General features: G+C 41.9%; 2 protein-coding genes across 2 annotated transcripts; one reads left to right on the forward strand and one right to left on the reverse strand.

Moving 5' to 3' along the window:
* The first annotated feature begins 15,836 nt into the window (after positions 1 to 15,836).
* Positions 15,837 to 24,982, forward strand: APOBEC1 (apolipoprotein B mRNA editing enzyme catalytic subunit 1). Its single transcript, XM_059934455.1, has 5 exons — positions 15,837 to 15,987; positions 19,578 to 19,605; positions 21,430 to 21,827; positions 22,913 to 23,031; positions 23,478 to 24,982. The coding sequence occupies exons 1-5, from the start codon at positions 15,972 to 15,974 to the stop codon at positions 23,625 to 23,627; spliced, it is 711 nt and encodes a 236-aa protein (XP_059790438.1). The 5' UTR covers positions 15,837 to 15,971; the 3' UTR covers positions 23,628 to 24,982.
* A 29,397-nt stretch (positions 24,983 to 54,379) lies between these two features.
* On the reverse strand, positions 54,380 to 63,550 carry AICDA (activation induced cytidine deaminase). The gene is made up of 5 exons (XM_059934941.1): positions 63,543 to 63,550; positions 58,020 to 58,167; positions 55,425 to 55,698; positions 54,823 to 54,938; positions 54,380 to 54,433 (listed from the first exon to the last, which is right to left on the reverse strand). The coding sequence occupies exons 1-5, from the start codon at positions 63,548 to 63,550 to the stop codon at positions 54,380 to 54,382; spliced, it is 600 nt and encodes a 199-aa protein (XP_059790924.1).
* Positions 63,551 to 72,089: the final 8,539 nt, after the last annotated feature.

Consider the following 72,089-nt stretch of genomic DNA (forward strand, 5'->3'; position numbering starts at 1 on the left):
CTTGAAGAAAACCATCGCCAAGCTATGCCAAGAGACTCATCTAAAATGTGACAAGGTCCTGCCTATTTCTCTCCTCCATAAATGAGTGGCCCCTAGAAGCACGCTTGGATTAAGCTGTAATGAAATTATATATGGGAGAACATTCTCAGCTCCTAAGAGAATGGAAGGAGAGACATTCCTAACACAAGAGACAAAGGTTAGGGGCTTCCTTGGTGGTCCAGTGGTGAAGAATTCACCTTCCAATGCAGGGGACACGGGTTCAATCCCTGGTCGGGGAACTAAGATCCCACATGCCACGGAGCAACTAAGCCCATGCACCACAACTACTAAGCCTGCGCTCTAGAGCCCGTGAGCCACAACTACTGAGCCCGTGTGCCACAACTACTGAAGCCCATGCATCTAGAGCCCGTGCTCTGCAACAAGAGAAGCCACCACAAGGAGAAGCCCAAGCACCACAATGAAGAGTAGCCCTGGCTGTCTGCAACTAGAGAAAGCCCATGTGCATCAATGAAGACCCAATGCAGCCAAAAATAAAATAAATAAATTTATAAACAAAACAAAAAAACCAAAATCCACATCAAGTACTAGAAGGTTTTAACCACATTTGGGATGGTTTATTCTGGTTGACCACAGAATATGACACCTTTATGCTGGGAGCAGAGAAATCATACCTTTCATCATTGGACAAATTCCACCCAATATATGGGATGGACCCCCACTGATTATTATAAAAGTCTTATAATTTTAAAGAGTAGTGATTAGTTTGCCACAGATTAGATTAGGAGACCAGGCCTGTATTGGAGAGCCCCAAATGGAACCTGTTGGGTCTGTGGGACCCATCTTTGGCCTTCGTTTCCACCCGGATGGAATGGTAGATTCACTCTAGGGTTCCCTTGGGCACAAGGACATCAATATAAAATTTTACAAAAGGCAAAAATGGCTAACCTTCCTTACCTTTGTACTAGGTAGACTAGATCAGTTTTTTTGGTGTGATTATTTACTCAATTTCTTTGTCCTAAACGTTGGTCTTGAAAGTGTGGCTCTCCACATAGAGGTACTAGCCAAAATTACAAAGCAAGCCCTTAATGACAGCCAACAGAGCTTGACTTTGTTAAACTCTGAGGACTCATTAATGTGAAAAGCTGTGCTTCAGAACCAGATGGCCCTAAATATCTTGACTGCCTCACAGAGGGGAACTTGTGCCCTAATTCATACTGAATGTTGTATAATACTTTTATACCCGATGAGTCAGGAAACATAACAACGCTTCTTAATGACATGAAATCTCCCATCCAGACAGTAGATAATTCAGATGCTTATACCTGTGAAGTTGCTTCCCGAGTCTCCAATTAGTTTTCAAACTTGTTTTCCTGGATCCCACAGGGCTATCCAATCTATTTTCTCAGGAGTTTTCCAGTTCTTACTTTGTTTTGATGGTTGCAATGGGAATATATGTTCTAGCTAGAATCATGACTTGTTGCCTGTGCTATTTCTGCAAAACCACCACCAGGGCTCTTGTCAAACCGCCTGCCAGTTGGCATGAGAATGTTCATTCCTTCCATAAGAAAAACCCCTTCTTGCCGTGCCTGCCCCCGTCCCCGCCCTCCTCTTCCCCCGCCGCCCCTCACCGGCCCAGCTTCAGCAAGAAACGGCCAGATGAGATCGATGCCCACTTGCCTTTTTCCACTGAAATGGAAGGAATAAATTAACAGTGGGGTTTTTGTTCCAGCTAAATTTATAAAAACTAGTTAAAATAGCCTCCATCAAGCTCTGATCTGTTTTAACCTCACTTCGACTTGCTTTTCGGAAGACTGTTTTTGTTGTTGTTTCTGCTTTGTTGTATCATTGCACCTGGTATTTTTCTCTTTTGAACACTCCCCTTTACACTCCCCTCTCTGTAAGCATTCTTCATCCCAGAGAGAAGGTCACGGCTCAATAACCTTGAAAACCACAGAAGCCCATCACGAGACCACCTGATGCCTGCTTTGATGGTCTTCAGATGATCTCTGGATGGAAAAATATGTAGGGCCTGCATGTACTCTTTCCTTATCTACCACTCTGCTCCTTGAACCATTACTATAAGACTCCTCACTACCCCCTCCAATGGGGACACACAGTCTTGAGGGCATTAGCCCGCTGTGGCCCCCTTTGCGTGGCAAAGCAGTAAACCTGTTCTTTTCTGCTTCACCCAGAACTCTGTCTCTGAGATTCAATTCACTGCCGGTGTACAGAGGCCAGATTTCGGCAACAATGAAACATCCCCAAATCAGGTCAGTCCTAAATTTTCTTTTAAAATGAGAAAATACGGCATAAATATCAGGACATCAAGTGGTGTTCATGGGTTATTTCCTTAGCACTTTATTTTCTACTCAAGACAATATCAAGCACTTCAACTATTATCACAAAGTTTCTTTTTTTTTACTTTTTTTTTTTGACCGCACCATGCGGCGTGTGGGATGTGGGATCTTAGTTCCTTGACCAGGGATTGAACCCGTGCTCCCTGCATTAGAAGCATGGAGTCTTAACCACTGGACCGCAAGGGAAGTCCCTTTTTTAAAAATTTTATTGAAGTATAGTTGATTTACAATGTTGTGTTAATTTTGGCTGTACAGCAAAGTGACTGAGTTATACATATACATATTCTTTTTTCACAAAGGTTTCTGTGCTTTGCTTGTGAGTGGAGCACTCAGAGTGCACGTCTGAGATCTGAATCTGTTAATTTTTGAGAAGTGTTTGACTGAAAATAGGCATTTGCTTTCGTTAAAAAGGCTAGGGAAAAAAAGAGCTAGGATCTGTTGCTTTTATCACCTTTTCTGGGCAGAATTGATCGGCAATGATTGCATGCAATCATAAATACATTCCCTAATTTTAAGTGGGCTTTAAAAGCAGATAGTCTGCTCTCACTCTTGTTTGTTTAACTGTTTGCTTGACAACATTAAACAGCAAGCTGGTATGACTATTTTGGACAAAAATGTATCACAAAATTTGTAACCATAACCTTTGCTGTGTCCCAATCATGTAAATTTATCTTTCTGAGAAAGATGCACACAGATCTTAGAGAAAAGTATTTAAGATTGATTGTTTTAGCCACAATCTGTTATTTTTGTCCTTAAACCCTGTCCTTCAACAATAATAATAAAATCAATAGCTATTTTGAAAGGAAGACTGTACCTACCACAGGTATAAACAGAATGCAAATGGAATATGAGAGGCGGATTGAATCCCTCTAAATTACAGAAGTGGGGCTGCATTGATATCGGTCGTCACAGATAGTAGGAAATTGATGGATGAAGAGGGGGTTTGCAGTTAGGGAATTTTAGTTTAGAGGAGAAGGTAGAGCGAAGGAAGAAATAGATGGCAGAAATTGAGAAGGGCTTGAAGAGTTAGAAAATTACGTACTGGCGGTTGGCTCTGCTAATTGTATTGCTTTTCTGCCCTCTGTTGATAAAAACAGGGAAGAGCAAATTTATTAAACCATATACGGTTCCTTGTGTCTAGAGGATCGAGGGTCTTATTGAGAACCTGGTAAAACATATAGACTCGCCCGCAGAAAATAATACACATGAACAAACAATATTTTGCATATAACTTCCGTTGCTTCAAGGAATCCTTGCCATCAAACTGTGGGATTGTGAAGAACACATTTCTCTTGAGCCAGGTATTTTTCCCCTTTGTTGGTCTCTGTTTATGACCCTGTGTGTATGAGTACACATGAACTCTTTTGTAATATTCAGTTCCTTTTAAGGGACCTATTTCTCACATTGTCAATTTCTTTCCATCCTCCTATCTCTGTGGTGGGTTTATTATTATAAATGCCCCTTCAACTACTAAGACCCAATTTTGCTCATGTCAATTCCTTGTGCTAATGAATTCTCTCTAGCCCCAGGCAAGACAATCCCCTGACTTTCCTTGGAACACTTTTGCTTTGGTTTGGTTTGCCTTACTTCAGTTAACTTTTTTGTTATGTCTTAAAAAAAAAATGGAGATATAATTCACACACCATACAATTCACCATTTTAAAGCATAAAATTCAGTGGTTTTTAAAATTATATTCACAAGATGTACAACCATCACCACTATCTAACTCCAAAACATTTTTATTGCCCCCCAAATAAACCCCATATCCATTAGCAGACACCCTCCAAGTCTTCTCCCCCAGCCCACTCCCCATTCTCTGGCAATGCTAATTTACTTTCTATCTCTATGGATTTGCCTATGCTGGAAATTTCATATAAATGGAATCATACACTATGTGGCCTTTTGTGACTGAGTTCTTTCACTGAGGATAATGTCTTCAAATTTCATCTATGCTTTAGCGTGTATCAGTACTTCATCCTTTTTATAGCTGAATACTATCCCATTGTGTGGACATCTGACAACTTATTTATCTGTTTGTCAGTTGATGGACATTTGAGTTGTTTCCACTTTTGTCTACTATGAATAATGCTACTATGAACATTCATGTACAAGCTTTTGTGTGAATATATGTTTTCAATTGTCTTAGAATTGCCAAATCATATGGTTGCTCTATGTTTAATGTTTTGAGGAGCTATCAAACTGGTTTCCAGAGTGGCTGCAACATTTTATATTACTAACAGCAATGCGTGAGAATTCCAATTTTTCCATATCCCCACCAATACATTTTTTTTTTCTCTTTTGGCCATGCCGTGCTGCTTGTGGGATCTTAGTTCCCCCATCAGGGATGGGACCCACAGCCTCGGCAGTGAAAGCTCGGAGTTCTAACTACTGGACCGCCAGGGAATTCCCCCCACCAGTACTTTTTTTTTTTAAATTAATTAATTAATTTATTTATTTATTTTTGGCTGTGTTGGGTCTTCGTTTCTGTGCGAGGGCTTTCTCTAGTTGCGGCAAGCGGGGGCCACTCTTCATCGCGGTGCGCGGGCCTCTCACTATCGCGGCCTCTTGTTGCGGAGCACAGGCTCCAGACGCAGAGGCTCAGTAATTGTGGCTCACGGGCCTAGTTGCTCCGCAGCATGTGGGATCTTCCCAGACCAGGGCTCGAACCCGTGTCCCCTGCATTGGCAGGCAGATTCTCAACCACTGCGCCACCAGGGAAGCCCCCCACCAGTACTTTTAATTGTCAATTTTTTTTTTTTATTATAGCCATCCTAGCAGTTAGGAAGCTGTATCTCATTGTGGTTTTGACTTATAGTTTCCTAATGATTAATGATGTTGAGCATCTTTTCATGTGCTTATTGGTTATCTGTATATCTTCTGTGGAGAAATGCCTATCAAATCCTTTACCCATTTTAATTGGGTTATTTGTTTGTTTATTGTTTTTTTTTAAATTTGTTTATATTTGGCTGCGTTGGGTCTTTGTTGCTGCACGCGGGCTTTTCTCTAGTTGCGGCAAGCTGGGGCTACTCTTCGTTGCGGAGCTCGGGCTCTAGGTGCACAGGCTTCAGTAATTGTGGTGCGCAGGCTTCAGTAATTGTGGCACGCAGGCTCAGTAGTTGTGGCTCGTGGGCTCTAGAGCGCAGGCTCAGTAGTTGTGGCGCATGGACTTAGTTGTTCCGCGGCATGTGGGATCTTCCCAGACCAGGGATCGAACCTGTGTCCCCTGCATTGGCAGGCGGATTCTTAACCACTGCACCAACAGGGAAGCCCCTGTCTGTTTATTGTTGAGTTGTAATAGTTTTTTATATAATTGGGACGCTAGCCCTTATCAGATATATAGCTTGCAAATATTTTCTCCCATTCTGTGAGCTGTCTTTTCACTTTCTAGATAGTGTTTTTTGTAGCACAAAAGTTTTTAATTTTGATGGAATCCAATGTATCAATTTTTTGTCATTATTGTTTGTGCTTTAAGTATCATATTTAAGAAACTGTTGTCTAATTCAAAGTCATGAAGATTTACACCTATGTTTTCTTCTACAAGTTTGAATGGTCTTGGCATCCTTCTTAAAAATCAGCTGACCACATATTCGTTGCGAGAGAGCTACTATTAAAACAACAACAACAACAGAAAATAAGTCTTGGTGAGTTTATGGAGAAATTGGAACTCTTGCATGGCTCAGCTGATATGGAAAACTGTATGGACATTCCTCAAAAAATTTAAAATAGAATTATCATATGGTCCAGCAATCTGACTTCCGGGTATATGTGCAAAAGAATTGTAAGCAGGCATGGGATTGAAAGTGACTTTTGCACACCCATGTTCATAGGAGCAGTATTCACAATAGCCAAAAGGCAAAAGCAACCAACTTGTTCATCAGTGGATGAATGGATAAACAAAATGTACTAAATACATACAATGGGATATTATTCAGCCTTAAAAAGGAAGCAAATCCTGTCACACATTACAACTTGAATGAAACTTGAGGACATTATGCTAAGTGAAGTAAGCCAGTCACAGAATGACAAATACTGTATGATTCCACTTATATGTGATATCTAAAATAATCAAATTCATAGAAGCAGAAAGTAGAATGATGGTTGCTCAGAGCTGAGGGAGAAGAAAATAATGAGTTGTGGTTTTCAGAGTTTCAGTTTTGCAAGATGAAAAAGTTCTGTGGCACAACAATGTGAGTATACTTAACACTAGTGAACTGTATACTTGGAATGTAATAACTGTATACTTGAAAATGGTTAAGATGGTATAAAGGAAAAACACTTGTGTGTTTCAGTGTTTCATAGTGAACACTTCTGTGACCTGATGTGTAGAGGTTTTCCCACACCAGGCAATACTCCAGTTCTCTGTAGACACCAGCTGGGTGTCCTACAATTCAATTCAGTTCTGACATTGTCTACCTGGAGTCAACATCAGATCCTACAGGTTAAGTTCCTGTCTGTCACAGGCCCAGGGGTAAGTCCAGGTAAGTTGGAGATATAAGAAATGTAGCCAGTACTCAATGCATGAACCACTCAGTTTTACTGCACGCAATTACCACATGACACAGGTTAGTCAAAGTAAGGAAAACGGAGACGGGAGTAAGAAACCACTCCAAGGAGAAGTCCAGAAGGAGGCGTCAGCACAAGCAGCATCCTCGGTCTGGCAACTAGTCTCGTGACACGTGTGAGTAGGAAGTTGCTTGTGCTCCAACAGAGCCTCCGCCAGCATCCTGAACAGCTGGATCAGCTCTCAGCAGTGTGGAGTCGGGGCCTCCAGTGAAGGGCCTTCAAGTCACTTGGCTCAGTGGTCTCTTTCTAAGGAGCAACAATTACGCCCTTGTTGGGAGGAGTCTTGTCTCCATCAGTTTCTCCTTCTGTTCCAGTGACATAAATTGCCCGACAAATTTCTCATGTAAAGTAACAGTTCATCACTCTAAGACAGTCCTATAGTGGACGTTTCAAAACAACTAAGTTTCCATTGGCCACTGTGAGTCGATTTTGAACAACTTAACATAGTTTAACATAGCTTAATTCCTACGTTTCACCCTTGATAAGCAGGAATCATAACATAAAAGAAATCACATCATAATTGTCCTACAGGACTGCCCCTTTCCCCCACCTCAGATGCCAATAGCAAGTCTAGGCTGTAACCTCAGGTTCTCACCAACTGACTATAAATCCAGAGTTCCGAGCACCTGCCCCTTGTGTTTGATTACTTTGCTAGAGTGGCTCACAGAACTGAGGAAACCAGAGAGATTATCAGTTTATTACAAAGGATATTAAAGGATGCAAATGAATAGGCAGATGAAGAGGTACATAGGGTGAAGTCTGCAAGGGTCCTGAGCACAGCAGCTTCTGTCCAGATGGAGTTTGGGGTGTGCCACCCTCCCGGCACGTGGATGCGTTCTTGTCCATAAACCCAGAAGCTCTCTGAACCCAATCCTTTTGGGTTTCTATGGAGGCTTCGTCACATAGGCATAATTGATTAAATCACTGACCATTGGTTATAGGTTCAATCTCCAGCCCCTCTCCCCTCCCTGGAGAGGGAGTGGTGGGGTAGGGCTGAAAGTTCCAAACTTCTAATCATGTGCTTTATTCCCCTGGCATCTAGCCCACAACATTAGATTACCTAGTGACCTTCCCACAGCCCCCTTATCAACGTAATAAAGAACAGCTTTATAGCTCTCATCTCTTGGATCTTTCCAAGGGTTTTAGAATCTCTGTGCCAGGAACAGGGAGAAAGACCACACATATATTTCTTATTATAAATCAAAATATTACAATATCCACCCCCTTAGAACTTGGGTTCCTTACAGCAAAACAATCATACAAATCAAAAACTCTGGGCAGGGACTTCCCTGGTTGCAAAGTGGTTAAGAATCCCCCTGCCAATGCAGGGGACACGGATTTGATCCCTGATCCCGGAAGATCCCACATGCCGCGGAGCAACTAAGCCCGTGCACCACAACTACTGAGCCTGTGCTCTAGGGCCCGTGAGCCACAACTACTGAGCCACGTGCCACAACTACTGAAGTCCGCGCGCCTAGAACCCATGCTCCACAACAAGAGAAGCGACCGCAATGAGAAGCTCGCGTACCGCAATGAAGAGTAGCTCCCGCTCGCTGCAACTAGAGAAAAGCCCGCGCGCAGCAACGAAGACCCAACACAGCCAAAAATTAATTAATTAATTTAAAAGAAAACAAAACTACGGGCGCATTATCAAAGTTCCATTTGGTCATTAATAATTAGTCCAGTCCATTATCATATCATATGAACATGTCTCTCAGGGGGAGGCCACTTAGGTTTGCAGGCCTCCCCTGGAGATCTTGTCAGGGTCCCCAAAGCAGGAGTGATCTCAGGAAACTTGCAGCTTCACCCTTTCAGATACCTGGCATAATTGAGCTAAGAGACACTATTATCGCTTGCTCTGAGCCTTTTCTGAGGTGTTTATTAATATTGCATTTTCCTTATTATATAACCCAGATATTCATTCCTTTGCCCTCAGCGACCATTTCTTCTCTTCAGATAGTAAATTTTATGTACTTTTTTGCCTCAATTAAAAATTTAAAAAAATAAATACAATCAACTGACTGTAGATGTGTGGGTTTATTTCTGTGTAGAGGTCTTTCATATGCTTCAAAGTATAAAAAGAGAAGGGAATTCCCTGACTATCCAGTGGTTAGGACTCGGTGCTTTCACTGCCAGTTTCAATCCCTGGTCAGGGAACTAAGATCCCACAAGCCACACGGCGCAGCCAAAAAAAAAAAAAGAATAGCTGAATGCTTTCCCCTGTTAGAAAAAGAAACTATAAGCCCCAAATGTAGTCACGTGTGCTAAGCCCATATCATCAGACCAAGACCTGAGAGCTATCTAAGCTAAATGCAGTTTCAACCTTGCCCAGGAATGTAAACATAACAGGTCAGTCTGGAATTTCCTTGTCAGAACCGGTGAAGTAATCTGCCTAATAGACACTTTTGTCCCCCAAAGGAAGGTAACCTTGCCAGAAATAACCCTTTTTGTTTGTTTATGATTTCTTTGTCCCACCCCCTCCCTGCTTTTAAAAATCTTTCCTTTTCTGTAGCTCTTTGGAGCTCCTTTCTATTGACTGGCTAGACGGGATGCTGTCCAATTTTGAATCTTTTAATAAAGCCAATTAGATCTTCAAATTGATCAGGAACAAGGCAAGGATATTCACTCTTACCTTCTCTCTCTTTTTTTGGCCATGCAGTGGACGGCATGTGGGATCCTAGTTCCCCAACCAGGGATTGAACCTGAGGCCCCTGCAGTGGAAGCACGGAGTCCTAACCACTGGGCCGCCAGGGAAGTCCCTTACCTTCTCTATTGAACATTTTATTGGTGTCCTTAGCCATTCCGAGAAGGCAAAAAGAAGAAATAAAAAGACACACATGTTGGAAAAGAAGTAAGATTGTCTTTATTTACAGACAACATAATCCTTGGAAAAGCCTAAGAAATCTACAAAAAAAAATTAGAAATAAGTGAAGTTAGCAAGTTCACAGGTTGGTTATGTAGGGGAGCAAAATTTGCCACCCTAAAACGACTCTGGCATGTGGATTATTTCAAGCTGAAAACAATCAAGACCCAAAAGACTCAGGAAGAAACTTTGACCTTCCCCCTTAGCTGCCTAAAGAATTTAGATAAAGGGCCAGTTCCCAGAATAGAGCTGTCACCAGAGATCTCTGCAAAGAGTACGGGCTGAGTGTGGTGGGGAAACTCGGCAGGGCCTGGAGATCAGAGTGCACTCTGGGTCCCATTGTCTCTGGGCAGCCCAGCAAATATTTGTTTACCATTGGCTTTTTCATTTCCATGTGAATTGCCTTCCTCCCCTTTGAGGTCCCAAACCACTACCCCCAACATCTTCTTTTGTCTTTAGCTGAAGATGGTATTTAAGGTCAGGGTTTCAACCATTTTGACGGGTTACTCAGTTTTCCTGGGTCTCTCCCATGTATACATGTTATCAAACTTTGTTTGATTTTCTCCTGTTATCTGTCTCATGTCAATGTAATTCTTAGACCAGCCAGAAGAACCTAACAAAAGTAAAGGAAAATTTCTTCCCAAAAGTTACACGGTCAATATACAAAAATCAATTCTGTTTCTATATACTATCAATGAAGGGTTAGGAAAAAAAACTAAAACAAAAAAACAAAACACCAATACCACTTACAATCAAATTAAAACCATGAAATATTAAGGGATAAATTTAATAAACTATACAATACACACACTGAATATCACAAAACATTGCTAAGTGAAATCAATCCTTAAATAACTGAAAGAATATAGCATGTTTGAGATTTAGAACACACAATGTCTTAATGTTTCAATTCTATTCAAGTTGATCTAGAAATTCAACACAATACCAATCAAAACCGCAGCAGGCATGTTTGTAGACAATGACAAACTAGAACTTATATAGCCAAAGCAATCTGGGGAAATCAGAATGTATACTACCTGATTTTGCAGGGCAGGAAGAGAGATGTAGACGTAGAGAACGGATGTGTGGACAGCGGGGTGGGGGGACTGGGATGAACTGGGTTATTGGGGTTGACATATGTGCACTGCCATGTGTAAAACAGATAGCTAGTGGGAACCTGCTGTGTAGCGCAGGGAGCTCAGCTCGGTGCTCCATGGTGACCTACCTAGGTGGGTGGGATGGGGGGGGTGTGGAGGGAGGTCCGAGAGGGAGGGGATATATGTATACACACAGCTGATTCACTTCACTGTACAGCAGAAACTAACACAACATTGTAAAGCAACTATACCCCAATAATAATAATATTTTATTTAACCCAACATAAAAAGACATTATTAATCTATAATAATTATAACTGTGATATAAGCATAATTATAGACATAGAGATCAATGGAATGAGAGATTTCAAAAATGAATTTACACATATGTGATCAACTGATTTCAATAAAGGTGCCAAGGCAATTCAATGGGGAAAGTACAGTCTTTTCAACAAATGGTGCTACCAAAACCAGTTATCCATGTGGGGAAAATGATATAGATATCTGTTACGGGCTGAATGTTTGGTACCCCTTGATTGTTATGTTGAAGCCCTAACAGCCAGTGTGGCTATATTTGGAAATGGGAGCCTCTGAGACAGTAATTAAACTTAAATGAGCTGATGAGGGTGGAGCCCTGATCTGATAGGTTTAGTGTCCTCATCAGAAGAGAGCTCCCCGCCCCTGCAGGGTACACACACACGGTAAGGTCAGGTGAGTGCACAGCAAAAAGGCAGTGTTTACAAGTCAGGAAGTTCTCACAAAAAACCAAATTGGTTGGAACTTTGATCTTGAACTTCTAGCCTCTAGAACTCTGAGAAAGTAAATTTTTACTGTTTAAGCCCCCAGTTTGTGGGATTTGATTATGGCAGCCCTAGCTGATTAATATAATATCCACATGGACAAAAACCAACCCTCTTACATCACACCACAAGCTCAGAAAATGGATTGCAGGACTTCTCTGGTGGCGCAGTGGTTAAGAATCCACCTGCCAACACAGGGGACAAGGGTTCGATCCCTGGTCCGGGAAGATCCCACATGTTGTGGAGCAACTAAGCCCAGTGCCACAACTACTGAGCCTGCGCTCTAGAGCCCGTGAGCCACAACTACTGAGCCCATGTGCCACAACTACTGAAGGTTGCACGCCTAGAGCCCATGCTCCGCAACAAGAGAAGCCACCACAATGAGAAGCCCGCGCACAGCAAGGGAGAGTAGCCCCCGCTCGCTGCAACTAGAGAAAGCCCATGTGCAGCAACGAAGACCCAATGCAGCCAAAATAAATAAATAAATAAATGTTCCTTTAAGAAAAAAATGGATTGCAGACCTAATGGAAAAGCTAAAACCAAAACTATGAGTACTAGAAGAAAATATAGGAGAATATCTTCGTGTCCTTTGAGTAGGTAATGATTTTGTAGACAAGATCTAAGAAGCACTAACCATAAAAAGAAAACTGATAAATTGAAATTCGTAAAAATTGAGAACATCTGTTCCTCAAAAGACACCATTAAGGAAATGAAAAGTCAAGCCAGAAACTTAGCAAAATATATATAAAGATATGACAAAGGAATGGTGTCCACAATATATAAAGAATTCTTACAACTCAGTAAGGAGACATAAATAAAATTTAAAAATGGACAAAATACTCAAACAGACTTCAGAAAAGAAGATATATAAATAACTAACAAGCACATGAAAAGATGCTCAACATCATTAATCATCAGGAAAATACAAATTAAAATCCACATACCCACAGAAATTACTGCAACTAGAAAGACTGACATTACCAAGTGTTGGTAAGGATATCAAGCAACTGGAACACTCATTTCCTCCTGGTCGGAACGTAAATTGTTACAACTGTCCAGGATTTTCTTAAAAGTTAAATACACACTTACCTATTTGATCTAGCAATTCTACTCCCAGGTTCTTTGACCAAGAGAAGAATAAAGAAACTCCTACACAAAGAATTGTACACAAATGTTCGTATCATCTTTATTCACAATAGCCTAAAATTGGAAAATAACCCTAAGTCCACCAAAGGATAAATGAATAAACAAATTGTAGCATACCCATATGATGGAATTCTACTCAGCAACAGAAAGAAATGAACCACTGATACACCTAATCATGTAAATTAATTTCACAGGATAGCTGAGCAAAAAAAGCGTCGATGAAAAATTTATCAGTCAATCTAAGAAACAATTGCAAAATTTTATTTGAGGCAAATTCGAGGATTTTAACCCAGAAGAGCATCTCAGAAAGCTCTGAGAACTTCCACCCGTTAGAAGTCAAGACACAGTCTGGGATTTCCCTGGCAGTCCAGTGGTTAACACTCCGTGCTTCCACTGCAGGGAGTGGGCATGGGTTTGGGGGGCATGGGTTCTATCCCAGGTTGGGGAATTAAGATCTCACTGGCTACTCGGCACTAGAAAAAAAAAAAAAAAGTCAAAATACAGTTTATGTAACCTTTTTTGAGACAGAAGACTGTACATTAAATGAGGTATTGACAGTTTACCTAATCCAGATTTAAGCACCATTGTCGTGCGTGGGTCTTGTGATCCTTTACAACATCAAGAAGGAATGTTATCTTTGAAGGAGTTGTCTTGTTGATGCTGGGAGAATGTTGCTGTTTATGGTTGAGCAGGTATTCCTGCTGATGGGGGAGGTTTGGTCAATGCATAAGGCGGATACACAATGCACAGTGGGGCAAGAGGGGAGGCCAAAGGACAGAGAAGAAATTTTATGTTTAAATTTTTCTTGTCTCGTCATAAATATGAATTTTATTTCACAAAAGCAAACATAAAAGCTTACACATTATATGATTCCATTTGTATGATATTATAGAACAGTCTAAACTAATCTTTAGTGACAGAAATATCAGTGTTTGCCTAGGACGGAGTAGGAGGAAGGACTGCAAACAGACACAGGGGAATTTTCTGGGTGATGAGAAGCTTAAATATCTTGATTGTGGAGTGGATACAAAGGTATATGTATGCATTTTAAAAAATGCATAACAGGAACAGGACACTGATCTAAACTGAATAGTTACATTTTATAGTTGATTATCTTCGACCTCTCTTACACATGATGAATGCATGACAGTCTATCACATGTGTGAGTTCTGAATTTCCTAAAATAATACAGAAGATGGATCAAGCATTCAGTAGGAGTTCTAGTAGAAACTAACTCAAATTATATACCGCCTTACCTATTACATATGTGCCTCTCCAGAGTCTGTCTTGCTGTATTAGTTTCCTATTGCTACTGTAACAAATGACCACAGACTTAGTGGTGTAAAACCATGTAACTTATCTATCTCACAGCTCTGGAAATCAGAAGCACAAAATAGGGTATCACTGGGCTAAAATCAAGGTGTCAAAAGGGCAGCATTCTTCTAGGAGACTCTAGGGAAGAATCATTTCCTTGCCTTGTCCAGCTTTTAGAGGCTGTCCTCATTCCTCGACTCATGGCCCTCTTCAACCAATACCACATCACACATCTTCTCTTTTTTTTTTTTCTCCTCACCCCTGACACATCTTTTTCACATGTCCTTTTCTGACTTTGACTCTGCCTCCCTTTTATAAGGGTCTTTGAGACTAGATTGAGACCAGCCAGATGATCCAGGATAATCTTCTCACCTCAAGATTCTTAACTTAATCACATTTATCACAACTGCACAGTCCATTATGCTATTGTAAGGTAACATATTTATAGGTTCCAGGGATTAGAAGGTGGACACCTGTGGGGGGCCGTTATCCTACCCACCACACATGCCTCACTGAAACACTTGCCTTCTGAAGGACTTTTTTTTTTTTTTAATAAATTTATCTATTTATTTTTGGCTGCGTTGGGTCTTCGTTGCTGTGCAGACTTTCTCTAGTTGCAGTGAGCAGAGGCTACTCTTCGTTGCGGTGCGCGGGCTTCTCATTGCGGTGGCTTCTCTTGTTGCGGAGCACGGGCTCTAGGCATGCGGGCTTCAGTAGCTGTAGCGCAGCAGTTGTGGCGCACAGGCTTAGTTGCTCCGCGGCATGTGAGATCTTCCTGGACCAGGGATCGAACCCATGTCCCCTGCATCGGCAGGCAGATTCTTAACCACTATGCCACTAGGGAAGTCCCTGAAGGACCTTTACTTATGATGAGGCACTTCTGCCCCTTCTTCAACAGTATCACCTGCCACTCCAAACAACTGCCTCATCTTGTCCAGGCTCCAGCTTGATTTCATGATGAAGGAAAGTCTTATATTTAGGGATCAGGTGTAGGGTTCGTTGAATTTGAGACACAGAGTTCAGGGGCTCTAGATTTGAGACCCTAGAGGGAGGCTTAGGTCTTGAGAGCGACCTCAGTTCTGGGAGTGTGTGTGCTCAAACCCGGAGGAGATTGACTCAGGGTTCAGGCAACAGGAGACAATGGCAATAGGGAGGATAGTATTCATTTTCTCAAGGAAGAAAAAAAGCGGAAGTGGACTGGGCTTAACCTTTACCTTAGCTTCCGAGAAGCAAGAGAAATCACCCGAAACTTGTACACTAATTACCTGACTCAGAGACCAAAGTCCTTTTGCTTTTGCTTCTAATTGTGCTCTTCCCCTTTCCAGCAGAATCTAGGGCAAAGAGCAAAGTAAGGGGAAGTTAGAAATAAATGAATAATAGCTAAAGGGCAAGGCCTCACTGTCTTCACCAGGTAACAATGAAAACATTCAAGTCACGGAAACAGGCCAGTTCTCTCTTCCCTTTCTTCTTCCTCTCTTTTTTCCAATAAAGAATGATGGGTCAGTCTTGCTTTAACTTTAAAGGGAAGTGTTCCTGCATTCTGAGTTATGACGCAAGAACTTTGAAATTTGGATGTTCTCAATGAATTATGCTACAGAATTAATTATCTGCATCATAGGCTTTCTTATCAACCCCCAGCAACTTCCCTCTTCGTCTGCTGTCTGTGCAGTCTAGATACCCAGTATCTGCCTGAGACTCAGGAATGAGTCATCCTCTGCCCAAACAGGTGGCAGTGGTCACACCTGCAGAAACAATGTTCGGGCAGGTTGCTGGCAGCAGCAATTAGCACAATATATAGCTCCAGAGGAAAAAGTCCAATGGCAGTGCAGCATGGCTTCTGACAGAGGTAAAATGGACGGGGGCCTGAAAGCTACATATTCTTGAAAGATGTAAAAACTCTGTGTGTGTGCTTGCGTGTGTGTGTGTGTGTGTGTGTGTATATGTGTCCTGCTTCTGTTTGTATCCTTGGACATTTTCCAACTTTCCTATTTATTAATATATTAATATTCTTAAACAGGATTTATTATTATTGTTGTTGTTATTATTAATGCCAACTGTTCACATCCAAAAATGATTTTGATCAGATGGCACTAAAGCAATGCTTGTTTCACCATAATAAAAAATTAAGTAAAAAAAATACAACTGTTAAATAAAAGTTTAAAATAACAGCAGAAGTGATAGCACAAGGGCAAGTTAATGGATAAGTTAAGGTTCCGTTACTTAATGTTAGAAAAATTCGTGGGAGAGGAAAAACACTTCAGGTTGTGGAAGGTAATGATTTTCAGATGAGGTGGGATTTGAACTGGATCCTGAAAGAGCAGAATTTGAATTGGCAAAGAGGAGGAGATTCCAGGTTGATTGACACTGAGAGTTTAAGATAATTTACAAAGATTGTGTGTGGAATATAAAGAATAAATTGGTTAAGATAGAGAAGAGTTTTTGGAAACAATCTGCAGTGAGATTAGAAAGCAAATTTGTTTGTTTGTTTTTAACAAATTTATTTATTTAGTTATTTTTGGCTGCATTGGGTCTTCGTTGCAGTGCACAGGCTTCTCATTCTGATGCCTTCTTGACTGAAAGCAGAAAAGACAGGAAGAAAGGAGGCCAGTGAAAAGACTGTTGCAAGAGTGTGGGCATCATGTGATAAGACAAAATGCAGGTGTCAGTCAGGTTTCAAGAATCAATATTTTTTCTCCATTATATTTTCCCTCTGTTAAAATTCTCTTGTGACTGGTATTTTGGGGAAAAGCGTAAAGACTTTATTTAATTGACATATCTGGGTAATTTCCCTTGAAGGTGGTATGTTTTATCCCTCAAACCACCCCAAGTCATGTAGCTAGTGTTCTTGCCTGGCACCACATGTGTAGATACTGAGAATGTATCTCAATCTCTCTTTCTGAAGTTCTCACTGCTGGTTCACCTCCTCATATAGGTATGGCCTCTGTTTCTACAAGGCCCCCGCTGAGTAGACCAGCTGGTTCAAATGCCCCAATTTGGGGGTTTTTTTGTTTTCGTTTTGTTTTGTTTATTTACTTATTTATTTTTGACTGTGTTGGGTCTTCGTTGCTGCACGCGGGCTTTCTCTAGTTGCGGCGAGGGGGGGCTACTCTTCATTGCGGTGTGCGGGCTTCTCATTGCGGTGGCTTCTCTTGTTGAGGAGCATGGGCTTTAGGCGTGCGGGCTTCAGTAGTTGTGGCTCGCGGGCTCTAGAGTGCAGGCTCAGTAGTTGTGGCGCACGGGCTTAGTTGCTAGGCGGCATGTGGGATCTTCCTGGACCAGGGCTCAAACCTGTGTCCCCTGCCTTGGCAGGTTGATTCTTGACCACTGCACCACCAGGGAAGTCCCTTGATGGGGACAATTTCTAAAGTCTTTATTGAATTTGTTACAATGTTGCTTCTGTTTTACCTTTTGTTTTTTTTGGCCGCAAGGCATGTGGGATCTTAGCTCCCTGACCAGGGAAAGAATTCTCACCCCCTGCATTGAAAGGCGAAGTCTTAACCACTGGACCGCCAGGGAAGTCCCAAAGGCCCCAATCTGAAGTAAGGTCTGAGAAGTGCCCATTCCAAGGTGTTAGCCATCCCCTTTCTCCTCCATCTCATGTCAGATTCCCTGCATATTCTTCTAAGGATGAGAGGTTTATTCTTCATGTTACACTTAGGATAGTATTTACTGACTCTGTCCTCTTTCCTATATATCTTGCTGATTTATCTTTTTGGTCTCACACCCCAGCTAGAACCATTTTCCACCTACAGGAAAGTGTGCCATACACAGTCTCTCTCCATTTAGTACAAATGCACAAATAGACATCACACACACACACACACACACACTGTTTAGGAAGAAAATCTTTTCCTCTACCCTCTTAGATTTTGTTCTGGGAGGGGGCACTGCAAATTAAACCGACAAAAGACAGATTAGCAAAAAAGAAGACAAAATTACACAGAGGAATTCACAAAAATGTGACTCAAGGACTTCGGTTAGAATTAAAATGGCTTATATACCATCTTAATAGAAGAAGTGGAGAGGGAGAAGAACACTAATGGGAAAACAAATGACTTTTAGGAAAGATAGACGGGCCGTTAGGAGAATAGATGGAGACAGACTAGTTCGTGATAATGTCTGCGTGGGTGTCTCAATTGGTAAGAGTCAATCTCCCCTGGTTGCCCCAAAGGACAGGATTTATGACAATTGATTTCTTTTGAGTTCTTTTGGGAGGCTCTGCCTGTAGGAAAATAAGGGATTGTGGGGTTGGGGGGCGTGGAGGGGAGTTTATTTTCAAATGTCTTCAGACCAAAATAATTGTTATGCTTCAGTGACACAATCTGGACCCCTCACCACACACACACACACACACACACACACACAGCCTTGGCATCTTCTGTTTTGAAGGTCTTGTGGTTCAAAAATTGCTCCTCAGAGGTAAGGTTTGGCTGGGAGACAGGGCAGCCACTTTACCCTCAGAGGGAGCAGTGAATTTTGTGTCTCTCTTTGACCCACCAAGAAGGGGTATCAGGTGGGAACCTTATACTCAGTGTCTCAAACTTCATGGACATCTGAGCTCATTCCAGTTTTTGATATTACAAATAAAGCTGCTATGAACATTTGTGTACAGGCTTTTGTGTGAACCTAAGTTTTCCTATCTCTGAGACATGTGCCCAGCAGGGCAATTGCTGGCTTGCATGGTAGTTGCATTTTTAGATTTTTTTCTAAGAAGCTGCAAACTGTTTCCCAGAGTGGCTATGCCAATTTGTATTCCCACCAGCAACGTATGAGAGATCCAGTTCCTCTGCAGAGTACTGTTAATAATCTGTAGTGGATAGTGATGAATTTCATTCATTTGTTCAATAGGTATCTATTGCTAACCAACATGTTTCAGGCAGTGTGATAGGGTCTGAAACAAGATATGTATAATCCATATCTCACATAATTTACACATGTGTTACTATAGGCATGTAATTAAGCAATCATAATACAACATGATCATTGCTATGAGGAAGGAAGTACAGGATTCTATGGGGGCACATAATTTACACCTAAGATCCTCTGAAGGGTGACTTTCCCCCTTTCTTTTTGGAGCCTTAAAGAGGATTACCTGGTTTGATATTGGGCAAATAAATTTCAGTAGAGCCCTTAAAAATCTTGCTTTTCTTGATGCAATGACCTTGTCCAATCCAATTAATGCAGGAGAGATTTTTTTTTTTTTTTGCCCACGTAGCTTGAGGGATCTTAGTTCCCCAACCAGGGATCCAACCCTCACCCCCTGCAGTGGAAACAAGTGGGGAGTCTTAACCACGGGACCGCCAGGGAAGTCCCAGGAGAAAATCTTTTAACTGCATTTTCTGATACGGTTTGTGGGTTTGAAGAATAGAGCATTTTTTCTTAGTAATTCAATTCGTATATGGGTGTTATCTGACATGATCATCTGTTGGTCAACAGGTCCTTCAGCTGGAGATGCTACCTTGAGGTAAGAATTATACTATCATAGTGTACATTTAATTCAACCAAGAATAGATGGATATTTAAGAGCTGGAAGACTATAGCTTTCCTTATTGTTCCTTACTTATTCCATGCTCCCATTCTTTCTTTTGCCTTTTCTAACTCTATTCTCTATGATTATTATTGCTTTCTATATCTTTGCTCCTATGGCTTTTGGTTTCTGTTGAAAAAAATTACCTTCCAGCTTTGTTCTGTTATCGTCTTACTATTGTTTTTCTCTCTTTAAATCACAGGTTTTCATAGGCAATAGTGAAAAGTCCAGTGAACTCATTTGTCACTTTGATTTCATCTTCTTATTCTATACTCTATGCCATTTTCTAGACATTTTTTTTTTTTTTTTTGGCCACACCACCTGTGTTTCAGAGATCTAAGTCCCCCGACCAGAGATTGAACCCAGCTCCCCAGCAGTGGAAGCGCGGAGTCCTAACTACTGGACCACCAGGGAATTCCCTACACCTATTTTTTTTTTTTGAAGCTCCAGGAGAGCAGAGATTGGTTTTATTTTGTTCATGGCTGTATCCCCAGGTTCTAGAACACATAGCAGAGCATATACTAGATTCTCAATAAATGTTTGTAGAATGATGGACATAATAAATGAACATTTTGCACAGTTTTCAAGAAAAACCAAAAACAAGTAAAGGCATCTGGGGAGGCTGGGTCTTGCCTCCCTGGCGCCTAGACCTATTTTTATAACAGGGAGACTTTTGTCAGGGAACATATTATCTCATGATGGTTGGAAGGATTGATTTACATAATAAACAAAGTGATTCTTTAGGAATGAGTGGAAAATATGAGGATGTAATAAACTTATGACTCAACCATATTGCAAAGAAGAGTCCTCAGCATAATTCTGAGTCACAGCTTTGACCCGCCATGAGGGTGGGTATCTAAAGATGCCCTTGAGAGAAATTTGAATTTCTTTCTTATGAGGAAATAGTATACAGAATTGAATGTGGAAGAATCCTGAGGCTAAATTAGTCTCTTATCAGAGTTGGTCATAGAATCCTCTTGGCAATTTGAGGCTTCCACACCTGAAAAAAATCTAGCTAGAGTCCACTGAGGAATAATGAAGATTAATGAGTGGGACAGGTCACCTCTAAGTGTGAGATAGAAAGATTAGAGGGAATTCCCTGGTGGTCCAGTGGTTTGGACTCGGCGCTTTCACTGCCGAGGGCCTGGGTTCAATCCCTAGCTGGGGAAATAAGATCCTGCAAGCCTCACAGCATGGCCAAAAATAAGTAAAGTAAAAGAAATAAAATAAAATAAAATAAGATTAGAATATAATGAGAAAAGTTTAAAAGAGGAACAAGGACACACTTATACCTGAATTCAAGACCACCAAGCAATGGTAGAGAGAGTGGTAACCAAATAACATGAGTTGGGAAAAAATCTCTTCACTATGTTTGTGAGAGAAACTCTAATAATCCAAACGGATCTCCCCAGATAACTTTGAGATACAGAATAGAAAAAAAAAAAAGTTTCCTGAGATGTCATGTTTTAAATATTTATTTATTTATTTAGGCTGTGAAGGGTCTTATTTGCGGCACGCGGGATCTTTAGTTGGGGCATGCGGGCTCTTAGTTTCGGCATGCATGCGGGATCTAGTTCCCTGACCAGGGATCAAACCCCGGCCCCTACATTGGGAGCAAGGAGTCTTACCTACTGGACCACAAGGGAAGTCCCTGAGATGTCATGTTTTAGATCTGCCTGATCCAGAAGGAGAAGATGAAATTATTTCTAGGGTCCCTCAAATGATGACATAACAACACAGGGGTGCTTTTTTATATTTCAGGAGAAGAATTGAACCCTGGGAATTTGAAGTCTCCTTTGACCCCCGAGAACTCTGTAAAGAGGCCTGTCTGCTCTATGAAATCAAGTGGGGCAAGAGGCAGAAGGTCTGGCGACACTCGGGCAAGAACACCACCAAGCATGTTGAATGCAATTTTATAGAAAAACTTATTTCAGAAAGACATTTTCCCCCATCCGTCAGCTGCTGCATCACCTGGTTCTTGTCCTGGAGTCCCTGCTGGGAATGCTCCAAGGCTATTCGGGAATTTTTGAATCAACATCCTAGAGTGACCCTGGTTATTTACATAGCACGGCTTTTCCAGCACATGGATCCGCAAAACCGGCAAGGACTCAGAGACCTGATTCACAGTGGTGTGACTATCCAGATTATGGGACCCCCAGGTGAAAACAATAAACCAGGAATCTTAAGTCTTTATTAGAGACTGTGGTGGTGGTGGTATGTTTCTAGGCCAGGAGACTGATTACCCCAGACCAGAAGTCTCAGAAGTAAAAGTCCAAGATAACAGGAGAAAGGACCAGGTCTGAAATTCATAGCAAGGAAAGCATCAAAGATATGACTCCTTTCCCCACTCCTGTCACTATGGCCTCTGTGCCATCTTCAAATGAACTGCTGAGTTCCTTTAAGGGATTCTGGAAGAGTCTAGCCCTTCTCCAGCAGTAAATAGGCCAGAGGGATTTTATATATGGTACTTTTAAAAAAAATTAATTAATTAATTAATTAATTTTTGGCTGTGGTGGGTCCTCGCTGCTGTGTGCGGGCTTACTCTAGTTGCGGAGAGTGGGGGCTACTCTTCGTTGCGGTGCACGGGCTTCTTATTGTGGTGGCTTCTCTTGTTGCGGAGCACGGGCTCTAGGCGCGCCGGCTCAGTAGTTGTGGCTCACGGGCTCTAGAGCGCAGGCTCAGTAGTTGTGGTGCACGGGCTTCGTTGCTCCGCGACATGTGGGATCTTCCCAGACCAGGGCTTGAACCCATGTCTCCTGCATTGGCAGGCGGATTCTTAACCACGGCGCCACCAGGGAAGCCCCATAGTATTATTATTTAATAATAATAATTATTGTAATTTTTATTATTTTTAAGTTGGGCTCTCTTTTATTTTTTTTTTAATTTATTTACTATTTATTTATTTTTGGCTGCATTGGGTCTTTGTTGTTGGGTCTTCGTTGCTGCACACGGGCTTTCTCTAGTTGCGGCGAGCGGGGCTACTCTTTGTTGTGGTGCGTGGGCTTATTGTGGTGGCTTCTCTTGTTGCAGAGCTCAGGCTCTGCAGCCCAGGCTTCAGTAGTTGTGGCACACGGGCTTAGTTGCTCTGCGGCATGTGGGATCTTCCTGGATCAGGGCTTGAACCTGTGTCCCCTGCATTGGCAGGTGGATTCTCAACCACTTCGCCACCAGGGAAGTCCCAAGTTGGGCTCTCTTTAACTTTCTGTTGTATGTGTTGAGTGAACCAAGATTTGTGTTTCCTTAGAGTATGATTACTGCTGGAGGAATTTTGTCAACTACCCACCTGGGAAAGAAGCTCACTGGCCAAGATACCCCCCTCTGTGGATGAGGCTGTATGCACTGGAACTCCACTGCATAATTCTAGTAAGTTACTATAAGGGAAAAAGATTCTGCTGCAAAAAGAAGCATCCATCTTCAAACTTCTCTCCTGATTATGTTGACACATACTCTTCTCACCATCACTTTGCCATTTATATTGACATTTAGTTATTTACCTGACATCTTTAAAAATGTGAGAACAAGACAATCTCTTTGTGGGAAATAAGTGGGAGAAAGGAACGGATAAGCTGGTCTAAGATGTATGTGGACTCCATAGTAGTTAGATTTCATCATCATCATTACTGTTGTTGTTACAGCACATACTTGTTACAACGAACTGCACATATTCTTCTTTCCCTTATTGGTGTGTGTCATCTTATTGAAGGAATGTAGGTGTCCCATTTGTATTCTCTTGCAAGTAGTTCAGTGGTCTTTCAAATGATGTTTTGAAATGTTTATGAAATATTATCCTAACTTCTTTTTTATTTCAGGGTCTCCCTCCCTGTTTAAAGATTTCAAGAAGATGTCAGAATCAGCTGACCTGGTTCAGACTTATTCCTCAAAATTGCCATTACCAAATGATTCCACCCCATATCCTTTTGGGTACAGGGCTGATACAACTTCCTGTGACTTGGAGATGAATAGAATGATTTCTTGTGTATATACTGTTTCATGAACAGGAACTGATGGCCCACTAAAGAGTGAGTACCATTAGAATCGAGAAATTTTAAGTTTGCATTTCTATACACTAACAACATGTTATCTGGAAAAGAAATTTTTAAAAAAATCCCATTTATAGTAGCATGAAAAATGATAAAGTACTTAGGAATTAATTTAACCGAGGAGGTGAAAGATCTGTACACTGAAATCTACAAGAGAGATTGAAGAAGACACAAATAAATGGAAAGACATCCCATGGTCATGGATGGAAGAATTAATACTGTTAAAATGTCCCTACTATACAAAGCCATCTATAAATTCAATGCAGTCCCTATCAAGATTCCAATGGCATTTTTTACAGAAATGAAAGAAAAATCCTGAATTTCATATGGAACAACAGAAGACCCTGAACAGCCACAGCAATCCTTATGTATCTGAAGGAAATGAAATCATTTTCTCAAAGAAATATCTGCACTTCTGTGTTCATTGTAGCATTATTTACAATAGCCAAGACATGAAAACAATCTAAGTATCCACCAACAGATGAATGGATAAAGAAGATGTGGTATATATACATATATACACACACAATGGAATATTATATAGCCATAAAAAAGAAGAAAATCCTGCCCTTTGCAACAACATAGAAGAAACTTGAAGGCATTTTGCTATTTGAAATAAGTCAGAGACAGAAATACTATATGATCTCACTAATATGTGGACTCTTAAAAAAAAAAAAACAAAAAACAACTGACCTCATGGAAAGAGACAAGATTAGTGGTTGCCAGGTGGGATCTTAGTTCTCTGACTAAGGATTAAACCCGGCCCTCCCTCGGCAGTGAGAGCGCAGAGTCCTAACCACTGGACCGCCAGGGAATTCCCGGACAAACTTGCAGTTTTAAGATGAACAAATTCTGGGGATTTAAGGTACAGCATGATGATTATAGTTTATAACTGTACAATTGAAATTTTCTAAGAGTAGTCCTTAAATGTTCTTACCACACACAAAGAGGTGTAAGTCTGTGCGGTGATGAACGTGTTAACTCACCTTATTGTAATAATCATTCTGCAATATATACATATATCAAATCATTACGTTGTACACCTTAACTTAGTTGGGCTTCCCTGATGGCGCAGTGGTTAAGAATCCGCCTGCCAATGCAGGGGATACAGGTTCAATCCCTGGTCTGGGAAGATTCCACATGCTGCGGAGCAACTAAGCCCGTGGGCCACAACTACTGAAGCCCACGCGCCTAGAGCCCGTGCTCTGCAACAAGAGAAGCCATGATGATGAGAAGCCCACGCATTGCAGCGAAGACCCAACACAGCCCAAAATAAAAACAAATAAATTAATTAATAAAAAAAAAACTTACACAATGTTATGTCTCAATTATGTTCAATAATACTGGGGGGGAAAAGAGATTAAAACAAAAGAGTATAGAAATTTTCACAAATAACAGTATCACGGATAGTGTTGTCTACTGCTGTATCACAAATTACCCCACTACTTTGCAGGCTTAAAACAACAATAAATATTTACTATGTCACAGTTTCTCTGGGTCAGGAATTCAGGAGTCACTTAGTGTGTTGGTGTCTCAGGATATCTTAGGAGGTTGCTGCCAAGCTGTCAGCCAGGATTGCAGTCATCTCCAGCCTTGACAGAGGCTACAGAATGTGCTTCCCAGGTGGCACACACACGTGGCTGCGAGTGGGCACCCGTGGATAGTGGGAAGTCTCAGTTTTTCATCATGTAGGCCTCTGCACAGGGCTGCTTAAAAGTCCTCATGACTCTGTGGCTGGCTTCCTGCAGGGCAAGTGGCCTAAGACAGACCAGGGCAGAAATTGCCATGTCTTGGAATCGTACACTATTTCTTCTGCAGTGTTCTTGGGTCACACTGGCCAGCTACAATTCAATGCTGGGTGGGGGGAACCACACAAGGACTTGAATCCCAGGAGATGAGAACCATCGGAGGCCGTCTATGGATTTGACCTGTAGGGACATTTGCTGTGACTTCAGGACAAATAATTACATGGAGCCAATTTCTCAGAAGACGCTAAAGGGAAACAAAGGACAAAGTAGCATCTAAATACAGAAAAGAGTTATTTCTCACTCCCGTTGCAAGGCTAATGCCATTTGGGTGGAATGTTTTTGTTCCCTGCAGTTACTCAGGGACCTCATTTTCTACCATCTGGTGACTCCGCCATCTCCTATGGCCTTGGAGTCCTCTGCTGAATTCTCTACACTCAGCAGGCCCACAGGAGAGAGAGAGAGAGACAGAGGCACACAGAGAAGGAAAGCATTAAAGCAGTGTGAAAGGGTTTTTTTTTAGAATCAAGGACTGGAAATGGCAAACGTCACTTCTGAGCTGACTCCTCTAAGCCAAAATCAGACCAGTGACCCCACCCAGCTTTAAGGGAGGCTACAAAACACAGTCTAGCCATGTGCCCTGGAAGAAGAGGAAATGGGGTTTGGTCAACACATGACGTGTCTGTACAAGGAGGAAACTAGGGAACAGAAACCTTATGGCCAGGGTCAGATAGGCAATACCACGGCAGAAATGAAACTGAAAGGCAGTGTGCTTTTTTTTTTTTTTTCCTTTCCTTGGTATTCAGGATATGCTGGTAACCAAAACATGATCGCTTTTCATAATGGCCTAAGGCTGGTCAGTCATTTGCCTGGCTTGCCTTCCTGGGTTGGCATGCGGATAAGGCAGTCTTCTCTGGGGGGCATAAGTAGGGGCTGGCACCTTATTAGATGTCTGTTTGAAGACTGTCTATGCATATTTAAAAACTGCTGTGATGGGAATTCCCTGGTGGTCCAGTGGTTAGGACCCCATGGACTCTCTGCTTTGTGCTGCTGGGGGCCTTGCTGCAAGGCCAAAAAAGAAAAAAGAAAAGAAATAAAAACAACTGTTGTGAAAGATACCATTTACTCATTCTTATAAAAAATGGATATTAGGAAAAAAACCCTTCAAAGACAGGATGCAGTTTCTCACATGTATTTTCTTTTATTATACAGAAAGAATAGTGCAAACCATTACTTTTTTTTTTTTTGGCCATGTGGCTTGTGAAGTCTTTGTTCCCCGACCCGCGCCCCCTGCATTGGAAGCGCGGAGTCTTAACCACTGGACCACCAGGGAAGTCCCACAAACCATTAATTTTTTTTTTTTTACATCTTTATTGGAGCACAATTGCTTTACAATGGTGTGTTAGTTTCTGCTGTATAACAAAGTGAATCAGCTATACATATACATATATCCCCATATCTCCTCCCTCTTGCGTCTCCCTCCCACCTTCCCTATCCCACCCCTCTAGGTGGTCACAGAGCATCAAGCCAATCTCCCTGTGCTATGTGAAGACTCCTTTGTTTTAGTTCTCAGGAGGCTGAGAGCCAAGTTTCATATACTACATCTGTTGCTTTGTCTCATATGGAATGTATTCCTCCAAGCTCGGCACCCCAATCCCTTACCTTTTGTCATTTTATTCTTGCTTTAAAAGTTTTTACTAATTTGACTATTAAATTTATGATTTGGAGACCCCGAATAGCCAAAGCAATCTTGAGAACGAAAAATGGAGCTGGGGGAATCAGGCTCCCTGACTTCAGACTATACTACAAAGCTTCAGTAATCAAGACAGTTTGGTACTGGCACAAAAACAGAAATATAGATCAATGGAACGGGATAGAAAGCCCAGAGATAAACCCACACACATATGGTCACCTTATCTTTGATAAAGGAGGCAAGCATATACAGTGGAGAAAAGACACCCTCTTCAATAAGTGGTGCTGGGAAAATTGGACAGGTACATGTAAAAGTATGAAATTAGAACACTCCCTGACACCATGCACAAAAATAAACTCCAAATGGATTAAAGACCTAAGTGTAAGGCCAGACACTATCAAACTCTTAGAGGAAAACATAGGCAGAACACTCTATGACATACATCACAGCAAGATTCTTTTTGACCCAGCTCCCAGAGAAATGGAAATAAGAACACAAATAAACAAATGGGACCTAATGAAACTTAAAAGCTTTTGCACAGCAAAGGAAACCATAAACAAGACCAAAAGACAACCCTTAGAATGGGAGAAAATATTTGCAAATGAAGCAACTGACAAAGGATTAATCTCCAAGATTTACAAGCAGCTCATGCAGCTCAATAACAAAAAAACGAACAACCCAATCCAAAAATGGGCAGAAGACCTAAATAGACATTTCTCCAAAGAAGATATACAGATGGCCTACAGACACATGAAAGAATGCTCAACATCATTAATCATTAGAGAAATGCAAATCAAAACTACAATGAGATATCATCTCACACCGGTCAGAATGGCCATCATCAAAAAATCTAGAAACAATAAATGCTGGAGAGGGTGTGGAGGAAAGGGAACACTCTTGCACTGTTGGTGGGAATGTAAATTGATACAGCCACTATGGAGAACAGTATGGAGGTTCCTTAAAAAACTACAAATAGAACTACCATACGACCCAGCAATCCCACTACTGGGCATATACCCTGAGAAAACCATAGGTCAAAAAGTGTCATGTACCACAATGTTCATTGCAGCTCTATTTACAATAGCCAGGACCTGGAAGCAACCTAAATGTCCATCGACAGACGAATGGATAAAGAAGATGTGGCACATATATACAATGGAATATTACTCAGCCATAAAAAGAAATGAAATGGAGGTATTTGTAATGAGGTGGATGGAGTTAGAGTCTGTCATACAGAGTGAAGTAAGTCAGAAAGAGAAAAACAAATACAGTATGCTAACACATATATACGGAATCTAAGGAAAAAAAAAAAAAAAAAGGCCATGAAGAACCTAGTGGCAAGACGGGAATAAAGACACAGACCTACTAGAGAATGGACTTGAGGATATGGGGAGGGGGTGGGGTGAGATGTGACAGGGTAAGAGAGTGTCATGGACATATATACACTACCAAATGTAAAATAGATAGCTAGTGGGAAGCAGCCGCATAGCACAGGGAGATCAGCTTGGTGCTTTGTGACCACCTAGAGGGGTGGGATGGGGAGGGTGGGAGGGAGGGAGATGCAAGAGGGAAGAGAAATGGGAACATATTGTATATGTATAACTGATTCACCTTGTTATAAAGCAGAAGCTAACACACTATTGTAAGGCAATTATACTTCAATAAAGATGTTTAAAAAAAAAAAAATTTATGATTTGGGAAGTTGGTATGAATAAGTCATAAAAATGTGAATGATAAGCAACGTAAGAACTACATGATAAAATTATGGGACAATATAGGAAGGACCTAAAATTTGAAATAAATAGACAACATTAAATAATTATATGCCTATGATCACTATATTTCTAGAAGAAAGATAAATCTGGTTTGACCCTTGACTAATCTCGGAGGTAGATATACATTTTCTCAATATTGAAACTCCTCTCTTGCCTAAATACTTCTGATGCTTTTACTTTCTGTTCTTCTGAGCCTTCTCACATCCACAACTCTCATCAAAATGATCCCTGTACTATTCTATCATCTCCCAGTTCTGCTTCATACTGAATCCACTTAATTTGCCTCATCCACCTTTATATCAACAGTGCCTAGGTTAGTGGCTAATAGAGGACCTGTCGTCTATAGCAGTCAATTATCAAAAAATAAATTATTTGTAGGTATTAAAGGTAACATGAGAGAGTACAAAGAACACTGTCTGTATGTCAGAAAACCCCAAAATGTTCATAGCACTGTCATTTAAACGCTGTAAACGTGAATGAGTATATTAACTTGTCTGAGCCTTAAATTTACACATCTAGGGCTTCCCTGTGGTGCAGTGGTTAAGAATCCATCTGCCAATTCAAGGGACACTGGTTCGAGCCCTGGTCCGGGAAGGTCCCACATGCCGCGGAGCAACTAGGCCCGTGCGCCACAACTACTGAGCCTGTGCTCTAGAGCCTGTGAGCCACAACTACTGAGCCCGTGTGCCACAACTACTGAAGCCTGCGCGCCTAGAGCCTGTGCCCCGCAATGAGAGAAGCCACCACAGTGAGAAGTCCGCGCACCACAACGAAGTGTAGACACCGCTCGCCGCAACCAGAGAAAAGCCTATGCGCAGCAACAAAGACCCAAAGCAGCCAAAAATAAATAAATAAAAATAAATTTTAAAAAATTTACACATCTATAAAATCTGGATGATTATGGCTTAAGGAAAAGGAAGATTGAAGCCAGAAACTTCCATTTCTCTCTATTGAATTAGTTATCTATTGGTGTATAACAAATCACCCCAAAACCTAGTGGCTTACTCAAGACACATTTATTATCTCACAGTTTCTGCATCAGGAATTTGGGAGTGACTTAGCAGAGTGGTTCTTTAATATTTATTTATTTAGTTGGTTGCACCGGCTCTTAGTTGTGGCAGGCAGCCTCCTTAGTTGTGGCAGGTGGGCTCCTTAGTTGCGGTTCACCGGCTCCTTAGTTGTGGCATGCATGTGGGATCTAGTTCACTGACCAGGGGTTGAGGGATCGAACCCCGGGCCCCCTGCATTGGGAATGGGGAGTCTTAACCACTGCGCCACCAGGGAAGTCCCTGCCTTCCACTCTTGAGGTGGGAAATCCCCCAAATATAGACAGAGTGGCCAAAAGCATGGCACATGTTACCCACAGGTAATCTTTAGATAAATCAGAGGGACAAGGATGGCCCTTCCAGGTGAAGGGGTCTCAAAAGAGAAAGTATGGTGAAGTGATAAAGAGCGCAGACTCCAGATGCAAAGGGTCTGGGTTGGAATTCTTTTTTTTTTTTTTTTAATTATTTATTTTTGGTTGTGTTGGGTCTTTGTTGCTGTGAGCGGGCTTTCTCTAGTTGCTGTGAGCGGGGGCTACTCTTTGTTGAGGTGAACAGCCTTCTCATTGCAGTGGCTTCTCTTGTTGCAGAGCATGGGCTCTAGGCGCACGGGCTTCAGTAGTTGTGGCACGTGGGTTCAGTAGTTGTGGCTTGCAGACTCTAGAGCACAGGCTCAGTAGTTGTGGTGCATGGGCTTAGTTGCTCCGCGGCATGTGGGATCTTCCCGGACCAGGGCTCGAACCCTTGTTTCCTGCATTGGCAGGCGGATTCTTAACCACTGCGCCACCAGGGAAGCCTTTTTTTTTTAAATTATTTTTATTTTTTTGGCTGCGTTGAGTCTTCGTTGCTGCGTGCCGGCCTTCTCTAGTTGCATCGAGCGGGAGCTACTCTTCGTTGCAGAGCATGGGCTTCTCATTGCAGTGGCTTCTCGTATCGCAGAGTACAGGCTCTAGGCGCCCGGGCTTCAGTAGTTGCAGCACGTGGGCTTCAGTAGTTATGGCTTGTGGGCTCTAGAGCGCAGGCTCAGTAGTTGTGGCACACGGGTTTAGTTGTTCCACGGCATGTAGGATCTTCCCAGGCCAGGGCTCGAACCTGTGTCCCCTGCATTGGCAGGTGGATTCTTAACCACTGCACCACCAGGAAAGTCCCCAAGAAGGGTGACTGATTGAACACAGAGGTTGCAGAAGATGGAGGTGTCCTTCTATTTTTGCAACTGAAATATTAGTGTAATCACAGTGTTATTCACTGACATAAAGCACATGGTGAATATTTGTTTGATATTTCATCAAATAAATGCTTTTACTTTTGGCACAGGGTGTGCGGGATCTTAATTCCCCAACCAGGAATTGCACTCATGCCCCCTGCAGTGGAAGTGCGGAGTCCAAACCACTGGACCACCAGGGAATTCCCCAAAAGTACTTTCTAAGCCTGCAATTGCTAAATTGCATTCTGTGGTGACTAGACTCTCTTAAAGATTCTTTATGGGCATTTATTTTTTAAATACATATTAGGAAACTTTAAGAGATTCTGTGCAGAGTTTCCCAACTTCTTAAGAACTAAAGCTACTTTAAAAAGATGCATATTTGAAACTCATGTAAAAATAGAGTTCCATGAAACACACTTTGAGAAATGGAGAACATCTGTAAGGAAACTGAAAAACCTAGGAAGGAAACCCACTTCCTGCAGAAGTGATACAGATTTAAAGTATTAACAAAACTGCAAATGTTTGACCGATGGCAGGTCTATTATAGGTGTGGAAGTTCTGCCCAAGCAGACTTTCAAAAATCAGGTGAAGCTGGACTAGGCTGAATCAAGCAATCCTTACTCATTGTCCGTGCTTTGCGCAAGTCAGGAAATTAGCCAACCATCAGCATGGCTGGAGTAAAGTTTCTTTCTTTAATAGACAAACATTCTAATTATGTTCCCTCTAGTTATGACAGTTATCCCTCTGCCATCAACAGATGAGGGAAACTAAGATAATTGCAGCCCCCAGAAAAGTCAAGTCCCACTGAATGCAATGGGATACATAGCCACTTGAGATAATGGGAAAATTGGGATTACAACTGTCCTACAGTAAAAAAAAAAAAAAAAAAAAAAAGTAATTTGTTACTGATGCCGAAAGCTCAGCTTCTCTGTACACCAGTGCCAAATTAAATCTTGGAGAGAGAGTTTGGGGTGAAGTAGAAAAGGATAGCTTTATTATTCAATACTCTACCAGGCAAAGAGGGACGCAGCTGGCTCCTGCCTCGAAAAACTATGTGTCCCAACTTGGAGAGGGTAGTGAGAAGTTTTATAACAATATTACCCAAGGCTGGGAGGCTGACAAGATTAGGGTGTGTGCAGGGTCTCAGGTGGTCGGGTCTCCTAATCTTGATGAGCTTCTCTGGTCCCTTTCATCTGGCCTCAGGTGGTTTCCTGGCTGCTCCTCCCTTGATTAGCAACAGTTTGAATCCACCCTTTGGAACTCAGCATAGGTCGTGGAGGCTGGAGTCTTGCCTACAAGAAATCGGGGACCAAAAAAAGAGGCTCCATGCCCGGGAGCCTCACAGGGCCCCACGCGGTTTCATTACCCACCACAATCAAAAATCTAACTCCATTCTCAAAATCTAACTTCAAAATGGCCCTACTTACCTCTTTTAGCTTTTTCAGTATCTTGTAGATTTTCTGCTTTATTTGCTTGGTTTGAATTCCATAGAATTTAGAACGAAAAAATGTGATTTTACAAACTGAAGGTGAGCAGAGTCCTAGTGTCCAGCTTCCTACATGAAAAAAGACCTACACTAATGCACATCAACCACGTGAAATTTCCACATAGGTTTAAAAAGAGAATCCTAACAGCTTGGGGGTGAGGTAGGGGGATAAGAAAGATAAAAAGATAAAAGATATGCAAAAGATAAAAGATGCAAAAGATAAAAAGATTATTGTCAGACTTCTCAAGATCAGCATTGAAATCTAGAAGAAGCTTGACCCATGCTTTTAAAATTCTGAAGATAAAATGTTTCTCAGCTGACTTCTACAGTCGGCCAAGCTATCTAGAGTAAGTTGGGAATAAAGACATTTTCAAAATGCAAAGTATCCAAAAAAATCATTTCCCATGCTTTCTCAGGAAGCCACTGGAGGATTCACTACATCAAAATGAGGGACTAAACCATAAAAAGAGAATGCTTGGAATTCAGGACACAAGTAATTCAACACAGAAGAGAAGAGAAAAAAAAATTCCCAGGATGATAGTGAAGGGAGATCCCAGGGTAACAGAAAGTAATTATCTAGTTTAGAGAAAGAGGATAAAGAGATCCAGAAGAATGTATCCAAGAAAAAAAAGTGAAATTCCAGTTTTCCTACATCCTTGCCAACACTGGATAATGAAAAAACACAGTCCTGTGTGTCTTTCCTTTACTCTCACCCTGCTTTGCTACTTCACTTTTGACACCAGCTGTGTGGGTTTTCCACGCATAAAGCAATTCTCTGATTCTCAATTCTGATACTATCTTGTGTCAGATCCCGCTGGTTAAGGACTCAGTCCCGCGAGACTGCCCCCACCTCGGATGCCAATTGAAAGTCTAGGTTGTTACCTGTGTTTCTGACCAACTGGGTATAAATTGGAGGTTCCCTTGACCCACTCGTGGGGTTTGATTAATTTGCTAGAGCAACTCACAGTATTCAGGAAGTCAGTTGACTTACTAGATAACTGGCTTATTATGAAGGATATTAAAGGATACAAATGCTGGAACTTCCTGGTGGTCCAGTGGTTAAGAATCCTCGCTTCCACTGCAGGGGGCACAGGTTTCATCCCTGGTCCAGGAACTAAGATCCCACATACCCTATGGCGTGGCCAAAAGAAAAAAAAAGGGACACAAATGAACAGCCAGATGAAGAGATACATATGGCAAGACCTGGAAGGGTCCTGAACACAGAAGCTTCTGTCCCAGTGGAGTTTGGGGTGTGCTACTCTCCAGGGATATGGTTACTTTCTGTCTCACCAATATGAAAGCTCTCAGAAACCCCACCTTTTGAGTTTTTATGAAGGCATCATTACATAGGCATGATTGGCCATCGGTGATTGAACTCAGTTTTCTCCATCTTCTCTCCCCCAAGGTCAGGGGCTGAACTGAAAGTTCCAGGCTTCTAGTCACATGTTGATATTCCTGGCAGCCAGACTTCACCTTTATGTTACCTAGGGGGATTCCAAAAGTCACCTCATAAACATAACAAAAGACACTTTTATTGTGCTCAACATTTAGGAAATTCCAAGGGAGCTTTGTGCCATGAACAGGATGAAGACCAAATATATATTTCTTATTATAAATCACAGTGTCGGGCTTCCCTGGTGGTGCAGTGGTTAAGAATCTGCCTGCCAATGCAAGGGGCACGGGTTTGAGCCCTGGGCCGGGAAGATCCCACATGCCGCAGAGCAACTAAGCCCGTGCGCCACAACTACTGAGCCTGTGCTCTAGAGCCCGCAAGCCACAACTACTGAGCCCATGTGCCACAACTACTGAAGCCTGCGCGCCTAGAGCCCATGCTCCACAACAAGAGAAGCCATGACAATGAGAAGCCCACGCACCGCAACAAAGGGCAGCCCCCGCTCAACGCAAGTAGAGAAAGCCCACGCACAGCAATGAAGACCCACACAGCCAAAAATAAATAAATAAATAAGAGTCTTAAAAAAAACTTCTTAAAAAAAAAATGACAATGTCACACTGCTGGGTATGATCAATCTCTTAAATCTTTGACAATCTGATAGATGAACAATGGTACTTTAATTTCTAATTCTTTAATTTGTGGTATTTGGCATTTTGTGTGTGGGTATTCATTGACTGGGAATTATGTTTTCCTGTTGGGGAGGAAGAAATTTCCCTCTACCCTTCTAGTTCTTCTGGCTGGTCTAAGAATTGATGTGACATGATATAGATAACAGGAGAAAATCAAACGAAAGTTTGATAACATGTATGCATGGGAGAGACCCAGAAAAACTAACTCACCCAAATGGCTGAAGCCCTGACCTTAAATACCATCTTCAGCTAAAGACAAAAGAAGAGGCTGTGGGTAGTGATTTGGGACCTCAAAGGGGAGGAAGGCAATTCGCAAGGAAATGGAAAAGTGAATGGCAAACAGATGTTTGCTGGGCTGTGCAGAGGCAATGGGACCCAGAGTGGGCTCTGATCTCCAGGCCCTGCCGAGTTTCCCCACCACACTCAGCCCGTAGTCTCTGCAGAGATCTCTGGTGACAGCTCTATTCTGGGAACTGGCCCTTTATCTAAATTCTTTAGGCAGCTAAGGGGGGAAGGTCAAATTTTCTTCTTGAGTCTTTTGGGCCTTGATTGTTTTCAGCTTGAAATTATCCACATGCCAAAGAGATGTTTTAGGGTGGCAAATTTTGCTCCCCTTCAATCCTTTGCCCTTTTTTTCTATTGGTTTGTCTTCTCTCCTCTATTAATTTGTGAGAGAGATTTGTACATTAGAGGAAACGTCCATTTCTCTCATATGTATTTTTCCCAGTCTTTTGACTTTATTGAAACCAAGCCGGACTCTGCAGGTCCTCCTAGGTACAAAAGCCCCTCTGTGTCCCATGGTTTCTTGTTTGTTAGAAAAAAGCTTTAGACTCCTAGGCCTCCCCTGACTTCCAAAGAGCAGAATCCAACAGTTAATAATTAGGGAGATGAGGGAATGCAGAAACTAAGGAAAAGCAGTCAAGAAACAATAGTGCAGCAATAAAAGAGTCTTAGTTCCTCTCAGGGGATATATATAACAATCTGATGCGTATCTTTGAATTGCTCTGCAGAAAAGAAGACCCCAGCCCAGGTGGAGGATGGTGAGTACATGCCAACCACAAACATGTAGACATTAGACCCCAGACTGGTTGGAACCAGAAGGTTGATGATTAAGATTTCTGAAACACCACCCTGTTACCTCACCACCAACCAATCAGAAAAAAAGTCATGCCCTCTGCAACCCTCACCCCAAATGTCGCCTTTAAAAACCATTCCCTGAAAGCCATCTGGGAGTTCAGTTCTTTTGAGGTTGAGCTACCTGTTCTCCTTCCTTGGTGCCCTGTAGTAAATGCGGTACTTTCCCTCACCACATCCCCTTGTCAGTAAATTGGCTTTGCAGGGAGGCCGGCGGATCCAAGTTCGATTCGGTAACGTTACGACTTTTTTTCTTAATTTAAAATTTTATATAGGCAAATACATACTTTGTAGTTTCTACAGCATGCTGATAAAGATAATTTGTATATCGGGACTGGGATGTTATGAATTATGATGTGAATTATAATAAGGAATATGCATTTGGGCTTTGTACTGTTTTTTATGACTGAGCTTCTAAAACCCTTGTAATTTCCTAAGTGATGAGAGAGAGAAAGGTGTTTTGCTATGTTCACGAGGCAACTTTTGGAATGTCCTTATGTTGCCTAAGGATAGGGCTGGTTGCCAAGGGAGATAACCCTGTGTTTGTAGGGTTGGAACTTTCTCTTCCACCCTTGGACCTTCTAGGAGGGGAGAGGGGACCAATGGCAAAAGATTTAGTCAATCACGCCTGTGTAATGAAGTCCTGTAATAAAAATCCAGGACAGTGTTTGGAAAGCTTCCAGGTTGGTGGAGATGTGGGGAGAGGGTGGCGCTGGGAGAGGGCATGGGCACCCCATACCCTTTCTCCATACCTTGCCTTATGCATTTCCTTTATCTGTTTTTTCCTGGTTTATATAATAAACCGGCAATCTAGTAAGTAAAACATTTCTCTGAGTTCTGTGAGCTGCTCTAGCAAATTAATCGAACCTGAGGAGCGGGTTGTGGAACCTTTTTTTTTTTTTTTGGCTGCACCGTGCAGCTTGTGAGATCTTAGTTCCCCGACCAGGGAGCGAACCCGTGCCCCGCACCCCACCCCCAAATGGAAGCGCAGAGCCCTAACCACTGGATCGCCAAGGAATTCCCAGAAACTTCTGATTTATAATAGCCAGTCAGTCAGAAGTATCAGTGACAACCTGGACTTGAGATTGGCGTCCTAGGTTAGAGGGGATCACTGGAACCTCTAATTTGTAGTCAGTCAAAAGCGCAGGTAATTTGAGCTTGCAATTGGTGTCTGAAGGACAGGGGTGGGAAGTAGTCTTGTAGAACTGAGCTCTTAGCCTGTGGAATCTGATGCTGTCTCCAGGTAGACAGTGTCATAATTGAATTGAATTGTAGGACACGCAGCTGGTGTCCCAAGAATTGTCTGGTGGTGTGTATGTGTGTGTGTATGGGGGGGCGAGAACCTCCCCCAGCAGTGGAAATGGGTCTAGGACCTAATTTAGGGACCCAAGAAATAGAGGATGGTCCACATCACAAAACTTCAGTTTTCGGGCTTCCCTGGTGGCGCGGTGGTTGAGAATCTGCCTGCCAATGCAGGGGACACGGGTTCGAGCCCTGGTCTGGGAAGATCCCACATGCCGCGGAGCAACTGGGCCCGTGAGCCACAATTACTGAGCCTACGCGTCTGGAGCCTGTGCTCCGCAACAAGAGAGGCCGCGATAGTGAGAGGCCCACACACCGCGATGAAGAGTGGCCCCCACTTGCCACAACTCGCGAAAGCCCTCACACAGAAACGAAGACCCAACACAGCCATAAATAAATAAAAATTAAAAAAAAAAAAAAAAACACTTCAGTTTTCAGCCCACACTTAAACCGGAAATGCCCCACTGTCCAGTAAACCTAATACCCACCAGCCACCACCCTCCCACTCAGCTTTAGCTTACCTCACCCGAGAAAATAGGACCTGCCAGCCTTACAAGGAAACCCTTGACCTCCCAGCCAATCACGCATACCCTGTTTCCAAGTTGCTGCTTCTAACACTCACTCTTGCCTAGACCTCCCTGGAAAAGAGGGCTCCCCTGCTTCAAAGGCACTGTATTCCCCCAGTTCATTGTTTGTTTTCCCTTGAATAAAGGACATCAAACCGGTTACTAAATTGTTTTATTTTTGTTATTTGACCATGCTTAGACTTTTCCCTCTACCAGAGTATAAATACATTCACTCACCTCTACCCCCTTAACACCCAAGGTGGGGAGAGGGGGTTGACAAGGGAAATCGAGTAGACTCACTATCCTTAGTTATAAGGGCCCCTTTGGGATGCTGGTGATACATTTACAGTCTTTCATCTGCCCTATTGGAATTCCCTGGCGTTCCAGTGGTTAGGACTCTGCGTTCTCACTGCCATGGCCTGGGCTCAATCCCTGGTTGGGGAACTAAGATCCCACAAGGCACATGGCGTGGCCAAAAAAAAAAGAAATCTGCCCTATTGTGTGGACTTTTCCCGTTGAACTGAGCTGCTAAGGTGCTGGCGAGGAGGATGCTGATAGTTAGCCAGTTTTAGGATTTTGGCAGATGGAGCAATAAAAAGAGGCAGAGGGGCAAAAGTTTCAGATGAGTCAACCTCTGAGCTGAATAAGAAAGAAAATGAAGAACGAAGAGGGCTGGTGGGTTGGGAAAAGTCAGAAAGGTCACTGAAGTGGAAATCTTGATAAGATTAAATAGGTATAGTGGGTGTATTTAAACAATCAAGCTTGAAGAATAATATATTATGGTCAGAAACAGGATGGATTAACTATTTTTAAAGCAAAGTTAGAATAGAAAAGTAGAAAGGAGATCAAGGAGATATGCCCCATCATTCTTTTTCTTTTTTTTTCTTTTTTTCCCTTTTTTTTTAGTAATTTTTATTGGAGTATAGTTGATTTATGATGGTGTGTTTCTGCTGTACAGCAAAATGAATCAGTTATACATATACATATGTCCACTCTTTTTTAGGTTCTTTTCCCATATAGATCATTACGGAGTACTGAGTAGAGTTCCCTGTGCTGTACAGTAGGTCCTTATTAGTTATCTATTTTACATATAGTAGTGTGTATATATCAATCCCTATGTCCCAATTGATGCCCACCCTGCCCCCATTATTCTTTTTCTTTTTCAGAATTTTCTTGGTTTTCTCACATGTTTCTTTAACTAGATAAACTTTAGAATTATTTTGTGGGAGTTCCTAAAGAGCCAGCAGAGTTTTCAAAATGTCACTAGTGAAACTCTAAATGCCAGATAAAAAAGGTAACCCTCCCTCTACTCTCCAATTATGTGTTACTCTCATGCAACCATTTCTTTCCAGCCAAGTTTCTTGAAATAGTAGTGCAGACTCATTATTCTCTTTCTTTATCTTCTGCTCCTCAATTCCTTTGTAAGCCTTTGCTAAGGACACCAATGGGCTGTCTTCAATTTTGTCTTCTTTTGTCTATTTGCCTTCTTGTGTTTGACCACATTCTTCTTGGAACTCTTTGATACCCAAGACCTGTTGTCTCCTGGTTTCCTTCTTCTCAGTTTCCTTCTTAGGCATTTCTTACTTTGTCCACCACTGAAATACTGGTGTTTTATAAGATTATCACCTCTCATTCATTCATTCATTCATTCAATAGATTGAGTAAAACCAATCTGGTAACAGAGCAGTAAAGAAAAAAGACCCTGTCTTTCATGGAGCTCAAATACTAGTTTTCTCATATCGTATAAATGTTACTGAGTCCAAGCTCGCTCTGCTCGACCCACGACAGGCCAATGAATAGAAGGTGTTTATTCGGAAAGCTGGCAGACTGGTGTCTCTGAAAAACCATCTTATCCGGGTTTGGATGCCAGTTTCTTTTATAGCACAGAGAGGGGCAGGAGATGAGGAAGTAAAGTAAAAAGGCCGTAATTTTTGCAGATATCCCCTGGAATGGCCAGCCTCCGGGAGGGGGTGTGTTAATTTCTTCTTTCTTGCAGCCATCCACAGGTGGAACGGGTCTGGATGTTTCCCTGAACAAAGGCAGTTTGGTTTAACATTCAGGCAGAGGGGCAGGGTTCCCCTAGGCAAGCCATTATGTAGAGACAGTGAACAAAAGCAGAGGAAAGCAAAGGTTAAAGTAAAAGAAACAGATCCAAGGTGTAGTCCGATTTGGCTCTTCCCTGTTACGTGAACACTTCCCAGGACATCTCATTCATTTCCGTGGCTTCAACTACACCTGTAATCAGGAGTGATATAATATGTTAACAATGGAATCATCCTAGCACCAACTAAATCAGAAGAGGGCATCAACCAATCAGACAGACAGTCTGGCTGTACTCTGTTGTACTGGCTGAATATCAGCCCAACCTATAATATATAAATATGATAATATGATGTCTGGTAGTAGGAGGACAGTCTAGAACCTCCAAAATGCTCAAATTCTAGCTCTGTTACTTCTGCTGCATGACATGGGGCAAATTACTTCACCTATGTGTGCTTCAGTTCCCTCCTCTATAAAATGGCATAATAAAATACCTACACCATACGGTTGTTACAAGAGTCATACAATATAATACATGTAAAGCATTTAGAACAGCCTGGAATTTTTTTTTTTAAGTGATTTAATATTTTATTTATTTATTTATTTATGACTGTGTTGGGTCTTCGTTGCTGTGCATGGGCTTTCCCTAGTTACAGTGAGCGGGGGCTACTCTTCGTTGAGGTGCACGGGCTTCTCACTGCGGTGGCTTCTCTTTGTTGCAGAGCATGGGCTCTAGGGCACGGGCTTCAGTAGTTGTGGCTTCTGGGCTCTAGAGCGCAGGCTCAGTAGTTGTGGTGCATGGACTTAGTTGCTCTGCAGCATGTGGGATCTTCCCGGACCAGGGCTCGAACCTGTGTCCCCTGCATTGACAGGCGGATTCTTAACCACTGCACCACCAGGGAGGTCCCTAGAACAGCCTGGAATATTGATGAACAATCAATAAATGATAGTTACTATTATTAATTATTTCACAACTATGTTTCTAATCCTGATTTTTTCCCCCTTGAGCTCCAAAGTTATAGATTAAATGGTTTTTCTTCCAAATATACCATAGGTGCTTGGGAAACCTACAAGGTTCAGTATAATTAGTCGAGGCAGCCTTGTAGACAAATAGGGCAATCAAATTTTATAAGTACTAGGTAGAATGGGGAGAAATAACATATATATAAATTTATATATATATATGCATAAATACATACCTATATATACAGTTGTAAGTGGTTTATACACGTGAACTCATTTAATCTTAACGACTGCCCCCACTAAGTAAATACTATCATTATCCCCACTTTATAAATGGGAAAACTGAGGCACATAGGTTCAAATGACTTGAGAAAAGTCACATAGCTACTAAGTCTAAACCCACTCTACCTCCAGAGTTTAATCTCCTTGTCACGCCACTATACTGCTCACCAAAGAGGAAGCCGTCTTGTGACAAAAAAAGCATTTCTTATAATTTTCTTTACGACTCAGATCTATTTCCCTTCAGATTTTACAACTTAAAAATATCCTTTGGGACTTCCCTGGTGGCACAGTGGTTAAGAATCCGCCTGCCAATGCAGGGGACACTGGTTCGAGCCCTGGTCTGGGAAGGTCCCACATGCTGCAGAGCAACTAAGCCCATGCGCCACAACTACTCAGCCTGTGCTCTAGAGCCCACGAGCCACAACTACTGAAGCCCGTGCGCCACAACTACTGAGCATGTGCTCTAGAGCCTGCGAGCCACAACTACTGAAGCCCACGTGCCAAAACTACTGAAGCCTGTGAGTCTAGAGCCCGTGCTCCACAACAAGAGAAACCACCACAATGAGAAGCCTGCGCACCACAACGAAGAGTAGCCCCTGCTCGCCACAACTAGAGAAAGCCCACGCAATAACGAAGACCTAATGCAGCCACAAATAAATAAATAAATAAATTTTTCAAAAAAGAGCACCAGGTATGCCAAAGAAAGATTCACAGTAACTTGAATAAATTAAAATTCGCAGTAACTTGACAGCTGACCCACAGACATAGAAAACAAACATATGGTTACCAAAGCGCAAAGGGTGGGGAGGGATAAATTAGGAGTTTGGGATTAACATACACACAGTACTATAAAAAATAGATAACAAAAAAAAAAAAATTAGGGGACAGCTGATTCATCCTGGGACACAAGATGGAATTCTGAGCCCGTTTCATTCCTATGTAAGTTATTGCCCATTTTTATTTTGTAGTAAATACTTATGAAATCTCATCTTTGCGTGAACCAATGTGAAGACATTTCATTAGGAATAGTCACTGAAACCTTCCTAGCTAGGAAAAAATGTGGGAGTTTGTAGTCCAAGTAGATGATCGCCACAGGTTGCTTCTAATTTTATTCTATCATTGACTAATTTTGTGTTTTTAAGACTCTAGTTCAACTTCACCAATCTTTATGAAGACCTTTGAAACTTCTGTAGCTCACTGATTTTGATATACTTTATCCCTCTTAGCTTAATTTTGGATTCAGATCTCATCTATGGTAAAGGGTACATGAAGCCCCCATGGGATTTAAAATTAGAAGGAAAAAGAAACCAGATTGCATGGACCATGACAACTTTAAAACCCTAGGGGCAGAATTTTTTTGATTAACACTCAGAGGTGGTTATTTGTACAGTGTAGGTTTCATGGTCCAAAGATTAGAACAGCTTGTTATGCATTAAGCTAGCTAGGTTTTGTGCCTATTTCCCTGGTGGCCTGACTTCAGACAAGTTCTTTCTTTTATTTTTTTAATTTTTTAAAAATTTTTTAACATCTTTATTGGAGTATAATTGCTTTACAATGGTGTGTTAGTTTCTGCTTTATAACAAAGTGAATCAGTTATACATATACATATGTTCCCATATCTCTTCCCTCTTGTGTCTCCTTCCCTCCCACACTCCCTATCCCACCCCTCTAGGTGGTCACAAAGCACCCAGCTGATCCCCCTGTGCTATGCGGCTGCTTCCCACTAGCTATCTATTTTACATTTGGTAGTGTATATATGTCCATGCCACTCTCTCACTTTGTCCCAGCTTACCCTTCCCCCTCCCCATATCCTCAAGTCCATTCTCTAGTAGGTCTGTGTCTTTATTCCCGTCTTGCCCCTAGGTTCTTCATGACCATTTTTTTTTTCTTAGATTCCATATATATGTGTTAGCATATGGTATTTGTTTTTCTCTTTCTGACTTACTTCACTCTGTATGACAGACTCTAGGTCCATCCACCTCACTACAAATAACTCAGTTTCGTTTTGTTTTATGGCTGAGTAATATTCCATTGTATATATGTGCCACATCTTCTTTATCCATTCATCTGTTGATGGACACTTAGGTTGCTTCCATATCCTGGCTATTGTAAATAGAGCTGCAATGAACATTTTGGTACATGATTCTTTTTGAATTATGGTTTTCTCAGGGTATATGGCCAGTAGTGGGATTGCTGGGTTGTATGGTAGTTCTATTTGTAGTTTTTTAAGGAACCTCCATACTGTTCTCCACAGTGACTGTATCAATTTACATTCCCACCAACAGTGCAGGAGGGTTCCCTTTTCTCCACACCCTCTCCAGCATTTATTGTTTGTAGATTTTTTCATGATGGCCATTCTGACCGGTGTGACATGATACCTCATTGTAGTTTTGGTTTGCATTTCTCTAATGATTAATGATATTGAGCATTCTTTCATGTGTTTGTTGGCAATCTGTATATCTTCTTTGGAGAAATGTCTATTTAGGTCTTCTGCCCATTTTTGGATTGGGTTGTTTGTTTCTCTGATATTGAGCTGCATGAGCTGCTTGTAAATTTTGTAGATTAATCCTTTGTCAGTTGCTTCGTTTGCAAATATTTTCTCCCATTCTGAGGGTTGCCTTTTGGTCTTGTTTATGGTTTCCTTTGCTGTGCAAAAGCTTTTAAGTTTCATTAGGTCCCATTTGTTTATTTTTGTTTTTATTTCCATTTCTCTAGGAGGTGGGTCAAAAAGGATCTTGCTGTGATGTATGTCGTAGAATGTTCTGCCTATGTTTTTTTTTTTTTTTTTTTGCTATTCTTGTCTGCTTACATTCTTTTTATTTATGTATGTATGTATGTATGTATGGCTGTGTTGGGTCTTCGTTTCTGTGCCAGGGCTTTCTCTAGTTGTGGCAAGTGGGGGCCACTCTTCATTGCGGTGCGCGGGCCTCTCACTATCGCGGCCTCTCGTTGCCGAGCACAGGCTCCAGACGCGCAGGCTCAGTAATTGTGGCTCACGGGCCCAGTTGCTCCGTGGCATGTGGGATCTTCCCAGACCAGGGATCGAACCCGCATCCCCTGCATTGGCAGGCAGATTCTCAACCACTGTGCCACCAGGGAAGCCCCTGCCTATGTTTTCCTCTAAGAGTTTGATAGTGTCTGGCCTTACATTTAGGTCTTTAATCCATTTTGAGTTTATTTTTGTGTATGGTGTCAGGGGGTGTTCTAATTTCATACTTTTACATGTAGCTGTCCAGTTTTCCCAGCACCACTTATTGAAGAGGCTGTCTTTTCTCCACTGTATATGCTTGCCTCCTTTATCAAAGATAAGCTGACCATATGTGCGTGGGTTTATCTCTGGGCTTTCTATCCTGTTCCATTGATCTATGTTTCTGTTTTTGTGCCAGTACCATACTGTCTTGATTACTGTAGCTTTGTAGTATAGTCTGAAGTCAGGGAGCCTGATTCCTCCAGCTCCATTTTTCGTTCTCAAGCTTGCTTTGGCTACTAATTTCACTGGGCTCTACCCTATAGGGATGGTCCCTAGTTGCCTGGTACCCGGCCCTGGGATGATTAAGGGAGAGGAATATTGCCTCCTGGGGTGTATGAGCCAAACAGAGGAGTCATGGCTCTGGATTGGTTAGCTTGCCTATCTTTGCTATGTCTAAGAATTGGCTCACCCTAGAAAGGACAGCCTCTCCCCAGCCAGAAAGGTATTTTTAAGGTGTCATAGTATACAGAAAAAAAATTTTTTTTAATATATACAATACAGGGGACCCTACTACATATGAATTGCCTATATTTATGTGTGACGTTAAATTTATATATGAGTTGGGGAACAATTGGCTAATTGGCATGGTATGTTTTGTTGACATTCAAATGTTTATTTACTTTGTTTTTGCAGGAATATGGCAATGGGGAGCTGGGTATTTTAGAGGTATTTGTTTGCTCTTAGGTCTCAAATAGTTTTTAGACCCTTGAAAAGTTTATAAACCGTAGGGTAGCTCAGACTCCAGTTATAACCTAGTTTATCAAACTAGGACAAACCTAGGTTGTCCTTAATCTATCTTCACATTTACCAGGAGTGATGGGTTATGGTAATCCTCAACTTTTGATGGATATCATACCACCCCTCCACTCAGTAAGATCAGACAAATTTGTCCTTGACTAATGGACTGTGTGATCCCCTGGCCTGCTATGATACGAGGCATGTGTCAATAGACCTAATTGTCCACAGAACAGATAGAGGCACCCTGCACTCCACAGACCAGCAGATATTTACTATTTGTGGCCTCCCAGGCAAGAGGAGGTAGGCCTGGTTGCAAGCAATCTCATTAGAATTAAAGATCTGTTGAGGAGCTTGACCCGTAGCCCAGTTTAAGATGCTCAGTCAATCAAAACAATATGTAGGCTCCCCTGGTGGCACAGTGGTGAAGAATCCACCTGCCAATGCAGGGGACACGGGTTCGAGCCCTGGTCCGGGAAGATCCCACATGCTGCGGAGCACCTAAGCCCGTGCGCCACAACTACTGAGCCTGTGCTCTAGAGCCCGTGTGCCACAACTACTGAAGCCCAAGCGCCTAGGGCCTGTGCTCCTCAACAAGAGAAGCCACCGCAATGAGAAGCCCGCACACCACAATGAAGAGCAGCCCCTGCTCACCGCAACTAGAGAAAGCTCGCGCACAGCAACAAAGACCCAACGCAGCCAAAAAATAAACAAATACATAAAATTAAAAAACAAAAAAAGATATGTATATAAAAGGCCTATTATGTTTCAGACAACCTTCTAAGACAATAATGGGCAAAACAAGACAGTACAAATCGTATAATTCTCTCTCATACACAACCTTCATAAATGAACAATTTCTTTTTTTAAAAAATTTTTATTGTAGTATAGTTGATTTACAATGTTGTGTTAGTTTCAGGTGTACAGCAAAGTGATTCATTTATACATATAAATATATTCATTCTTTTCAGATTCTTTACCCATATAGGTTATTACAGAGTACTGAGTAGAGTTCCCTGTGCTATACAGCAGGAGTCCCCAACCCCATCTGTGGCCTGTTAGGAACCAGGTTGCACAGCAGGAGGTGAGTGGCAGGCGAGCCAGTGAAGCTTCATTTGCCACTCCCCATTGCTCCCCATTACTGCCTGAACCATTCCCCAGCCCCCGCCCCCATCCTTGGAAAAACTGTGTTCCACAAAACCGGTCCCTGGTGCAAAAAAGTTGGGGACTGCTGCTATACAGTATGTCCTTGTTGGTTACTTATTTTATATGTAGTTGTGTGTGTATGTTAATTCCAAGCTTCTAATCCCTCCCCTCTATGTTTCCCCTTCGGTAAGAATAGGCTTTTTTTTTTCTTTGAAATATACGTGTCTGTTTCTGTTTTGTAAATAAGTTCATTTGTATTATTTTTTAAAACTGGATTCCACATGAGTGATATCATATGATATTTGTCTTTCTCTGTCTGACTTACTTAGTATGATAATCTCTAGGTCCATTCATGTTGCTGCAAATGGCATTATTTCATTCTTTTTTATATATGTACCACATCTTCTTTATCCATTCTACTGTGGATGGACATTCAGGTTGCTTCCATGTCTTGGCTATTGTAAATAGTGCTGCAAAGAACATTGGGGTGCACGTATCTTTTTGAATTATGGTTTTCTCCGGGTATATGCCCAGGTGTGGGATTGCAGGATCATATGGTAGCTCTATTTTTACTTTTTTAAGAAACCTCCATACTGTTTTCCATAGTGACTATACTAATTTACATTCCCATCAACAGTGTAGGAGGTTTCCCTTTTCTCCACACCCTCTCCAGCATTTATTGTTTGTAGACTTTAAAAAAAAATTTATTTATTTATTTATTTATTTATGGCTATGTTGGGTCTTTGTGGCTGCACGCGGGCTTTCTCTAGTTGCGGTGAGAGTGGGTTACTCTTCGTTGCGGTGCGCGGGCTTCTCATTGCGGTGGCTTCTCTTGTTGCGGAGCACGGGCTCTAGGCGCGCAGGCTTCAGTAGCTGTGGCTTGCGGGCTCTAGAGCGCAGGCTCTGTAGTTGTGGCGCACGGGCCTAGTTGCTTTGCGGCATGTGGGATCTTCCCGGACCGGGGATCGAATCCGTGTGCCCTGCATTGGCAAGCGGATTCTTAACCACTGTGTCCCCAGGGAAGTCCCCATCATTCTTTTTAAATTGTTGCACACTTGTACTAAGAATGGAGATTGTATAATATATTTACCATTCTACTATGGACTTTCAGTTACTTTTAGTTTCTGCTTACTACAGTGTTGGAATGCATATCCTTATATATGTAACCTTGGGTGAGCCCCTGGGACAGGCCACCAAGTGAGGGTCCTTGGCTTTGCGCAGGAAAGAATTCAGAGCAAGCCAGAGTAAAGTGAAAGCAAGTTTATTTAGAGAGATACACACTCCATAGATAGACTGTGGGCCTTCTTAGAAGATGAGAGGTGGCCACAAAATATGGAGTGTTTAGTTTTTATGGTCTGGATAATTTCATAGGCTAGTGAGTGGGAGGAATCTTCTAAGTATCTTGGAGAAAGGGTGGGGATTTCCAGGAATTGGGCCACCACCCACTTTATGGCCTTTTTGGGAAATTGTGTCATGGCCCCTGCGGGTGTGTCATTTAGATGCTAATGAGAGTAAAATGAGGCCCAAGGTCTACTGGAAGTAGAATCTTGTGCCATCTTGGACCTAGTCGGTTCTAACCAGTTTATGTTCTTAAATGGTTGTGGCATTCTCTTAATCGTTGTGCCCTGCCCCCTTCCTTCTTGTCTCAAAGCCAGTTACATAATACCTTTGGTTTTAGTTCAAGATAATATGCATTCAACTGTAATGCAAAGAATTCTGCATTAGATATTGGCATTTCAGGCTGAAAGGTTTAAGAGAATTTAAGTCCATAAACCATATTAAGATGTTTGGAATATTTAACATTTATTTTGCCCTTTTATAGGTTTAATTTGTTAGATTTGTTTGCCGGTCTGCCGTGTCAAGCATTTAAGGTGGTTAAAAAGCAGTTATGTTAATATGCGTAATGTAACTTAAAATGTTAAAAGTAGTGTGATCATAATTGTGAATAGAATTGTTTTAAAAGGGAGATGGGAAGCCAGCGAGGTCGGTTCCGCCCGACTCCAACATGGCGGCACCCTTTGTCGGCTCTGAAGTGCTGTCCCTGGCCTCCTCGCGGCCGTGATGCACCTCTCTCTGCGGTGGGGTCCAGGACATGGCAGGTAATGAGCAGGAGGAGGAGAGCCAAGCTGGAGTTGCCCCAGACAAATTGTCAGAACAGAGTAGGCTGGGCTACTTGGAAATCTGAGAAATAAGGTAGTGGGACTTCCCTGGTGGCGCAGTGCTTAAGAATCCGCCTGCCAATGCAGGGGACACCGGTTCGAGCCCTGGTCCAGGAAGATCCCACATGTCACAGAGCAACTAAGCCCGTGCGCCACAACTACTGAGCCTGTGCTCTAGAACCGGCGAGCCACAACTACTGACCCCGTGTGCTACTGAAGTCTGCGTGCCTAGAGCCCACGCTCCACAACAAGAGAAGTCACTGCAATAAGAAGCCCATGCACTGCAAGGAAGAGTTGCACCTACTCGCCGCAGCTAAAGCCCACACATAGCAATAAAAGACCCAACTTACTTATTGTAAGTAAATAAATAAAATTGTTTTAAAATTTTTTTAAAAAAGAATTGTTTTAAAAGGTTTAATATCTGTTTTGAGTTGCTCTAAATTAAAAACCAGTGAAAGTGATTCCTCCTATTTAATACAAAATTATTATTATTTTTTAAATTAATTAATTAATTAATTATTTTTTGGCTGCGTTGGGTCTTCGTTGCTGCATGCGGGCTTTCTCTAGTTGTGGCGAGCCGGGGCTACTCTTTGTTGTGGTGTGTGGGCTTCTCACTGCGGTGGCTTCTCTTGTTGCGGAGCATGGGCTCTTGGTGTGCGGGCTTCGGTAGTTGTGGCTCATGGGCTCTAGAGCACAGGCTCAGTAGTTGTGGCACATGGGCTTAGTTGCTCTGCGGCATGTGGGATCTTCCCGGACCAGGGCTCGAACCCGGCTCGAACCCGTATCCCCTTCATTGGCAGGCGGATTCTTTTTTTTTTTTTTTTAATATGTATGAACTTTTTTTTTTTAATTTGTTTATTTATTTATTTTTGGCTGCTATGGGTCTTCATTGCTGCTTGAGGGCTTTTCTCTAGTTGTGGCGAGCAGGGGCTACTCTTCGTTGAGGTGCGCAGGCTTCTCATTGTGGTGGCTTCTCTTGTTATGGAGCACGGGCTCTAGGCTCACAGGCTTCAGTAGTTGTGGCACACGGGCTCAGTAGTTGTGGCTTGCGGGCTCTAGAGCGCAGGCTCAGTAGTTGTGGCTCACGGGCTTAGTTGCTCTGTGGCATGTGGGATCTTCCCAGACCAAGGCTCGAACCCGTGTCTCCTGCATTGGCAGGCGGATTCTTAACCACTGCACCACCAGGGAAGTCCCAATATGTATGAACTGTTTTAAAAAGTTATTTATTTATTTATATTTTATTTATTTATTTTTTGGCTGCACTGGGTCTTTGTTGCTGCGCGCTGGCTTTCTCCAGTTGTGGCGAGCAGAGGCTACTCTTCGTTGCGGTGCGCGGGCTTCTTGTTACGGTGGCTTCTCTTGTTGTGGAGCACCGGCTCTAGGTGCGCAGGCTTCAGTAGTTGTGGCACGCGGGCTTAGTTGCTCCTCGGCATGTGGAATCTTCCCGGACCAGGGCTCAAACCCGTGTCCCCTGCATTGGCAGGCAGATTCTTAACCACTGTGCCACCAGGGAAGTCCCTTAATAGAAAATTAGATTTGGAAATCATATTACACAATTTTGAAGACTTAAAATTAGGTATTGAAATTTGTATCTTTACTAAATTGAACATGTACTTAAATTCTAACATACTATAAATAACATTCTGTGACCAAAGTCCTCCAGTTCCCATTAACAGATTCAGCATTTATTTCACATGAAATTATCTTAAAAAAACAACCGTCATCATCACCACCACAGAATAACTGTCAGTAAAATATATTAAGAATTAGTGAATACCATAACTCTTGGCAATAGACTAAGGAAGCGATGTTGATAGCTCCAACTAAGGTGTCAATGGCCTCCAGCTAAAGACCGTGAAGAAAACGCCTGCAGTTGAAGAAGTGAGATTTATGACTCTGTGAGGGAGAATGCACCTCATTGGGAACCATGAGCCATGAAATGTCTCAGCATGAGGGCGTTTCTCTTACTGGGACACTCCCTAGCTATACATTCAATTATAGAATTTGGGCTTTGGTTTGGTCATTTGGGGGAGGGCATAAGAAAAGGGAGATTTGCTTTAGATTGGTTAGATTGGACATTGTGAGGGAGTAGGGTCGATTCTATGGTTGTTGATAAATCTTTGGGGAAGGCTGACTGGAACAAGGGTAAGGCTGTAATTGGTAAAGAAGTAGCAGACATTCTTTTTACCCAAGAGAGGGGGTGTTGGGTGTTTTGTGGGTGTCTCAGACAAATTATGAAGTGGCTTTGCTTGCTCTCATTTTATCATGGTCTTAGAGTCATCTTGTCTGAGGTTGGTATTCTACGAGACTTATGTCCAACAGGGAAGTGAGATATGGCCTGGTTACGAGTATCAGGCCAGTTTTTGACTGTCAGGGGCTGCTCCTTGCCCTCCACCGTGCCCCCCCACCCCCCGCCCACCAGGTGATAGTAAATAGAGAAAAGTAAATAAATTCAAGAGATTTAGCCCACAAGTCTACTGGACCAGATATAGGGTCAGAGGGAATGTCAGCGGTGATTTCTAGGTTGCCCTCTTCTAGAGGGTGGCAATGCTATTCACGAGGATAGCACCAGCTTTGTGTAATCCTTCAACTTAATACCAAAAATAACCTACTGTACGGCACAGGGAACTTTACTCAATACTCTGTAAGGACCTATATGGGAAAAGAATCTAAAAAAGAGTAGATATATGTATATATATAATTGATTCACTTTGCTGTACAGCACAAACTAACACAACATTGTAAATCAACCATACTCCAACAAAAGTTAATTTTTAAAAAATATATGAAAAGTTAACATATCATACTCATTTTACAGATGGAAAATTAAAACTTTAGAAAGGTTAAATACCTTGCCCACTGTTGCATGGAATCAGAACTCTGGATTTATCCATTTTGGACATTTCACATAAATGGAATCATACAATAGTTGGTGTTTTGTGTCTGACTTCTTAGCACAATGTTTTCAAGGTTCATCCATTTTGTAGGATGTGTCATTACTTCATCTCTTTATAACCAAGTAAAATACCGTTGTACGGATGTACCACATTTATTTATCCATGTATCAGTTGATGGACGTTTGGGTGTTTCCACTTTTGGGCCACCACAAATAATGCTGCTAGAATATTCATGTACAAGTTTCTGTTTGAACATTTGTTGTTAATTCTCAGATATATGCCAAGGAGTGGAATTGCTGTGTCATACAGTAATTATATGTTAATTTTTGAGGAACCACCAGACTGTTTTTCATAGTGGTTGCACAATTTTACATTTCCACCAGTCAATATATGGTTCTCATTTCTCCACTTTCTCATATCACAGTTCTAATTTCTCCACATTCTCACCAACAATTGTTATTATTGGTTTTTTTGTTTATAGCTATCCTAGTAGGTATAAGTGGATCTCACTGTGGTTTTGATTTGCATTTCCCTAATGACTAAGGATGTTGAGAATCTCTTCATATGCTTACTAGCCGTCTGTAAATCTTCCTTGGAGAAATGTACTCAAGTCTTTCAGCCGTTTTTAACTTAGGTTGTCTTAAGAGTCCTTTATATATTCTGGATACTGAATATCCAGAATATATACAGATAATATTTGTAAATATTTTTTCCCCATTCTGTGAGTCTGAAACCAAATCCTCCTAAAACAAGAGTTCCCCTGCTGAGTTTATGATTAACCTCTCTATCCAAAACTTTATCCCCTTTCTTGTCCCACCTCATTCCCCTCAGGATTGAGTCCTATCAAAGAAAAGGGAGGATTGAAAACGACCCTTCCGGGTACAAAAGCCCCACTGTGTCCCCTGTTTCTTGTTTGTAGAAAAAGGCTTTAGTATCTTAGGCCTTCCCTGAGTTCCAAAGAGCAGACTTAAGCATGTACTAATTAGGGACATTCTTAGATTTAGGTATTTGATAAACTTTAAGTTAATTTTTGTGTGTATTGTGGTAGAGGTCCACATTCAGTCTTTTGCGCATAGATATCCAGTTGTCTCAGCATCTTTTGTTGAAAAGACTGTTCTTTCTCCCGCTGCATGGTCCTGGCACCCTTGTCAGAAATCAGTTGAACATAGATGTGTGGGCTTATTCCTGGACTCTGAATTCTATTCCATCATCTGAATTTTGTAATTTAACCTTTTAAAAATCACTTTTGGATTTACTTTAATTTGGCATTTTTATCTCCAAAACTTCCAAAATTATTTATCATTGATTCAGTTGATTGAAATGAGCCAGAATCAAATTTGCTGTGGGAAAAGTTTACTAAACATCAAGAGGGTTTCATAGCAATGTTATTACAATGTTAGACTAAACATCAAGAGGGTTTCATAGCAAAGTTATTACAATGTTAGACTATGTTAGAATTACATGCTTTGCTACTAGAAGCATTTCTAAAGGTATAAATTTATGAGACATTAGGAATCCATTTCAACATATCAGGGAAATTATGACAAAAATATGAGACACCACATAGCATAAACATACAATATGAATGAATACATGAATAAGGATTTTTAATATTTAACTTTCACAAATTATGTACAATAAGAATAAAATAATACAATTATGTGTTCAACCTTTCCTGTGGATCTGTTTATCTGCGTTGCAAGGGTTGCTAGGTAATAATTGTACAGTGTTATGGTTATTCTGAATATTTTTCTCACAGTCCCGGATAGTTATTAGGGACAAATGACCACTCTCCGCCATGCTGGCTCACACCATTTTACTGGATAAAACACGATTTCATTGCAATGCTCTGTCATTCTTCCCTCCCAACTATTCTTCTGTCACAGTCTGTTATATCGTCACATTTCTTTGAGAGAAGCGACACATACACACAAAAAGGGGAAAACCTTGACCTGGTTGGCATTGCTGAGGTTCAAAGACCCATCAGAGAGAATAGATTTTTCTTTTCAAAACATTCAAGCAAGTCCCTTCCAAGCATTCACTAGTTATATGGGAAATGTATAGTTGCAAAACTATGATTTTAAAAGGCTCTTATATATATATATTTTAAAATTTATTTAGTTTTTATATTTGGCTGTGTTGGGTCTTCGTTGCTGCGCGCGGGCTTTCTCTAGTTGCGGCGAGCGGGTCCTACTCTTTGTTGTGGTGCGCAGGCTTCTCATTGCGGTGGCTTCTCATGTTGCGGAGCACGGGCTCTAGGAATGCGGGCTTCAGTAGTTGTGGCTTGCGGGCTCTAGAGCGCAGGCTCAGTAGTTGTGGTGCACGGGCTCAGTTGCTCCGCAGCATGTGGGATCTTCTGGGACCAGGGCTCGAACCCGTGTCCCCTGCATCAGCAGGCAGATTCTTAACCACTGCACCACCAGGGAAGCCCTTAAAAGGATCTTTTTGCAGATTTGTTACTTGAGGTATAAATTCACTTTTAGTGTGTCTTCTTCACAGCCCTCAAATTCTTTTTAAGATCCTTTATTATACAAGAACCTAAAGGTGACCAGGCATTTTCCATACCAAGAAAAAATCCTCTGTACGTACAAACATAAAAACATGCTTCAGACAATTAAAATATACAACACATGCTTGGATATTAATGCTTTGAAGAGATGGCTTGGGGTCACAATCACCCAGGTTCTCTCATTAGGAAGTTCTGTGGATCACAGGGTGACAGAATTTTGTTCACTTGAAAGTGAGCCCCAATGGAAAAGAGTAGAAAAATTTATCATTCATACCACTGAAAACTCAGAAGAAGAATCAAATAATAAAGGATACCGGTTATAAAACATTTGATCCTCTCACCATGCTCCTCAGCATTTACCTCTGCTTTCTCTCTGCTTAAATGGCAGAGTATTGACACTTAGGGGCTCCCAGGCCTTGCAGTTCTGTCGTTTCCCAGTAGGGGACGATGCTGCATTTAAAAACTGCACCAGTTGCGGCATTAACCCTGGTGGGTCTGGGTTCCTTCTATTTTCAAGACATTTTAAAAACATCTATGAATACTTTTTTCTAAACTCAGAGAAAGTGAGAGTTGAAGAAAAACAGAATTCTTGAAGGATAGTTCTTTTACCCACTATCTTCAGAGGTATTTCTTTGTATGTGACATTCTTGAAGGTTGGTATCAAAGTCCCAAAGTACGAAATGCATCTCGTAAGTCATCAACCTCATATAGGGGCTGTGGAGAAAAAGAGAGAGTGGATGACTTTGTAAATATTTTTGAAGAAAGTAAGGGGAGACGGGCTTCCCTGGTGGCGCAGTGGTTAAGAATCCCCCTGCCGATGCAGGGGACATGGGCTCGAGCCCTGGTCTGGGAAGAACCCACATGCCACGGAGTAACTAAGCCCGTGCGCCATAACTACAGAAGCCTACAGCCTGTGCTCTGTAAAGTTTTCATCAGAGGAAAAATAAGGAGAGAATGATAAATACACACACACACACACACACACACACACACACACACACAACAATGTGGGAAATATAAGAAAAGGAAGTATAAGTAGCTCCAGGGATAGATGACTTTGGAGAGAGAAAGAAAATGTGAAGCAAAGAAGCCCCTTAACTTACCAAAAGGATGCGTCGAAGCTGTCTGGACAGACGAACCGAATTTTCATGCAACCCCTCCCAGGCTTTGAAAGTTCTTTCATGATTTTCCACAAAAGTATTCCAGCAATAAAAATAATCTATAAAAAAAAGGAGGGGGAAGGGGATAGCTCAGATCTCAAATCATGAGGAAAGAAAGAAAACCCTGGCTCCGCCCAAAGCCTTGGGTCCAAGCCATTGGTTCTTTTTTTTTTTTAAATATTTTATTTATTTATTTGGTCTTGCTGGTTCTTAGTTGCAGCAGGTGTGCTCCTTAGTTGTGGCTTGCAGGCTCTTTAGTTGCTGCATGTGAACTCTTGGTTGTGGCATGCGTGTGGGGTCTAGTTCCCTGACCAGGGGTCGAACCCGGGTCCCCTGCATTGGGCGCGTGTGTCTTAACCACTGTGCCACCAGGGAAGTCCCAAGCCATTGGTTCTTTTCCTCCAATTCTAGTTGATAACTTTTGGCTCCAAAGGCGAACCAGAACTCCCAGAATTCTGCCCCCGTGATTCCCCCCCGCCCCGGCTCTTCCCAATCTGAATTGCAAACCGTGCTTTGCTGAGCCGGGCAGAAAAGTCTCTGCGCACCTTTGAAGGTCATGATGGCGATTTGGACCCCAGCGCGGTGCAGCCGCCGCAGCCCCTCGGGCTCCGCCTTGCGGTTCTTGTCGCAGAAGTAGAGGCGCGCTGTGAAGATCCTCAGACTCAGATTGGGGTACCCTCTCAGGAAGTCGGCCACGTGCCGCGCACAGTCGTAGCAGGGGCTCCAAGACGTGAACCAGGTGACACGGTAGCACCGCCCGGGGTCCAGGTCCCAGTCGGAGATGTAGCGGAGGAAGAGCAGTTCCACGTGGCATCCCGCCTGGGGAGAGGGCAGAGGGCTCAGCGGAGGGTTACTGACCTTGACCTGCCCTGCCGGTAGCTTTACAGCCATTAATTCGTGTCCCTCCCAGGGTGATCTTTTTTTGGGATGTCTGCAGTTTTGTCCTAGGTTACGGGAAGGTTAAGCAACTGCCAGAAAGGACACAGTATAAGTGGTGAGCCCGAACACTTTGCACTTTTGGCCCTAGGAAGGGAAAAGCGTCCAGCTTTTCTGTGGAATGGGGAGGATGGAATGAGTTGGGTGGATGAAGGAGCATCATATATCTCAGATTTAATTTTTGTTTGTGAAGTTCCTTTTTCTTCCTTGGAGGGGAAGGAAAATGGCTTGGAAGGGCTGTTGATGTAACATTGTGGAAATACACTGGACCACTAAGTGGAGGTCGGAAAATTTAGGGTTAGGAGATAGATTATGAGACTGACAGGTGAGTGTTGTTTTTTAAAATTAATTAATCAATTAATTAATTTATTATTTTTGGCTGCGTTGGGCCTTCGTTGCAGTGCGCAGGCTTCTCATTGTATTGGCTTCTCTTGTTGCAGAGCACAGGCTCTAGGTGCGCGGGCTTCAGTAGTTGTGGCTCGTGGGCCCTAGAATGCAGACTCAGTAGTTGGGGCACACGGGCTTAGCTGCTCCACGGCATGTGGGATCTTCCTGGACCAGGGATCGAACCCATGTTCCCTGTCTTGGCAGGCAGATTCCTAACCACTGCGCCACGAGGGAAAGTCCCTGAGTGCTGTTTTGAGAGAGGTAATAGGCGCCACTGGGGCTAAGAGCAATTAAGTGCAGGCATACCTATATTATTGTGCTTGGCTGTATTGGACTTTGCAGATATTTTGCGTTTTGAAGGTTTGTGGCAACCCGGTCTTGAGTATGTCTATCAGCATCATTTTTTCCAACAGCATTTGCTCACTTTGTGTTTCTGTGTCACCTTTTGGTAATTCTTGCAAATTTCAAACTTTTCATTATTATATTTGTTACGGTGATCTGTGGTCAGTGATCTTTGTTACCACTATGATTCGCTGAAGGCTTAGATGATAGCAATTTTTAGCAATAAGCTTTTAAAATTAAGGCATGTACTCTTAAAAAAAAAAAAAAAATTTTTATTTGGCTGCGCCAGGTCTTAGTTGTGGCGCACGGGATCTTTACTTGTGGCATGCCGGATCGGTAGCTGCATGTGAACTCAGTTGAGGTGTGGCATGCGGGACCTAGTTCCCTGACCAGGGATCGAAACTGTGCCCCCTGCTAGCGGAAGTGCAGAGTCCTAACCACTGGACCTCCAGGGAATTCCCAGCAAGTCCCCTTAATACTGCAGAAAAGTCATTAGTCCCAGAATCTGAAGACCCAGGTTCCATTTCCTGGCATCGCCACTCTTGTTACTTAAACAAGTCACCCAGCTCTTGGATCTTCTGATTCCTCATCAGCGGAATGACGTTTTGTTGTGAGGATTAAATGAGAGGGAAGGAAAGGGTTGTTAACACAAAAGCTTTCTATGTTTAGAATGTGTCTTATTACCAAATAGGAAAGAGATTAGAATGTAAAACAATTGCAGTGGGATAATTTACACAATACAAATGGAGGCCAAAAAAATTGGAGAGTAAAACTCACCCTAGAAACTAGCCAGTGTCATTCCACCCATGGCTTCCTCCCTGGGATTCCACCAAGACTAGATGTCACTGCATGTTATGAGAGGAAATATTCATTGGCAGAAGAGTATGTGAACCCATCTGGGTTTTGGTGAAGAAGTCTCTTGAAAATGTAATTCTCTGATCTTCAAGTTTTAATTAATGGCTTCCCTGAGTTTTCTGAGGCTCACTATTACGTATGTTATTTACTGGCCTACGATCTAGGTGAGCAGGAAGGAATAGAACTCATTTGGAAGACAGAATGGAGTCATTAATTTTTCCTAAATTTTTCTTCCTTAATTTTTAAAAATTCTAAAGCCACAATTTGTTTTTCCACATTTAAAATTCAGCTTGAATGAGCTGTATATATTCCCGCAAATCAAAAGCTTCTTTCTTTGGATATCTTCTTTAATCTCAAAGGCAATTTGGATGCTGGGGAAAGGAGAGGAAGTTTGGGGGCAGTTATTCTTGGCATTGGAGCAAGGTGTGGCCTTGCTGTGCTCAGCATGATTGGGGAGGACATTAAATGACACCCTTTGGGGTATTTCTATTGTGGTTGCAGGGACATGTAAAAAAGAGATTAGAGGAATCTAGTGGAGACAAATGAAACAGGCTGAAAGTGGTACCATCAGCAGGTGGCTCTAAAAATGCCCTGCCTGGGAAGCAGGTATTAATTGATACCTTGTTTCGAAGGTGCCCAAAGTCCAGTGAGAAGGAGGTGGCGCTATCCCGCCGCTTCACCACGTAGCACAAGTAGGTTTCATGGCGGCCCTTAGCCCAGCGCACGTTTTTGAAGTGGTAAAGAAACTTCCTCTGCTTCATCAGGAGGCTGTGGGTGAGAGGAGGGAGGAAGTGCAGGAGCACCGCTGATCCTCTGGTCACTCCTGGCTTTCCTTCAGCTTTTTAAAAAAAAAATCTGTAATACTTGGGCCAAACCAAAGGAGATGCTCTTGCTTCCCTTTGTTGGATGCCTGAGATTTAACTGAGCTTGGAATCCATTACAACCCCCTTATCAGGCTTATATTTATAAGACCAGTTGAGACAGCAAGAAACCCAAAGCCATACGCGCTCCCAGGGCAGGCTCCTTCCATGGCTGCCTTCTAGATGCTGATAACTTGGAATTACTAACCTGTTCCCCAGTCCCATACTGATCTTTTCAGGTTTCCCCTCCAATCTCTATCTAAATGTCCAACATGGACCTCAAACTCACAGGGTTAACACAGTATTCCCAAATCGCCCTTTCCTGAGCTGCCTCTCCTCTCCTACCCACTTTCCATCCCAAGTAACCGGGCTAAAAGCTTGGAATCATTTTTGATTCTCCTTCACTCCCCATATTGAATTAATTCATTAATCATCTAAATTTATTGAGTGAAACTTTCAGATATTTCTGGATTTGTTCCTGCTCTACTTCCTCTGTTCTCTGCTTCAGTCCAAGCTCTAACCTTTCCCTTTATCCATTGTCCTGACCTCTTAACTGGTCTCTGCCCACAGTCCCTTCAAAATAACATTTTCCACGCGGTGCCTGAGAGATCTCACAAAAGCCCAGGTGTGGGCCTGTCATTCTGATACCGAAAAGCCCCTAACTTCCGCTGGTAGAATAAACTCCAAACTCTTTAATGCAGTAAAGCTTTTACATTTGGACATCAATCTACATTTCTAGCCTCGTTTCCTAGTATTTTCTCTTTTCCGCATCACTTCAGCCTCCCCGCCATGCCTGCAGCAGGACCCCTGGCACTAGTCTTTTCTTTCCAGCCACCTGACTGCAAGCTTCCCTGCCTTTTTTTCCACTGGGCAAAACCCACCCATCCTTCAAAGCCTTAACCACAATTTCAGACCTTTCTCACTGCCACTATGCCAAAATTTCTAGGCAAAATCGAACATTAACAGCAACAAAAAACCCTCCCGTAGTTTCCTACTGTTCTCCGCTTATCCTTATCAAAGCATTCAACCTTTGTTATCAATTGATTGCTACATCTGTCTCCTCAATTAGAATTTCTGTTTTGAGTCAGGAAGTGTCACTTTTTGAGTCATGCTTTTTAAAAGTATGTCAACTTGAATACTACTAAAAAGTAGAAAGTTAAAAATTTTTAAATGTTTAACCAGTATATCTAGTGATAATTAGACATACTATCTAATGACAATTACTGTTAATATACTTACGTTTTTCGTTCTAGTCTTTTTTATAGGCATGTATTTACAGGATTTAGATTAGGCTGATTTCCTGTGTAAATTTGCAATATAATCTAAATATTTTGCAATGTTCTTCACACACGGGGGTTGTGGGCGGGGCGGGTTAGGGGCGGGGCGGATTGCTCTTTGTTTCCCAGCACAGGGTCTTGCATATCATAAGCACTAAATTGAGTTGAATTTGTGGAAATACTCTCTGCTAACACAAGTTTCTTTGTGGTTCTGAACACACCACGAGCTACACAGTGTGGTTGATACCAAAGCATCAGGAGTGAGTGTCCCTGGTTTTTGTCCTTGGACTTTTCCAGAAATGTACTTATCTAATCTGTGGAGATAATGTTGCCACCTAGTGGCACTGAGCAGAAGTGCAGAGGACTTGTCAAAGTAATGACCTAGTCAGTAATTTGAATACGGTTTGCTGGCAAGAGAATTGAAACTTTTTTCAATTTTTTTTTTTTTACATTGAGGTATAATTTACATACTTCACCCATTTAAAATGTACAGTTCTATGAATATTGGCAGATGTAAACACCCAAAACTGCTACCACAATCAGGATACAGAACATTTTCAGGGCACCCCTCCTCCCCAAGTTTCCTCACCCAACTTTTCAGTCACTTCTTCCCCTCCCTCCCAGGCAACCACTAGTCTGCTTTCTGCAACTATAAATTATTTTCTAGAATTTCATATAAAGCACACATTATTTCCTCCTTTGTGTCTGACTTCTTTCACTAAGCATGTTATGACTGTGACATTCATTCCTGGTGTTGCATGTATCAGTATAGTTTGTTCTTTTTTACGGCAAAGCAATATTCCATGGCTTAGATACAGCACATTTCGTTTATTCATTCACCTGTTGATGGACATTTGGATTGTTTCCATTTGGGGACTATTGTGAATAAAGCTTCTACATTGATGTACCAGTCTTTGTATGGACATACGTTGATTATTGATATTTTAATAATGAAATACATGAGATAGACCCTGAAGTCAAGTTCTCAAATGTCACTCTTAGTAAGCAGATAAGCAAGGGCTGGAGATTTTTAAAGCTGTTGCAATTTGAATGTCTTCCTCACACACATGAAGGTTATTGTAATCCACTTTTTTTTCTTTGGCCGTGCTGCAGGGCATGTGGGATCTTAGTTCCCCCACCAGAGATCGAACCTGTCCTCCTTGCAATGGAAGCACAATATCTTAACCACTGGGCTGCCAGGGAGGTCCCTGGAATCCACTTTAAATCCTGAGGCAGGGCTTCCCTGGTGGCGCAGTGGTTGAGAATCTGCCTGCCAAGGCAGGGGACACGGGTTCAAGCCCTGGTCTGGGAAGATCCCACATGCCGCGGAGCGACTAAGCCCGTGAGCCACACCTACTGAGCCTGTGCGTCTGGAGCCTGTGCTCCGCAACGAGAGGCCGCGATAGTGAGAGGCCCGTGCACCGCGATGAAGAGTGGCCCCCGCTTGCCGCAACTAGAGAAAGCCCTCGCGCAGAAACGAGGACCCAACACAGCCAAAAATAAATAAATAAATAAAAGATGCTGTGAAGATTAATTTTGAAAAAAAAAAAAATCCTGAGGCAGAGATGGTGATACATCTAAATCACCAGTATATACATTACATATGTGAAACCATATAAAAATTAGTCAATCAGATTCTTAGAATTAAAAATGCACATTTGGGGCTTCCCTGGTGGTGCAGTGGTTGAGAATCCGCCTGCCAATGCAGGGGACACGGGTTCGAGCCCTGGTCTGGGAAGATACCACATGCCGCGGAGCAACTAGGCCCGTGAGCCACAACTACTGAGCCTGCGCATCTGGAGCCTGTGCTCCGCAACAAGAGAGGCCGCGATAGTGAGAGGCCGGCGCACCGCGATGAAGAGTGGCCCCCGCTTGCCGCAACTAGAGAAAGCCCTCGCACAGAAACGAAGACCCAACACAGCCAAAAATAAATAAATAAATAAATAAATTTTAAAAAGAAAAGATGACTATCTTAAAAAAAAACCCAAAAACCCAAGCACTCTCTAATGATTTAAATGGAGTATAATCTAGAAAAATTTTTTTTAAAATAAATAAATAAAAAATAAAAATAAAAATAAAAATGCACATTTGACAGGAATCCGAAATGGATGCTAACAAAGATCTAATAATAATTGGCTTTATCTTAAAGTGATGATGATTTACACGGTGACCACCACAGCACTACCTCTGTTACTATTACGATTGTTAAATAATTAACATAATCACCCTCAGCATAGACCATAAACCGAATACATAATACATGCTTAATAAATACGGGAGTGGAAGAAAAAAAAATTCTCTCTTTGGGGCCCAGTTTTAAATAGATTAAGCATAATCTTTTCATATCTTATTCATTCATAATTCATATTCATAATCTATACCAGTAAATTCCTTTTACATTTCACCTGTCTTCCTGGGGTGTGTAGGTGAGAAGTGGAGGAAGAGGGGACTATATGATGCCCTGCAGGTGGTGTGGGAGCCCTGTTACCATGAGGAGCAAAAAAGTGTCCTGGGAGTATGAGAAAGGACAGGGCATAGATTAAAGAATTCAGATAGCCTTCTATCTCCTACCCCACATGAAAATACAGTAGCTCTGTTTCCATCAGAAGTTACCAGTCACAGTGAAGTGAATGGCATGACTATGGCCTTGTTAATGAACTATCTTGATCCATCACTTTCTTTAACTATAGCTGGGGGCCTATTTGCAGCACCCTATGCTCCTCTGGTTTCTCTTAAGTGTACGAAGGACTCAGCAGAGACAGTCTGTAAGGCCTGCAGGTTGACAGCTGCGCAGGACAGCTGTGTTCCCTGAGGCAGAACACTGGCTGCATCCCCAGCAATGCAAACCAGAGACAAATGGGTTAAAAATAATCGTGACAAGGTCACCCTCTCCTGCCGTGTGCCATTACTACTCTGCTCTGCAGATAGTATTTTCCTTAATGAAAATCATGTATTTCCCTTTTTCCTCCTGTTGAATTTCATCTCCTTTGCCTTCTCTGACTTTCTCTGAATTTCAGCTCTGATTTTACCATTGCTTTGCATTTCATTATTTACAAGTATCTCCACTGAGCCTTTTTCCTCTCTCTTTTACCTTAGATTAGTTTTCAAAATCTCACTGTAAACTGAGCTGACATTTGACATTTTTGCCCTCAAGTTTCTGAAGAACATTGAATCTACCATTAAGATTCTTAGCTCTGTAGTTTAAATTCTTTGTTAAAGAATTAAATTGAGATAAAGTATGGATCAGGTGTAAATTTTCATACATTTACAATAATCAAAAATAGGAATAGATTAAGTTCTATGACAATAACATGATTGTCATAAACTTCATGTGAAGACATTGTGAAAATCTTACAAAATACACACTAAAGAAGTAAGTTAAGTCATGTCTGAAGAAATGGAAAGACTAGGTAAATAATAAATGCCATTTAACTGCCTAACAATTGGGCCTATAATATTAAATAAGTTGCTTGACTGATTTATCTCCTTATAATAGTAGACACAGTCATAGTGACCTTCAAGCAATTAATTTTGAATATTGACATTTAAAAAATAATTTCTTGACTGTGTAAATTATTCAGTAAAGTCTCCCCAGTAAAGTTTTTCTTCAAGGGGTTTCATAGTTGAATGTTTACAGAATTATTACAGTTACCACTACTGTTAGTATAGTATTGCTATGAGCTTTTCATGATTTCAGTCTCTTTAACATTTGCTTGGTTCATTTTACTACCATAAACGAGTTCTAACTGCAAGGACAAGTCAATACATAGTGCAGAAAAGTTCTTTTGACTATGGGGAAAAAAGAGAAAGAGACAGTTGGGTGGAAAGCATGTTAAGATCTGAACAGAAGATGAGACAGAACTAGAAAAATAAATGTGCATCTTGACCAAGCAGATCTTGTGAGTCAGACAGTGACAGGGGAGAAGGGGAGAGTTTACCCATCTGATTACTCAGATTTGCTCTGAGCGAAAGGCCAGCACAGCCACCCACGAGCCGACTGCTTTACCTGTCCATGGTGGACTCCAGCGTGTCTTTCGTGGCTCCCTGAAAGTCTTAGGAAGGGAAGCTTTCCTCCAGCACTGCTGCTGCACTGGCTGACAGTGCATGGGCCCTGACATTCAAATCTGAACCCAGTTCTGTAGGCTCCTCCCCACAGCAACATCACCACCACCAGGTACCCCAGCTGCCTTCCTCCTGTGTGGGTCCAGTGAAGATGGGCGGGGTTTTCACACGCCGAATCACATAGGTAAAATGATTGAGGGCCACTCTGCCTAATGCAGAGGTTCCTTTAGGGCTGCCTCTTTAAAAGTCCGGTCCGTGCTCCACAGGTAATAAAGATCAGGAGACGGGAGGAGTAGACAGTTTGTAAATTGTAATCATGGTAAAATGATATCTTTAATTTTAGAAGCATAATAATAACCGTAGTAACTTTATTTATTTATAATTTTATTTTATTTATTTACTTTTGGCTGCGTTGGGTCTTCGTTGCTGCGCGCAGGCTTTCTCTAGTTGCAGCGAGCAGGGGCTACTCTTCATTGTGGTGCGCGGGCTTCTCACTGCGGTGGCTTCTCTTGTTGTGGAGCATGGGCTCTAGGCACGTGGGCTTCAGTAGTTGTGGCACATGGGCTCAATAGTTGTGGCTTGCCGGCTCTTGAGTGCAGGCTCAGTAGCTGTGGCGCACGGGCTTAGTTGCTCTGTGGGATGTGGGATCTTCCCGGACCAGGACTCGAACCCGTGTCCCCTGCATTGGCAGGCAGATTCTTAACCACCGCGTCACCAGGGAAGCCTGTAACATTTACTTAAAAGCATCTTGTGTTCCATCAACCAAAAGCATCTAGTCCCTCATTTAATTACACAATATCTCTGAGTCTCAATAGAGATCAGCACTAACTGCTCCTGCTTTGTGGCCGGTCAAGTAAACTCAGTTATATAGGACTTAGGACAGAGATTTTGCTTCCCAAACCACTTCTTTGATTGCTTTACAAGAATTGCTAGAAGACTAGATGATTACACCAAAGGATTTTTGCATAAGCCATGTTTTCCGCAAAAGCCATTTATTAATTTGAAGTCAGAAGCAGCAGCATCTCAAAGAACAACAACAAAAAAAGATTTATTTAATCAGAATCAGCATCTAAATGACTGCACTGAACTTGGAAAACAGGTCGGGCTTTTCAAATAAGAGGCTTTAAATTCCTTCCCTCATACAAGCTGGTCTATTAAAGATTTTGCTTCTCCCTCCTACCTGAGGCCATATGCATTCTATTTATTCATTCAATAGAAACTTAATACCCACTAGATGATAGAAACTGTGCTGATGTTACAATAGTGAGCAAAGCAGCAAGGGTTCCTGCTCTCTTCCTGCCTCAAGGCTTTGAATACCATCTATACACTGATGATCCCCCAAATCTGTAGTTCTAGGCTGGACCTCCCCCTTGAACTCAAGGCAAGTATGTCCATCTTCCACCTCAGCATCTCCATCTGGATGTCTGATGGGCATTTCCAACATGGCTGAAACTGAGCACCTGTTCTCTCTCCCAACATGTAATCTGCTCCTCTTGCTGCCTTCCCTGTCTCAACGGCATCAGTGGCAATGTCATTCTTCCCATTGCTCAGGCCAACCTGGCCATCTTCTTGATTGCTCTCTTCCTTTTAAATCCCATGCCCGGGGGAAGGCTGGGGGTGGGGGCAGGGAGGGATAGACTGGGAGTTTGAGATTGACATGTACACACTGCTGTATTTAAAATAGATAACCAACAAGGACCTGCTGTATAGCACAGGGAACTCTGCTCAATATTCTATAATAACCTAAGTGGGAAAAGAATTTGAAAAAGAACAGATACATGTATATATACAACTGAATCACTTTGCTGTGCACCTGAAACTAACACAACATTGTTAATCAACTGTACTCCAATATAAAAAAAAAATTAAAAAAATAAATAAATCCCATGCCCAAATCCTGTTCGGGCATTGAAACTAACACAACATTGTTAATCAACTGTACTCCAATATAAAAAAAAAATTAAAAAAATAAATAAATCCCATGCCCAAATCCTGTTCGGGCACTGACCACTTTCACCACCTCCAGGTCTAAACAACCTGGATGGTTACATTCAGCCTCCCAACTGGTCTTCCTTTCTTCAATTACAGACTATTCTCTGCACAGCAATCCTTCCAAAATATTTACTTTATTTATCCTAATTTAAAAAAATTATTTATTTCTTTATTTTATTTTGGTTGCGCTGGGTCTTTGTTGTGGCAGGCGGGCTCCTTAGTTGTAGCATGCGAACTCTTAGTTGCAGCATGCATGTGGAATCTAGTTCCCTGATCAGTGATTGAACCCGGGCCCCCTGCATTGGGAGCCTGGAGTCTTAACCACTGCGTCACCAGGGAAGTCCCCTGAAATATTTTAGCTCATGTCTCTCTGTTCTCAAAACTCTCCATGTTCCCTCATTTTCTCAGTAATAGCCAACATCCTTACAATGGGTCACCAGACCCTCTGCCACCTGCCCCTGCCATACCTCTCTCCTTGCTTGCACAAAGAACACACAGGAGCAAAGAATACTTGCTGGCCCTTCTGCCTGGAATGCTATTCCCCTGTATATTGTTACAGCTTGATCCCTTATCTTTACTCAAATACTCCCTCGTAGTTGAGGCTTTTTCTTGTCCCATATCTAAAATTTCAACTATATCCCATCATCCTGACCTTTCCTTTTCCCTTATCCTAATGTATATTTCTCTTTAGCATGCATCACTTAAAATACAGTATTGTCTACATTGATTGAGTCTTAGGTCCATGAGAGGAGGATTTTTTGGTCTGTTTCTTTCTTACCTACATGGAGAAAAAGTACATAGTACCTGATATAATAGACACTGAAAAAAATGTTGAATGAAACCAATAAGGATCTCATGGAAGTTAAATTCAAGTGGGGAAGAGACATTAATTAAGTAATTGCATTCACATGTAAATGTATAATTAAAACAGTGATGTTTGATATGAAAGAAAAGTACACATCTCATAACAAGAGACCTAACTGGCCGAGGGACCGGTGAGAGCACTCCTGGTTGGGAGGTGGTGATAGCTCGCCTCTCAGTCAAGATCCTTTTTAGATTATGGGAGGAAGGGAGTATATGGAAGGGAGTATATTTCTTCTCTACATTCCATGCCCAACTCAGAAACTTTCTAATCACATCCTTTGTTGAACCATAGAACTCTACCCTTCCCTATTTGTCCTACACCTGTCCTCACCCCATCAATACCAGGACTTTAAGGGGAATTTCTAAAGTGAGCGTTAATTCAAATAACAGCTAATGCTTTGAATTCTTATAATGGTTAGGCTTGTGCCGAGGCTTTAAATAAAAGCTAGGCAAATTTAGGAAAACTGGTGGTGGGGGCATTCTCTTGTAAGCTCCTGAGTTGTGATCAAGGTCACTGATTCTCTGGATTACGAATTCTTTGCTCCAGTGTGGGTCCCCAGAGGGGGTTGGCATGATGCTAGTTCACTCTAAAGGACTCTCTGGGAGAGGGTGGATTGAATGTGGGGCAAGCCTCACTTCCCTTTACAATCACTTTCCTCCAGTACAACCACACTAAACTGTAAAGGTGCAGCAGGTTTAAATATTTATTTCTTTATTTGGCTGCATGCGGTCTTAGTTGCAGCACTCGGGATCATTCGTTGCTGCATGCAGGCTCAGTAGTTGCGACATGCGGGCCCTCTAGCTCTGGTGCACGGGCTTAGTTGCCCCGCAGCACGTGGGATCTTAGTTCCCCGACTAGGGGTCGAACCCTCTTCCCCTGCTTTGGAAGGTGGATTCTTAACCACTGGACCACCAGGGAAGTCCCAAGGTACAGCAGGTTTTATCGAAGCTTTGGAGAGCCAAAGGGAATGATACATGTGAGAGAAGTCACATACATTAATTCATTGTCATATACATCAATACATTAATTATAGCTTTTTATAGTTTGAATATTTGCAAGGAATTAAACTCTACACAGGAGCTCTGCTCATGACCAAACCCCACTCCTAGCCTTGCTCACCTGTCTTCACGTCCACTCCTCTGTTACAAAACCCTACCCTGTGTGGTCATGGGCTATTCTCATCCAAGGATCTAAGCTTCCTCTCTATACATTCTTTTCTCCAAGTCTAATTATCTGTGGAATAATTCTTCAGGGCACCAGAAAGACAGGAGATGGTCACCTTTGGCATAGAACAGATGAGTGAGGAACATAGGGACGGAGACTTTTCAAAATTCCTCTGAAGGGAATTCCCTGGCGGTCCAGTGGTTAGGACTTTCACTGCCGAGGGTGCGGGTTTAATCCTTGGTCGGGGGAACTGAGATTCCACAAGCCCTGCAGCACAGCCAAAAAAAACAAAACTAAAGTTCCTCAGCAGAAGACAAGGTGGGATCATCCAAGGGCATGTAAAAATGTGATCCTTTGTTTCCTCAGATATGAGTTGCACTTTTATCCTATTATCAACCGATTGTCCAGAGAATAACACAAACACAAACACACACACACACACACACACACACACACACCCTTCCAAAGAATAAATATTAATTCTCAGAGATGGTAACATCTCTAAATCCAAAAACTAGAAAAAAATTTCCTAGCTGCCCCAATGGGAAGACCCTCATTGATACTGCAGGTGATAACTTCACATGATTAGGCAAAACTGTATTGCTCCTTTTGTATATTCTCTCTTTTCAAATTATGACCTTTTGTTCCGGCCAGAAATAGGAAAATAGGCCCATTGATGATGCACATGCTTCTCTTTTGTTTAGTTTTGGTTTGGTTTAGTTTCTTGGATTTTAACCTTTCCCCCCCTTGGCCGCACTGTGCGTGGCATGTGGGATCTTATTTCCCCGACCAGGGATCCAACCCATGCCCCCTGCAGTGGAAGTGCAGAGTCTTTAACTACTGGACTGCCAGGGAAGTCTCCAACCACTTTTAAATGCACAATTCAGTGGTATTAATTGCATTCATAAAGTGCAACCATCACCACTATCTGTTTCCAAAACTTTTCATGACCCCAAAAAGAAAACCCATAATCATTAAGCCAAAACTCACCATTCCCCCCACCATCCAACCCCTGGTAATCTCTGTGAACTTGCCTATTCTAAACACTCATAAGTGGAAACATACAGTCTTTGTCCTTTTGTGTCTGCCTTATTTCATTCTGCGTAATGTTTTCAAGACTGATCCATGTTACAGCATGCAGCAGAACTTCATTCCTTTTTATGGTCAGCCTTAATTCAAAACCCATGCAATGCTGTCATGCTGGTAAAATCAAGCCTGCAGATCTTATCCGTTGATGATATCAGTTTAGAAAACTTCATCAGAGCTGCACAGAGGGGTTTTTCCCCCATATTAGTGTGTCTTTAGAATTGGGTTTGGCTGCATATGTCAGGCAAACTCAATAGATTGCTTATGCAAGATACAATTTCCCTTCCACATAGAAAATGTAGACTGTTGGCCTAGTGAGTAATTAAATCTAAATCTAATTGAAGCATGGACTTTGGAGCTCTTTGTTTTGTCAAAAGAGTCTCTGTTGGCCATTTTTAGCCAGGGTGTTTTCCCATCTCTCAGTTCAATGATGGAACGTGAGTCTTAGCCAAACACTACATATTGGGAAACATACAAGACCAGGCAGTATGGGAGAGAATAGAGAAAGGTGGCCATCAAGTCAGTTCCTCCAAATTAGTTTCCAAAGCAGAATTATCTGTGGATATTTATTCTATTTTATAAGTTAGATTTGATAGGGTTGGCAGAATCTAATAAACACAAAATAGTCAATGTACATTTTTGTATCCTATCTCCTGTTTTGAAAATCTTACTTTTCAGTGTATAGACCACATAAAGAAGATTCTCTCCAACATACACAAATGTTTTAGATATCCAGTACTTGAAAATGAAGGTGCTAGGGAGGAAAAAAATCTACTGTGTTTGTTTTGATGTTCTATCCTTTCGGGGGCAACTCAAAAAGTGCTTCTATAAGTAATTTATAAAAAGCATCTTTGAAAACTGAAATTCATTCAGTATTTATTGAAGGCCTATTATGAGAAAGCTGAGCTTTGAAAGGGAACAATTATGCACATTATAGTTCAAGGAATTTATAATTTTGTTTAAAGCTTTAAAATAGACAATACTGGGACTTCCCTGGTGGTCCAGTGGTTAAGAATCTGCCTTCCAATGTAGAGGACACGGGTTCAATCCCTGGTTGGGGAACTAAGATCCCACATGCCATGGGGCAACTAAGCCTGTGTGCTCTAGAGCCCGTGCGCTGAAACTACTGAGCCCACGTGCCGCAACGAAAGATCCTGCATGCTGCAACTAAGACCCAATGCAGCCAAATAAATAAATAAATAAATAAAAATAAAATAGACAATACTTAAAATGACAATATAAAAAAATTAAATGTCAATATAAGACTAAAATAAAAATGGCAGAATCATAGCATCTCAAAGTTGAAGGGACCTTAGCGTTCATCTAGCCCTGTGCTTCTCAAAATGGGATACACATATCTTTACACCTAAATTTGAGTACATGGCAATATATCAGGGAGTAGGTCAAAACTACAAGATAAACAGGTCATGTTATCCTAGAGCATAAAAGTTTTCCAAAGATATGGGGAAAATAGTGTTTATATTTAAAATTATTTAGAGTAGAATATAATATGTATGTTAGTTTTCCTTACACTTATGCTTTTCCCCATTACCCTCTATCACCCCCATTTAAAAAGTAAAAGTCCTCATGACATGGAAGGTTTCAACAATTTTTATTCTCCCCATATGGAGAGTAAGCCCACATCTGGCAGGCCCACAGGTAAATAGAGCATCATGTAAAATGTTAAAGAGAAAACATAGATTCCAGGGAAATTTCAGCCCAACATGGGGAGCTGTTTGAGATTATAGCCTCAGATACTCAGCATTTCTTATTTTACTCTTCTTTATAGGACAGTTTAATGGGAAAAACAAATAGAGAACCAATGATACCGCAATTCTTTGTAGAGAATTTTTGCTAAAGCATCCCAAACAGTGGTCTCCTACCCTCTTGTCTAATCCCATTAACAGGACACCATTGCCCACTCGGTGCCATGAGTTCAGAGGAAGGAGAGACTCCATAATCTAAAGCTTCATAATAGACCTAGTTCTTTTTTTTTCTTTTATAAATTTATTTATTTATTTATTTTTGCCTGAGTTGGGTCTTTGTTGCTGTGCGCGGGCTTTCTTTAGTTGCGGTGAGCGGGGGCTACTCTTCATTGCGGTGCACGGGCTTCTCATTGCGGCGGCTTCTCTTGTTGCAGAGCACAGGCTCTAGGTTCGCAGGCTTCAGTAGTTGTGGCACATGGGCTTCAGTAGTTGTGGCCCACGGGCTTAGTTGCTCCACAGCATGTAGGATCTTCCCAGACCAGGGCTCGAACCCATGTCCCCTGCATTGGCAGGCGGATTCTTAACCACTGTGCCACCAGGGAAGCACTAGACTTAGTTGTTGATTGAGACTCTGATGAATGGATAAAATTTTAATAAATAAAGAGTACAGAACAGAGAGTTTCTGGAGAACAGTCTTTGAAGATAGACTTGGGCCCTACAACTGGACCTTTCACCTGTGAAACACATGACACTGGGAAAGAATTGTTCGCAAAGTCATTCCAAGAATCTACTTAGCTTTACTGTGTGAGTGAGAAAGCATGGTATCTGGAATACATGAATATGCTTGATAAAATTTCTCATCCTCTCTCCAAGTGGCAGAAACAACATAAACAAAGGCAGAACTGTAGGAATGGGCTTCCTATGTTTTAGTAACGAGTCACTTATTCTGGTTTGAGTGATGGCTCATAACAAAACAATAATGACAGATAAAAATGAGATGACATTCACAATTCATACAAGCTGCTTAAGGAATGCTTTCTAACAAAATGGAGACTTAAATAACTTGCATAATGGCTGTAAAAAAATTATTAAAGAGGCATGATTCATCCAGCATAAGGAAATAACTTTATTTCTCAGAAATCTATAGTTCCTGCTCACCTTTCTTCTGTTAAAGGAAAGAAAAGTACGTCTCTTATGATGACAATAGCATTTTTCATTCCTGGAGATTTGGAGTTAGTGAGATTAAAAGAAACAATTTTGTGAGGTTTCCTTCAGCTATTTTGAAAGTTATTTTCCTTACTAACTACCTTCTCCCCTCACCAACTTCTCTTGAAAAGTTAAAAACCACAGAAACAACATGACTTGGAAATTGTGCCTCTGGTGGCTGAGTTAAGTATTGGACATCTGGACTTCACCATGGGTAACCTTCATGAGAAGAACAAAACAAGGTGCTGGGGTTTCATTATGGCCAGTGTGTGAGGACAGACGGCCCCCTGGGAATTCTTCAGGGTATCCATTCCTGTGTCTGAGAGATGAGATGCTCAGACAATGACTCCCCAGACCACTATTTTTGGACACCAGGTAGATTGTTCAATATGATACTTTGTTGTTTTTGAAAAGAGCCCAAAAAGGTTTCCGCGTGGGTTAAAGTGTGGTTTTTGGAGTGCTTCAACTTCTG

This window comes from Balaenoptera ricei, chromosome 10, assembly GCF_028023285.1.
Source record: "Balaenoptera ricei isolate mBalRic1 chromosome 10, mBalRic1.hap2, whole genome shotgun sequence".
Taxonomy (NCBI): domain Eukaryota; kingdom Metazoa; phylum Chordata; class Mammalia; order Artiodactyla; family Balaenopteridae; genus Balaenoptera; species Balaenoptera ricei.

Bases quoted from the DNA above. Each gene is read 5' to 3' on its own strand.
- AICDA (XM_059934941.1), bottom strand. The intron at 55,699-58,019 runs GTATCAATTAAT...CCCTCTCCCCAG, and splicing joins TTGGGCACCTTCGAAACAAG to GCGGGATGCCACGTGGAACT. The intron at 54,939-55,424 runs GTGCGCAGAGAC...TTTTTTTTATAG, and splicing joins CGCCATCATGACCTTCAAAG to ATTATTTTTATTGCTGGAAT.
- APOBEC1 (XM_059934455.1), top strand. The intron at 19,606-21,429 runs GTAAGAATTATA...TTTATATTTCAG, and splicing joins GCTGGAGATGCTACCTTGAG to GAGAAGAATTGAACCCTGGG. The intron at 23,032-23,477 runs GTAAGTTACTAT...TTTTTATTTCAG, and splicing joins AACTCCACTGCATAATTCTA to GGTCTCCCTCCCTGTTTAAA.